This window comes from Oenanthe melanoleuca, chromosome 17 (assembly GCF_029582105.1).
Source record: "Oenanthe melanoleuca isolate GR-GAL-2019-014 chromosome 17, OMel1.0, whole genome shotgun sequence".
In the NCBI taxonomy this organism is placed as follows: Eukaryota; Metazoa; Chordata; class Aves; order Passeriformes; family Muscicapidae; genus Oenanthe; species Oenanthe melanoleuca.
In genome coordinates this window covers 3,969,456-4,038,846 of record NC_079350.1, presented here as the reverse complement: position 1 = coordinate 4,038,846, position 69,391 = coordinate 3,969,456, and the positions used below count along the sequence as shown (strand labels likewise).

The 69,391-nt window shown below is 53.7% G+C and overlaps 3 protein-coding genes across 3 annotated transcripts in view; 1 reads left to right on the top strand and 2 right to left on the bottom strand.

The window, feature by feature from the left end:
- Positions 1-19,512, bottom strand: part of FAM163B (family with sequence similarity 163 member B) — a 22,860-nt gene extending 3,348 nt beyond the window's left edge. The window contains exon 1 of the mRNA XM_056505519.1: positions 19,226-19,512. The gene's annotated coding sequence lies outside the window, so the exon portion shown is untranslated. The remainder of the gene's footprint in view (positions 1-19,225) is intronic.
- A 10,934-nt stretch (positions 19,513-30,446) lies between these two features.
- Positions 30,447-45,526, top strand: DBH (dopamine beta-hydroxylase). Its single transcript, XM_056505506.1, has 12 exons — positions 30,447-30,878; positions 32,942-33,088; positions 34,264-34,521; positions 36,333-36,509; positions 37,052-37,154; positions 38,297-38,463; positions 39,179-39,322; positions 39,403-39,441; positions 40,188-40,247; positions 40,926-41,053; positions 41,464-41,623; positions 43,936-45,526. Exons 1-12 carry the CDS (start codon positions 30,447-30,449, stop codon positions 44,068-44,070), a joined length of 1,950 nt encoding a protein of 649 aa, XP_056361481.1. The 3' UTR covers positions 44,071-45,526.
- A 92-nt stretch (positions 45,527-45,618) lies between these two features.
- On the bottom strand, positions 45,619-68,982 carry SARDH (sarcosine dehydrogenase). The gene is made up of 22 exons (XM_056505487.1): positions 68,789-68,982; positions 68,623-68,718; positions 67,707-68,010; positions 66,056-66,234; positions 65,489-65,668; positions 65,063-65,186; positions 64,847-64,947; positions 63,632-63,736; positions 63,118-63,247; positions 61,112-61,198; positions 60,906-60,996; positions 59,062-59,203; positions 57,607-57,690; positions 56,508-56,621; positions 55,858-55,996; positions 55,238-55,351; positions 53,969-54,116; positions 53,391-53,484; positions 49,259-49,421; positions 48,858-49,026; positions 47,780-47,915; positions 45,619-46,899 (listed from the first exon to the last, which is right to left on the bottom strand). Exons 3-22 carry the CDS (start codon positions 68,002-68,004, stop codon positions 46,774-46,776), a joined length of 2,724 nt encoding a protein of 907 aa, XP_056361462.1. The 5' UTR covers positions 68,005-68,010; positions 68,623-68,718; positions 68,789-68,982; the 3' UTR covers positions 45,619-46,773.
- Between the last annotated feature and the right edge of the window lie 409 nt (positions 68,983-69,391).

The window sequence follows — 69,391 nt, the reverse complement described above, 5'->3', positions numbered from 1 at the left end:
GCTGGTGCAGCACTGGGAGCAGCACAAGGTCCCTGTCCCTGTCCCTGTCCCTGTCCCTGTCCCTGTCCCTGCTGGGCTCACCACATGTTGTGTATCATGCACAGCACCTGCATCACCAGCACAGGACTTGCTCTCAGCATCCCTCCCTTGGAGGCTCATGGCAGGCCTGGAATTGCTCTCCACCCCAGGATAAGGCTTTTTGTCCAATGAAGGATGCTGGGGAGACATGGAACCTGCCTGCTCACACCTGCCAGCAGCTATGAGACACTGGCACTAAAACTGGCACCAAAAAACCTCCAGAAACCTTTTAGTTCAGGCTGGGAACAGGAGGAGTGACATGAATTAAAGGAGAAATCATACCCTGACCACCTACCCTACAAGTGCTTTAACAAAGCTGGCTCCCAGCTCCTGCTATCAGGTTAAACCAAAAACCAGCCACCCCAAGCCCCAAATTACTTCAGCAACTGTATCTGTCAGGGATTAACCTGCTTCCAAAGAAAACAAACCCTGGCCGTATTTTCAGGCACTTAACGTCCTGCTAAAGTTGGGTGAGTGCTGAATGGATAAAGCAGTGTCACGTTTAATGTTGCTGCTGAACAGCTCGGGAGAAGGGAAGGGAGTTTATCCTGATGGCTCCAGGGCTTCTCACACCGGCCAAAATCCTGCCCTCATCCCTCGGGGAAAACGCTCAGAGGGAGCAGCACAGCCACGGGAAGGGTTTGCAAGCGATGTTATCAGTGATTTAGGAATTCTGGCTGCTGTTTAAAGGATGGAGGCGCCAGGTGCCAGCTGGAAATGCCCATCCCTGTGTCCCCTGCTGCTGCCATCGCAATCCAAGGGCTGGGACAGGAGCCTGGCCCTGCGGTGGCCACCGCACGCTGCGGGGTCTCGGGGATGGACCCATCACAGAGCATCAGGATGGGGGGAGGCAGGCTGAGCTCCGCCAGGCAGGGCTCTCCCGCTTTCCCACCCATTAATTAAAGCCCCGGGGCACAAGCCAGGGCTGCTCTGAGCCAATTTCCAATCGCTGCCCAGCCGCGCCCAGCCAGACGCGGCATCGCCGCCGCTGCCCTCCGGAGCTGCACCATTTGCATTTCTCCCTTTTCCCCTCCCCAAACATACTTCTCTGATTAAAGCCGCATACCTGGAAGCTTTAAACCCTCCAGCGTGCAAAGGGGGAGGAAAGCAGAGCATGCAGAGGCCCATAAGCTGAACAATTCCTGTCTAGACCTCCTTTTTACATTTGTTCCTAATTTCACGCTCCACAGGCTCCCAGATTCATATATTTAGCAATAAATATCCTGGTAAAAGGAAGTGCTTTGCAGCTCTGCTGTGGTCTTGGAGAAGGTATGCAGGAGCAGGCACGGGGGACTCAGTCCCAAGAGATCCCAAATCCTCCCTCCAGCCTTAGGAGCCCTCCAGCTACCCAGGATGTCTGAACCCATCCAAATTCAGCCCCCAGCACACCATCCATCCCTGCCAGCAGCAGGAAGGGCTGCAGGGGGCTATAACCCCACACAGGCTGTTTGCCCCCAGCCCAGCAGCCCTTTGCTGTAGGAATGTGGTCCCCAGTGCCATGGGGTGACAGGGGATGGTGACTCTGGGGTTACTGGAACATGCAGGGCTTGGTGCAAGATTTCTCCTTTCTCAGAGTGAAAAGGACAGGTTGTGCTGCTACAAACCAAAACCATTCCACAATTCCCAGGTCCTGCAGGAGCTGTTTAGTTTTAGACACAACCCTGTGACACTTGCCTGCTCCTGTACATCCCTGCCCAGGCTGGGGATGTGGATTTTGAGGCTGAACTGTTCACTAAGGGCTGGGTCTGCCTCAGCCTCTGCTCCTGTCTTCCCTTGGGCACTGCCATGAGGAGCTGCCCTTCCCTCCCCAGGAAGGAACCTTCTCATGACCAACAGAGAATGGGAGGAGAAGGGCTGGGATGAGAAATCCTCCTCTTTCCACCTCCCCAGCATCCTGAGCACGGCCCCTGGACCACCGTGGGTGCCCAGGGTGGGGAGAGGCTGCTCACAGCTGTGCCTGGCTCGGTGCAGCCCCTGCCTCTGGGGAGCAGGCGTGGGAGGAAGGCTTCAGAGCAGCTGGGGGGGCTGAGCTCAGCCCAGCCCAGGGCTCCAGCAAATATCTGGCTCCCAAAAGCTCAGCTCCAGGTCTGGAGGATGGAGGGCTCCTGTGGACTGGCCTGATCTTGCCTGCTGCAGCTGGGAGGGAAGGAGACCTGGGGATGGAAAAGGAGACCCTAACCCTAACCCTAACCCTAACCCTAACCCTAACCCTAACCCTAACGAAAAAAAAAAAAAAAAAAAAAAAAAAAAAGGAACCCTTTTTCCCCCCCAAGGCTCCTCTAAGCACCCAGCTAAACCAGCTTTTAGAGTTTGCAGGTATTAAGAATAATCTTCTGGATAATTAAATGAATGAGGCTTTCAGCTGTCCCATCCCACCCCAACTCCCATCTGCAGGGCAGCAAAGTCACTCCAAAGAGTTTTGCACCAGCTGGAGGTGCTGCCATGACAAGTGGTTAAAAAAAGGGATTGCTGGTCCTGCTGAAGCTGTGCCTGCACAAGGAGATCGTGTCTTACATGCAAAGAGCTGCATCCCAAACTTGTCCCTCTGTACAGCAGCCCTGGGAGCTGCTTCCTCTGCAGCCAGAGGCAGCACAGCCCTGGATTCAACACAAAATGTGGGAACTGCCCTTATTCACCTGTCTGCAGGAGCTGGAGATTCAGACAGAACAGCCAGACTGGTACAAAATGCCAGCTGGCAGCACAGACAGGAGTGCTGGCAGGACTGATCCTGCCCAGTGCCCAGGGATAAACACAGGCACAAACACCCCCTGCTCAAGGGACACAGCTCAAACCTCAGCATGAGACCTTGTTCACAGTTTGTGCAGGGCTCAGCTCTTCCAAACAGCCGAGATGGGGAAAGGAAAGGAGAAAAAACAGGAGAAACACCCATCCCACCCTCTGCAGGGAGCAGGGGAGGCCAGCACCGTGTCCTGAAGCGACACCATCCTGCCTGTCTTGGCTCTGCTCTGCACATCCCTGCCCTGCTCTGTGCTTGCACAGCTCTTTCTGCACTGAGCACTGCTGTGTGTGGGAGGGCCCCAAGAGGGGCACTGACCCTGGCACAGCCCCCAGGCTGCCCCTCACCCAGGCTGGTGGGTCACCCCAGGGCAAAGACCCAAGGGAGAGACCTCGGGGGATGGTGAGCTTGGGGACACTGATGTCCTGTGTGGAAACTGGGCATGCTGGGGTCAGCATGAGCCTGATCCTGTGTGCACTGCAGGAGCACTGCAGGTCTTGCCCTGGGTGGGCAATGCAGCCAATTCCCAGCTCATCCACAGATCCTGATGCTGACACTGATCAGGCCCTGCCTCAGAAGGAAGAACAAGAGCTCAGCATGATCCAGGAATCAGGTGAGCAGTGCTGGCTGTCCAAGGTACCACAGGGCCTGGCTGCCTTCTGTCCCACAGCTGGGTGCAGACTGCATTCAGGACCTTCAATCAGAATAACAAGAAATCCCACTGTAATAAACTGTCCAGACTGGATCTGAGCCCTTGATGCTGTAAAGTTCAGGATAAGCCTGGCTTAGACTCCTCTGCTGCCACCCTGGAGCTCCCTAAGTGCCACAGCTCTGCCCAGAGAGCTTTGGTGTGAAGGAAAGACACTGGGAGGTGGGAAGGCAGCAAATAAACCAGGAGCCAACTCCAGCTTGGTGGCAAATCCAGCCTTGCTCGTGCATTTCCCCCAGCTCCTGTAATCCTACCCAGTCAATGAATAAGAGCTGGGCTCTGGGAATGGCCAGGCAAGGTGCCAGCAGAAGCCTTTGCATCACCAGAGCCAGAGGACAGGGCAGCTGCCAGAAACACAGGCAGGAACGTGGCTTTCCATAGGAAAAACACTTTAACCAGAGAGCCTGCATCAGTCCTGTGTGCTCCCTGTCCATCCCTGCCTGGGGGCTGGGCTGGGGAAGGGCACCTGGGGGCTGGGCCACTGCAGACCCCTGGCTTTGGCAAGGCCACCTGGGCACTCCTCAACATCTCTTCGTTCCCTGCTTGCCCATCCCAGCCCCAGTGCTGTCCCCATGGGAAATGCCATCTCCAGGCACTCGGTGCTCCAAAGGGTTTGTGAATATTTTATGAGCAGAGGGCACTTCACTCTCTGTTGTGCCCTTTTGGGAGAGTGCTACTCACAAATTCCCAGGCTCATCCACAGCACATGGGTCCTCCTGGGTGCTGGAGATAGCTCAGAGATGCCAGCAGCCCCATATTCCCACCTGCATCCATGCACCAGGACTGTGCTCAGACACTGCCCCAGGCAGAGCAGCTCGGCACTCAGGAGGGGCTTTCCCCACCCTGAAAGGTACCACTGTTGATGATCCCTGGAAAAAAGGGAATTTTGCCAGCCTGTGGCACACCAGAGAGGGCTCCACCAGCTGGGAGGTGCCTGTAACACTGTCACGGGCTTTGAAGAGCAAACAGAACAGAGAACAAAATATTCCACATCCACCTGTCCCCTTCTGGTGGCCTTAGAGCCTTTACCTGACTTAAAGCAAATTACAGAGGGCACTGGCACTGGCAGAGGGGTAACCCCCAGCTCAGACTCCTGTGAGAGACCCCCACAAACCCCCCCATCCCTCCTGCAGCTGGGACAGCCCCTGATGCTTCAGCTCCCACGATGAGCACAAACCCCACATTGGAAATGATCCCCAGTGCCTGATCAATTATTTATCATTGCTGGAATAGTGCTCAGCTCTGCAGAACAGGATGCCAGCCTCCCCCAGGCTTGGGCAGGGCTCAGGGACACCTGGGGATGGCTGAGGGCAGGACAGCACCGTGCTCAGGGAGGGTTTTAGTGCCCAGACAGGGAGAGCTGAGGCTGGAGGTACATCAGGATCACAGATGGACTGATTCAGGAGTGTATCCCCCATGTCTGCATCAATTAGAACTCACAGTTAACCACTCCAGAGGGCTGGAGGGACCAGGGACTGTTCCTCTCCTTTCTGCCCATTCTCAGCTCAGCCCTTCACAGCCAGGAAATCTCCCCCAGTGCTCCCAGGGCAGGGCTGGGGTGGGAAATGGGTCACACTGAGCTGCTCCTTCTGCCTGCTCCTACTATAATTCCATATAACCACATATAAAAATGGTATTACAGAGAGTTAACCCCCCAAATTTTATAATGACAAGTGTTTTGTTAAATATCATGTGTCAGTCCAACAACTCTGTGTTGTTGCTTTTTCCAAATATCAAGGACATGCTGTATACACACCTCTGCAGGTGTCCCTGTCACAGAACCGTATCTTGGGTCAAAGGGACCTTTAGAGGCCATCAGGTGTGACCCCTACAACTTCCAGACAGCCAGGCTGGATTCCTGTGTGACAGCAAACCCAGCAGAGGAGGCTCTGGCTATTCCAGAGATCCACTGAGCAAGAGCCACTCCAAACTCTGGGGTTTCCTGAAGCTTAAAAACAAGGCAGAAGTTCATGTCAGAATCAGGGATCCTCTCCCAGCAGTTTTTAAAGCAGAAATTAGCTGAGTTCCCAGCACACTTGAGAAGGTTTCCTTGGATCCAGGGGTTGCCCCTCAGGCAATGTGTGCTCTGCAGTAATGAGCACTAATGGCATTTAGCACAAGCAAATCACGCCTCACAGAAATAATATTTGCACAGCTCATCAAAGTGCTGTGAAGGCTGACTAAGCACAATGCCAGGCAGGAATTCAGTGACTGCAGATGCTCCATGGAGAGAGGCTGTGCTGCTGGGGAGGGCAGGGGAAACGCTGAATCACCTGTGTGCTGCCCTTGGGAATGTCCCCTCCAGGGGACATCCTGAAGCTGCTGCTGTCCTCATCCCAAAGTGGCTGGGGAAGGTGACTGGGGCATTCAGCATGGAGGAAGTGCCCACTCTGCTCTGCCTTAAAGCATCTGCAGGGGCACTGGAGACATCGAGAGGAATGCTGGTGGCATTGAGAGAGATGGTGATGATGGCAGGGATGCTGGACAGAGGGATGCCAGTGAGGACAGGCAAATCCAAAAAGCCAGGCCCAAGGAGCTGGAGCAGCAGTGATGGACTCACCCCAGGTCTGAGCTGCCACAGTGAGAGTTCACAACCAGCCAGGCTCTGTCTTTATTCTAGAACTGCTGTCAAACCACTCCAGAGGGTTTTATCCTCCCCAGTCCCACCTTTCACTGCCCAAACAATCCCACTCTGCTTAAGCACCAGGAATTATTTCCATCCATCAGCTGGGAAGCAGGCCATAATCCCAAACACACATAAGCAGTCTAAACTCCTTACAAAAAAAAAAAAAAAAAAAAAAAAAAAAAAAAAAAAAAAAAAAAGATAAAAGAAAGATGTGCTGTCCTTCCACCCTGCATCATTTAATCACCTCTTGAGTTATGGCTTAGGCAGCTTAAGATATTAAGCATTAAAGAGAGCAGGTTTGGGAATCAGCAGATGGAGATAAGGTGCTGCTGGGTGGGGAAAAGGTCAGGGAGTGGAGAGCACCCAGGGTCTTCTTCCAGCAGGCTGGAAACGTTCCTTGGCCAACCTGAAAAGCTCATTGAGAGCCAAATATAAACCTTCCTCCTGATGAGGGCTTTTTCCTGCTGCATTCACCCAACAGGCAGTGCTCACTCTCCACAATCTCACAGCAGAGCTCACTGCAGCCCCCTGGAAAGGCCAGAGAGATCAAAAAGCCTTAATTGTCAGAAAAGGCTGCTGCACCAATGCACCAAAAGCAGAGAAAAAGGAATTTGTTCTTCTGAAAGAGTGACTCTTCCCAGAATTGCTCCGTTCACGTGGGTTTTGGAAGCTCCTCACACTGAACACCAGAAGCTGCTGCTCCAAGAGCTGCTGTCTGACACCAACAGCTCACAGTGACATTCCTGCATCCCATCTCCCAGGAAATGCCTCGGGAACGGGGTTTCATGGCTCATCCCAGGACCCTGGCTCATCCCAGGATCTCGGTCTCACCCCAGGATCTGTCTCACCCCAGGATCTCTGTCTCACCCCAGGATCTCTGGCTCACCCCAGGATCTCTGGCTCACCCCAGGATTTCTGTCTCACCCCAGGATCTGGCTCACCCCAGGATCTCTGTCTCACCCCAGGATTTCTGTCTCACCCCAGGATCTGGCTCACCCCAGGATCTGGCTCACCCCAGGATCTCTGTCTCACCCCAGGATCTCTGGCTCACCCCAGGATCTCTGGCTCACCCCAGGATCTGTCTCACCCCAGGATCTGTCTCACCCCAGGATCTCTGGCTCACCCCAGGATCTGTCTCACCCCAGGATCTGTCTCACCCCAGGATCTCTGGCTCACCCCAGGACTGTGGCTCTCTGGCCCTGGCAGTGCCATACCTGACAAGGTGCATTGTTGCCACTCCAGCCCCCATTTTTCAGACAGGAAACTGGTCCCAGCTCTGCTTTTGGAGCCGGATTTTGCCTGAAACCCACCAGATTCCAGCCCATTCCCAGTTTAGTGGCTCCCACCTGGGCAGCCCTGGGTGAGCAGCGAGTGGGAGCAGCTCCAGCCTCCAGAGGGTTTTTGGGGAGGATGACCCCGAGATTCGGGAGGGGAAGGAGCCATCGATGCTGAGCCATCGATCGGCCGGGGAGCAAGGGCAGCTCAGCGAACATCGAACATCCCGGTAAGCAGGAAATGCACCAGCTCTGCATTTCCAGGGGGTGTGAACAGCTCACACCAAGGGAAGAGCCTCAGCAGATTAAAGTCTTTGAAAGCTGCACATCTTGTTCCCTTTGCTCAGGAGTCATGGATCCAGGCTGGGATCCAGGGAGCTCTTAAATAAAATAAAATGAATAAAATAAAATAAAATAAAATAAAAATTATATAAATATACAACATAGAATAAAATAAAAAATGAAATATAAATATACAAAATAAAATAAAACAAAATAAAACAAAATAAAATAAAATAAAATATTATATTATATAAATATACAACATAAAATAAAATAAAATAAAATAAAATAAAATAAAATAAAATAAAATAAAATAAAATATTATATAAATATACAACATAAAATAAAATAAAATAAAATAAAATAAAATAAAATAAAATAAAATAAAAATAAAATATACAACATAGAATAAAATAAAATACAATAAAACAATAAAATAAAAATTATAATATAAAATGAAATATAAAACGTAGACTAAAATAAAAGAAAATGAACAATAAAATATAAAATATAAAGCATAGAATAAAATATAAAACAAAATAAAAATATAATATAAAATAATATAAAAATATAATATAATATAATATAATATAATATAATATAATATAATATAATATAATATAATATAATATAATAATAAAATTAAAATATAATATAAAACATAAAATAAAATAAAATAAAATAAAATAAAATAAAATAAAATAAAATAAACCCTGAGAGCTCCAGGGTCATCCTAGACCCAGGCACCAACCCATGGAGTAGCACCCCGTGTCCCTGGCCAGCCCTGCCAGCTGTGGGTGGGTGTCTGGCAGCTGGTGAGTCTCCATCAGCATCACACTGCTCCCCTGCATCCCTGAGCTCCCCTGGGATCTGGCTTTCCATGCAATCCACTTTTCCCTCCTCAGCCCCCTCCCCTGCCCTGGGGACACAGACCTGGCTCTGTGCTTGCAGTGTGACACCAGGGGACTCCCTGGGTGCTGCAGGCAGCCCTGCCTGGGATCTCCAAAGAGACATCCACTGCTGCTCTCAAAAAAAAAAAAAAAAAAATAAAAACCAAGCAGAAAAAAGGGCTGGGAGTTTCCATAGCTACAGCTTTGCGTGGCTCTGGTGGAGGCTCCAGCTCAGGCCCTGTAATGAGGCACAAGCTGAGTGGTTTTTGAGTGGTTTCCCACTCCAGCCCAGCAAGGCAGCCTGCTGCATGAGCACAGAAGAGAGGGGGAGCTCGGGGTCTTGGCAATAACACAGAAATGCAGAGCACTGGAGTCTGGCACACTGCTGGGGCAGGGCAGAGCAGGGAGGGGAGGGCAGCAGCCCCTCACTCTCACACGGTGACAGAGCTGGTTTCAGGCAGGGACAGAGGCCAAACCTGCTGCACTGAAATCCCTGTGTGCCAGGGAGCTCAGGGAGCTCAGGGGAGGGCAGAGGCTCAGGGCGTTCACTGCCCACAGCACAGCTCCCCCTGTGCACTGTGTGATTCACCCACTCAGGGCTGGGGTCAGCACTGCCACACATGCATCCACAAAGGGATCACAGAACTCCACTGCTTTGGGCTGGAGGGACACCTTTCACCACCCCAAGCCCCGTCCAGCCTCCCCTGGGGAGGATCATGAGCAAGAGGGAGATGGGCTGCCTCACTGCTTGCACCCTGGAGTTTCTCCACAGGCAGAAAAATCTCCTTATGTTATCCTCTTTAATAAGGATTTGTCATTGCTGCATCAGGGAATTAATACAGACCGTCTGAGAGGGTAATTTTCAGAATCTTGGCAACTCACCATGAACCAGTTCCAGTAAATTTTCCCTTTTTTCCTCACCTTAATTTTGTTACAGCTTTTCCTGGGAGATGAGAGAGGGAAAAATTTAACTCAGAGAAAAAAAAAAAAAAAAAACAAAAAAACAACAAACAAAACAACAAAACAAAAACTCCACAACAACAAAATGACAAGTGAAAAAGCAGAAAAGATAAAGGAACTCACACAACTCAGCTGAAAACCCTCATTGGGAGAATAAAGCAACAGAGAAAAACCTTTACACAAATTGCTCTGCTCAAGCCCATGTGGGCTGGGAACTGCTGGGATCAAATGTTTGAAATATTGACTGTTCCCAGGGACAGCATCTTCCCAAAAGCAGAACACGTGTGAGGATCTTCTTGCCTCTTGTCAGCACGGGGACGACACCAGCCCTGCCTTTGAAATGACTCCTGGAGGGCCCTGGAGGGCCCTGGAGGGCCAGGAATGGCTCCTGATCCTCATCCCCACCTCCCTGCTGTGCCCAGCAGCCACAGAGATGCTGCCACGGGCACCAGAAAGTGGGAAAGTGAGGCAGGAGATGTGGGAAGGATGGATGTGATCAGCTCAGTGCTGGTGCTGCAGCTCCTCCCCTCCTCGTGTCAGCAAGAATAATCCACAAACACCAGGGGTTTATGTCCAAAAAGGAGACAGAGGAGTCCTTTTTGCTTTATTCCAATACAGGGAGAGGCCATGGGGCATTCCCCTGGGGTGTCTCAAGCTTTTAGAGGATGCAGCCTCCTTTTTATCCCAATTTCCCTCTCTCTTTCCCCATTGGCTGAAGTACTTGAGAAGCACAGACTTCCCAAAACACCTGATACCTGAGATTCCCCTCTCATGTACAACCCTCCCTTTTAATTTTTAATTCTTATAGAATTCATATTTTTTCCCCGTTGCTTCTTTCATCTTTCACTATCCAATTTGATTTATCAGAAAACCTACACTTTGTTTGTAAAGGCAAAAATCTTTTTTTTTCCATTCATCAATCAATGGAATCCTTCCCATTGTTTCTTTTATCTCTCAGTGCTAGTTTTATCTATCCACAGCTCGTTTGTAAAGACAAATCCATCATTCCTCTCACCTGCTGACTGGCAGCACCTTAAAGAACCAGAAAATGCCAGGGCTCTTCTCTGGGAAAGCCAAGCCCTGAATCCCACCCACAGCACTCCCAGGAGAGGTCAGGGCTCTGAAGCCCCCAGAAATGATCCACCCAGCCTGGAAAGCAGGAGGAGGCTCACACTGCACCCCCAAATCCCAGCTGGATTTCAGCTTCCTCCCCTTGCCCTGAGTTCAACCTGGACACGGTTGTTGGAACTCCTTGGGAAGCAGGAATGTTCTGCTGTGAAATAACAGAGTTCATGTGCTGGACTGGGAACTCTGAGCTAAATCAGCAAAATGCTGATTTTCTGAGCTGGACTGGGATGGACTGGGAGCCCAGAACCAAATCAGCAAAACCTTCCCTGAACTGATGCTGATTTTCTGAGCTCTCCAGGCACCACCTCCCCCAGGGAGCCCTTCATTACCATCCTGCCTCCTTGCAAACCAGACAGACTGCTCAAGTTTGAGTCTTAGGAAACCCAGAGCTGTACAAGTGTGAGCACCTTCCCTGCCCAGTGCCTGGGAGTGCCCCTTGGCACAGAAGAGCCCCTCAAAACGTGCAGGGGAGCTGCTCCTGCAGGAGATGCCCCTTTGGAAAGCTCAGAGCAGAAATCTCTGGGAATCAGGAATACATTCACTGCTGTCCCAAACCATGGGCCTGCTTAAAAAATCCTTCCAGCCTGGCTGCCACTGCTCCTGGAGCTGACAGAAGAGAGAATGGAGTGTGTGGGAGCCCAGGGTGCTTCAATGCTGCTTCTGGTCTATTTAATTTGGATTATCATGGAATTGCACAAGCCTGTGATATCTGGGTTATAAGCTGATGTTAACAACCCAATCAAACAAAGCCCTTTTCATTTCAGGTCCTGGCAAACCTGTATTAATTTTTGGGACTCTTCTCTTTTCGAGCAAAACTCCAGCAGCAGTGTGTGCCAGTTTTATGCATCCCTGGGGCTGAGCAACTCTAATCCTCTGCAGTCAACAGATCTGCCCAGAAATCTTCACACTCTATATTTACTACCAATCAATCAGACAGTGTTTTAAAGGCTAACCCTTTGCCTGCCAATTTGAACACTCAACAATACATAATATTTATAATGGTACCTAGAAACCAGGTCAGATCAGTGCTTGTTTTCTCAGAAATTGGTAGCACTGTTTTGTGTTTTCTGTAACCTGCATTGTTTTCTTCAAAAATACAACATAAACAAAGATGTGGTGCCAGAAACACAAGGGAAAATAGGTGCAACTAAGAAAACTCCACTTTCTGTGGGCTGAATCTGCTCCCACGAGCTTCTGTGAGAATCAGGAATAACTCTCGAGAAAACAGCAAAGCTGAAGTGTTGCAAATCAGAAAAAATCATCTGGAACTGTCTAATATTCATTGTGCTTGTCTTTATTTTGGGGGCTGGGCCTGCCCATGGGATGTCACATCCAGTGCTGGTCATAGGGGATCACAGAATCCCAGACTGGAATGGGTTGGGAGGGACCTTAAATCCCCTCTTATCCCACCCCCTGCCATGGTCAGGGACACCTTCCACCATCCCAGGCTGCTCCTAGCCCTGTCCAAGCTGGCCTTGGACACTTCCAGAGATCCAGAGGCAGCCACAGCTTCTCACCCTGGTGCAAAGAGGAGAAACCCAGGAGCTCATGCCCGAGCTCAGTGCTGGAATCACAGACTGGTTTGGGTGGGAAGGGACCTTTAAAGGTCACCAAGTCCAACCCCCCAGCCAGGAGCACATTCCCTGCTCTGTGTGGACCTTAACTCTGGCACAGTCACTCAGAAAATGGCTTTGGTGACAGCTGGATTGGAGACATCACCTGGAGGGCTTTGAGAAGCACCTCTCAGGCATTTCACTGCATTTTGGATGTGGAAGTGGGGCTGGCTCTGCTCTCCTGGCAGAGCTGCCTGTCGCTGTTTGCACAAGGAGAAAGTCACACAAGAAGCCCACGGGACAGCCATAAGTTTGAATTGTTACCCCAGTTGCTCCTTTGTGTAACATAACAATAAACCCACTAAATTTTCCTAACAACAGACGCAAATCAGCGCTCGTTATCCTTCCCCTCCCAGCTCCACTCCCACTCTCACAGCAGAGCTATTTTCCCCCAGATCCCATTGCTAATCTTTCCAGGGCTTAGCTTCCCAGCAGGAAACACCAATCAGACCGAGACACCTCCTTCCACAGGAGAGCCTGCATCCCTGCAAATCCCTGCATCACTGGCGGAGGAGATGGGGAGAGATCCCCAACAGCCAGGCCGCGCATCTCGGCCACATCTGGAACACTCCAGGCTGTAATTCCTCCCCGGGAAACAGCTTGGATCAACACAAAATGCTTCCTCTTTTCCCCGATAACTCGGATTTCCTCTGTTGGTTGTATTAAGGGAAGAGGGCACGGTGCAATCCGGTGCTCTGGTGGAAAAGCGGGAGGCAGGAGGAGCATCCCTGCCCGCGGGGATGCTGCAGGAGCTCTGACACCTCGCCGGGAAGGCAGGCAGCACCTAAAGGAGGGAGCTCATGGTTTGCCAGAGCTCAGGCTGGAAGATCCGTGATGGATCCGGGCCCAGATGCAAATCGCACGGCAAAGCCCGAGCAAAGCCCCTGCCCGAGCCGGGAGGAACGCGGGTTCCCGAAGAGCGGCTCAGCGCCGGGACCGCACTGTCCCTGCCGGTCACCCCGGCAAACAGCACAGCACCTCCCAGCAGAGAACCCAGACACCCCAGAGAAGCGAAGGTGGAATATTTGGAGGAGAAATGAGGAAAGCTGTCTGTAGGTAAGCTATTTTTCTCGCAGGAAGCCGTGCCTGTGAGTGATGCTTCAGCAGAGCTGTGATTTTGGAAGCCGCTCCGGGGACTCGTCTGGCGCTTCCCTGTGAAATCCCCCTCGCTCCCGGGCACAGCAAATCCCAGCCTCAACAGAGCCTCTGGATCATCCTTCACAACAAACTCCACCACATCTCTCTGCTGTGATCAGTCTGTGAATCTTTGAACCTCAAGGCATTTCGATCCCGTTCAGTTGACATGACCCGAACTGGGGAGAGGCTGGGGAGACAAGGAATCCAGAGAGTTTCAAAGCAGCCCCATCACCCAGAAATTTGGGGGGTTCCCTTGCTCTGGCACCCACTTTATTGGCATTTATGCAGACGGATTTCTCCCTTTAATCCCAAATACTCAGTGAGAAAGGAGAGGAGCTGGCTTAAGGCAGAACTACAAGAGGCCACACGTGTCCATCGTGGTCCATCCTTTCAGGAACAAGGGACAGCTCTGCACAGGAAAAAAATGCAACCACACAGGACCTTTCCTCCAGGTTTGCTAAGATGGGAAGGAAGGGGAGGAAATCCCAGCTGTGTGGCCTGCTCATCACTTGCAGCTCCCCCAATGTAATGAGCTTATGAGCTTCTGCAGCTCAGAGCCTGTGATAAATTCATACCTAGAGCAAAGCCACGTGTGGCCTCAGAGCCAGACCTAAAGCTGGTGGTGCCCAGGGCTCTGTCTCCTGCTGAGCAAGATCATTTCCTTTATCCCCTCCCCAGGAGAGGCCAAGCAGCTCAGCCTTGAAAGAGCCTGAGCTGGACTTCAATTCAAAGGGAAAAAAACGCTTTTCCACCAAAGCCTATTTTTCAGGCAGTTTCCCATGGTTATCTCACCACCTAAGGATTTTGTGATTGTTATCTCAGAAAGGGAGGAAGAAGAGGATGGGGTTGTGGAGCAGGAGGGCAGGGCTGGAGCACCAGTGGGTGAACAGAAGGGAAAGGGAGGGATGGGCAGCAGGTTGGGTGTGTGGGATCTGAGCAGCTCCAAACAGCTCCCACCAGCTGTGCCCCAGCTCTGAGACCCTGCAGCACTGGCACAGCCTCACAGCAGCACCAGGTGAGGCAGAGCAGGGCTGGAGCCATGGGACAGGATGGTCCTGCTGCAGGCAGAGCCCTCTGCTTGGCTCCAGGGCTCCACTGAGAGGAATTCACTCACCCCAGTGTCCCTCAGAGAAAAACACTGGTGCAACAGGAAGATATGTGAGCTCATGACATGATTTCCTCTCTGAGGGGCAGGAAATCATCAGTGACCATTAATTCTGCCTGCCCTGGGGTTGAGCAGAGCAGCCAGCAGTGGCTGCTGCCAGGAGCGAGTGCAGATGTGCAGTGACAGCAGAGCCACAGCTCACCCCTTCCTCCACGTGAGCAGCACCCCTGGCACCTGGGCCAGGGCAGGGCAGGACAGCTGCCCTGGGCTCCTGGCAGGAATTCACTCTTCCTTCCTTTGCTGGAGAGGCTGCTCCGTGCTCTGACGTGCTGAACAGAGGCGTGGGCTCCCAGAGCTCCTGCTGTGGCCCCGCTGGGCTCGGAGCTCAGCCCCCGCCAGCCCCAGCCCCTCTCCCTGCGGAGCCGCCCGCCCTCGGCTCAGGTGCTGCTTCATCCACGCCTAATGACATTTGTTTTCTCCTCAGTGCCTCGGGGAGGGCTCTTTCTCTCGCCCTCCCTGCTGATGTGAATCCTGCTGCCCTATTATGCTGATCTGAGAACTCTTTTTTTAGTGTTGAAGTGCTGGTGAGCTCCCCTGCATCCCCTGCCTGTGCCCCCCAGCCTGCCCTTCCTTCAGCCACTTCCCAGGTTTGATCCCACCAGCACTGAAATAACAAGCAAACCCCCTCACATTTTTAGGTTGGATCAGGTCCCTCACCTGGCTGGGACAGGCTGAGCCTCACTTTTGGGGTTTGGGTAAGTTCCCTCTAAAACACCCTTCAGAAAAGGCAATTACCACAGTGCCATTAAGGCTTCCACCATTGCACAGCCAGATAAGTCGCTGGGAGCCTTTTGAAATAACCTTTAAACAATAGATCCTGTCTTGTTTACTGAATGTTTCTGAACTCAGCAGTAATGCATCCAGATGTCACCCCTGCCTACCGTAGGCCTAACTATTTCTGGAAACACACCAAAGGCAAATTGCTTGGATAATGTCAGATATTGTTGCAAAAAGAATATGACAAGTTTCCATCTCCTTGATAAAAGCTGTGGAGCACAGAGTTATTTCCCAGGGCAGCAGAACCGCGTGTACCTTCGACTCAGCCCCGGGTAGGAGCTGCATCCCTCCCTCCTCCAGCTCATGCACAGGTGGACAATGGCACGTGTTTTCCAGCCTCCAGCTCAGGAAAATATCCCTGCTGCTGTCCAGAGAAGCTCAGCACACTCACAACATCCATGCTGGGGGGTGTGTGCTGCAGGTGGGTTTTGTCCTGCAGGAGGGAGATGGGGAGAAGCGCTGGGGATGGTGAGCAGGGGCTGGGCTGCCCTGGGGATGCCTCAGCTCATCCTGTGCCATTATTGGGAGTGGAGCTAAATGTCAGCTCTGAGCCATCACGGGGGATTGTTCAAGGAGCAGAGAAAACTCTGTCTGAAGTGAGAGGGTGACAGAACTCGCCAGCCCTGGCTCATGTCCTGTCTCCACTCCCTGTCCTGCCAAGGGGAGCTCACACTGAGGGAGTGCTGGACCCAACATTGTCCCTGCTGATGCTCAGCTCCAGAGAGAAATCTTGGGCACACAGGATGAGGTAAAATCATCCTTGTTGTGGTCCTGGCCTAAATCAAGTCCTGTGCTCCCTCAGTGACGCCTCTGACACCTTGAGAACCACATCTGCATGGAGCCTGGCCCTGCTGCTGCTGCCCTGAGCTGCCATTAAGGGGTCAAGGCTGTTATTAACCTTTCCAGGGACAAAGAGGTCCAGGGATATTACAGAATATTATCCTGACCTTTAATTTCGTTCCTCAGACTTTCCAGCTGCCCCCTGCCCAGGCCTGCTCTAGCAGGTTCCAGAGGTCCCAGTCCTGTCTGGGTTGGTCCTGGCTGTGAGCTGAATGTGGCTGAAAGGCTGGAGAGGGTCAGAGCCCATCAGCAGCTATCTGCCACCCCTCTGCCCATCTGCACTGATGGGATAAAGGCTGTTTGCTCAGGCAAAGGGGAACCAATCCTACCATGAGAGGAGATAACGCACAACAACCTGGGAGAAAACACAGTTTAGATGGGGAATGAGCTGCAAGTTCATCCCCAAGAGCTGCCACCTCTGCTCCATCCCTTCCCTGCACCTCTTCAATGTCACAAGTTGCATCACCAGCAGTGATGCAGGAGCCCTGCCAGCATGCAGCACCCCTTCCCTGGCCATGTCCTTGTCCATATCCACGACAACCCCACACACAGGTACCAGAACAGCCCGAGTGACAAGGGACCCAGCCACCCCTGCTTCTTCCACCAGCACTGCACAGCCAGAGCGAAAAACCTGAGTCAGGCAAATCCCCTGGAGCCTGGCCAGCTGCAAAACCCCTCCTTGCCCCGTGCTGGGCACTGAGGACACATCCCAAAGGTCAGTGGCACAGGCTGTGCCAGGCTGTGAGATGCAGCAAAGCTCTCTGGGCTGCACATAAATGCCTGAGGGAATTGAGCACCTTTATCTCTTTGAATCTGGCACCCAGAAAAACTTTTGCAGATCCTAAAGGGGTGCTGAGGAATGGCTGTAGGGTCAGGGGTGTTCTTCAGCTTCAGAGGGGGAAGCTGAAAGAAGAATTTAGAAAGGCTTGGGTCAATAAACCACGGGCAGTGTCCCTTACCCAGTGCTGAACACGTTCTCAGAGAGAAAAGCCCCTGTATCAAAGCTCCAGGCTCGACTCTCGTGTCACCTCCACGAGGTTTTAGGGATTGCCACAGATTCAATGCAAAAGGGTCAGGAGATGTGACAGCCAGACCCACCTACCAGGCTGTGCTGGAAAACAGCGAGGACACAGGCAGGAACACTGGGAATGTTCTGCAACTCCTTGTGCCCAGGTAGGCACAGGTATTTCAGAGCTGCCTGTGTTTGCAGTCTGTGACTGCTGGCAATAAACCAGAAAGGAATAATGCTGTTTCCTTCCTTCCCCTCAAATCCCCACATCCCTTCTGAAAGAGAACCAATGTACTGAGGGGTGATAAATCAACATCAGTAGCTTTGCAGGGGATTTTGTTGAAGTTCTTTATCTCTCCTGAGCACCATCACCATTCCCTAAGAGGTCCTGTCATCATTCTGCACAGAAATCCTGACATGCAGAGCAAGGAGGTTACACTTCTAATTACAGCTGCATGGTCTTTAAGGTGTTTAAAATCTCTTTTCACCAACTGACAGCCCCTAATGCACCTTTCTGCTCATTTCAGGCAAGAAGAAAATCAACCACAGAGACTGCAGAGAACCTCCAGTTATTCAGAAGCCATTGCAATGGGGCAGGAGCCTCAGTACAGGTGTGGGATAGTCCAGGCACTCACTTCATGCACAATTCATGTCAACTGCTTTCCCTCACAGTGATATAATTTAGATGCTTCCTCAGTGAAGACAAGATGTGATGACTAAAAATCCCATCCTACTGGGTACTTTTGCTCAAATGAAGTCACCCAGGAGAACCATCTGCACTCTAAAAATTGGGATAACCCGCCAGGTTCCCTAAAATGACAGCTATACCTCATGACAGACTGAAGTGCAGAGTTTTCCCATCTAGGTTTTATGCTGATCTCGCTGCTCGTTTCAGGCTGGAAGACAATCTGTTGAACCTCAAAGTGCTGTCTTCTCTTACCTTGAATTTATTCTGCCAGAAAACTGTCTACCTTAATGAGTGTGAGCACACCCCCACTGCCTCCCAAGTTTGGTGATCTGTTATGTCAAATATAAATAATCCTGTCTGAAAGCGGTCGATATGGGGAAATGAAAAGCCACCTTCCCTTGGGGGATTTCTCTCTCCCTCCCACAGCCCCCCTGAGCCCTCAGGCTACCTTTAATGTGCTGAACAGCATCTGTGTGGCTCTGAGAGCACAGACCTTGATGGCTGCTGGATTCAGAGTGACAAAAAAACAACCCACAGGTGACTGTGCCGTCACCTTCCTGGACCCCTCTCCATCACCACTGCTCTGCTGAGTGGGAGCTAACGGGATGCTTTGCTACCTAACCCAGGGTTGGGGTGTCCTACAAACTCATTGGGATGGAGAAGGGGATTCTGACATCCTTTGGGGCCAGCACATGAGGTGGAAACAAAGTGAATCACACGGCTCCAGGTGAGATGTCCAGACAATGAAGAGAGCCCGGTTCCAGCCCCACACTGAGTGTGCAAAGGGGACCGAGGGGTCCCTGGGGCACAGAAGGACACGACCTGCACACCCAGGAAAAGCATGGGATGGGGGCAGCTTTCCCACTCCGTCCCTGAAAGGTGCTTTCACGCCATCCCTCACGGGCTTTGGAGGTGTGGGATGAGGGAAAACCGAGCCTGGAGCACCCCAGTATTTCCCGTGCAGGTCTGAGGCGGCGGGACTTGCCCGGTCCCTCCGGGCAGCTCTGGGGCAGCGGATGCCGCGCAGTTCTCCATGTCCCTCCTCACCGTGTCTCCCCTCCAAAGCCTTTCCCAGCCCCACTCCCGGCTGTCCGTGCTGCTCCCTTCTCGCAGCATCCCCCGGTTCCCCCGGAGCCGCATCCCCGGCAGGTTCGGATGCACCGGGAAGCGGCGGCGGGGGCGGGAGCGAAGCAAACAGGGAAAAAACACCGCGAGAGACCCCAGCGCTGGGAGAGACGGGCAGAAGGGACCCGGCAGAGCCGGGGGGGTCCCGCGGAGCCCCCGCACCGGCTCCTTCTCCCGCTCCGCTTACCTTCACACGGGGGAATGGGGCCGGCTCGCTCAGGTGAGGACCGCGTCTCCCGAAGTCTCCCGCTAGGAGAGCATCAATACCAAAATAAACGGTGTTAAAAAAAAAAAAAAAAAAATTAAAAAAAAAATCTTAAAAATGAAATAAAAAAAAAAAAAAAATTAAAAATTAGCGTCAGCAAGCAGGCTGAGGAGGCGGGCGGCAGCGGAGCAGGCAGCCGGCAGCAGCCACCCCTGTCGGCACATGGCCGGGCCGGCGGCTCTGCGGGGGCCGCTCCCGCCTCCCCGCCCCGCTGCCAGCGCCGCCGGGCCGCCAATGACGGGCCGGGAGCGGGGCCGGGCCGAGCGGCGGCCCCCGAGCCCCGCGGCGGCTCCCGAGCCCCGCAGCGACCCCCGAGCCCCCCGGCAGCCCCCGAGCCCCCCGGCGGCCCCGCACGGGCAGAGCCGAGCCCGCGATGCGGCGCCGCCGGAGGATGCGGGGCTGCTGCCCGCTCCCAGCCTGGCGTGCTGGTACCCGGGAGGGGCAGAGCGGTGCTGCCCGCAGAGCTGGGGTACCCACAAAGAGAGAGGGGTCATCCTGCTGCGGACACGGACCACCCCCCTTTATACCAGAGTCACCCCTCAAAGAGAGAGAGGTCAGCCCGTTATATCCCCTACAGAGCCGGGTCACCTCGTCAATACCGGAATCACCCCCAAAGAGAGTGGGGTCAGCCCCTCTATACCCAAATCACCCGCCTGCAGAGTGGGGTCACCCCCTCTATACTGAGATCACTCCCCAACAGAGTGGGGTTACCCCCTCTATAGCCCAGCCGTCCCCCAAGACAGTGGGGTCACCCCTCTCTATACCTGGATCACACCCCTACAGAGTGGGGTTGCCCCTTCTATATCCAAATCACCTCCCAAGAGAATGTGGTCACCCTCTCCATACTGGGATTACCCCCTTAAAGAGCCAGTTCACCCTCTCTATTTGCCACATCACCCCCTTACAGAGCCGTGTCACCCCCTTACAGAGCCATGTCACCCCTCACAGAGCCGTGTCACCCCCTTACAGAGCCATGTCACCCCTCACAGAGCCGTGTCACCCCTCACAGAGCCGTGTCACCTCCTCACAGAGCCGTGTCACCCCTCACAGAGCCGTGTCACCCCTTACAGAGCCATGTCACCCCTCACAGAGCCGTGTCACCCCTCACAGAGCCATGTCACCCCTCACAGAGCCGTGTCACCCCTCACAGAGCCGTGTCACCCCTCACAGAGCCGTGTCACCCCCTCACAGAGCCGTGTCACCCCTCACAGAGACGTGTCACCCCTCACAGAGCCGTGTCACCCCCTCACAGAGCCGTGCCACCCCTCACAGAGACGTGTCACCCCCTCACAGAGACGTGTCACCCCTCACAGAGCCGTGTCACCCCTCACAGAGCCGTGTCACCCCCTCACAGAGCCATGTCACCGCTCACAGAGCCGTGTCACCCCTTACAGAGCCATGTCATCCCTCACAGAGCCGTGTCACCCCCTCACAGAGCCGTGTCACCCCTCACAGAGCCGTGTCACCCCTCACAGAGCCATGTCACCCCTCACAGAGCCATGTCACCCCCTTACAGAGCCGTGTCACCCCCTCACAGAGCCGTGTCACCCCTCACAAAGCCGTGTCACCCCCTCACAGAGCCATGTCACCCCCCTACAGAGCTGTGTCACCCCCTCACAGAGCCATGTCACCCCTCACAGAGCCGTGTCACCCCCTCACAGAGCCGTGTCACCCCTCACAGAGCCGTGTCACCCACCAGTGAATGCTGGTTTGGACAAGAGAGCTTCACCCCCGGTGCTGGCACAGGAGAATCCCCCTGCTATCCCCAGTGCAGGGACAAAGCCAAGGCAAACCCCTCAGCACCCCCGTTTGATCCTACACAGCCCCCAGGGTATTTCATGGGTGACATGAGTTTGTTCCCTGCTCTGTTTTTCAGGAGCTGTGCTGGGGTTTCAGCTGGTTTTGGTTCTATGAGCAGAACAGGGAATGTCTCTCCTCTTCCCAAATCCATGCCCATTCCAGCACAACCTCAGCTCATCCACAGCTCATCCCAAAGTGCTGATTTTCAGCAGCGGTGATTCACAAGATTTCCTTAATGCTTGGGTAGTGATGACCCTTCAGAGCTGGAAAATGCAAAATCTGGGACAAAACCTGAATCCTAGAGGGGCATTACCCCTCTAGCAGGTGGGCAAGGTGCAGAAGCACCACCACAGGTGACGTGAGGCTGTCCCCAGCCCCAGGCTGGTGTGGCAGGGGAGCACAGCTCTCCCTGAGCTCTGCAGTCCCTGCTCCCTGCAGAGCTGCCCTGGGCAAGAGGATGCTCAGCGTGTCTCAGGAGGCTCAGCCTCATCCCCTGCCACCTTCCTTGGCTCTTGACACCCAAGCTGTCAAACTCCTGGGGCAGCAGGGACCCTTCTGCAGGCCCCTCTCTGTCTCTGTCCATTGGGATGTGTGACTTTTGTCCTGCAGCATTCATTTCCTGGGCACTAAAACTCATTTCCAAGAAATAACTTTTCTCATCAGCAGTTCCAGCCTATTGATACTTTTCTGTCCCTCTCATCTGATGAGAATAATCAATGTTTTCACAGCACATCTGCCCTTTTTGAGATGGTATCTCCTTTAATCTATACAGAGGGAAACACTTGCATTTAATTAATTGCTCCCCAAATAAACTGATCACTGCCAGCAGCTCCAGCACACTTTACACGCAGTTCAAAAGCTTGTGCAGAGATCTGAAAGGAAAAGCACTCACTGTGATGACAAGAAATGAAGGTGAGGGGAAAAAAAACACAGTTTATCTTTAAAGAGTCTACTTAAGACTAAATTATTTAATTATTATATCAAATCACTTAATACAGAACTGTGTTGTGGTTGCTGTTGGGTTTTTCTTCAAGGTTGCTTGAACCACTTGCAGAAGATATTGAAGGGCTGTGCTTTAAAAAAACCCAACCAATTTTAGCTTTTTATTACTTGTGCAGGTCAAACGTCATTGCCTGGCAATTTGTCACTGTATCCTTGCTCAGAAATATGAACAATGGAGGTTCTCTGCTTGGCCCATTCATTTTGGTTTCAATGCCTGGCCTCAGGTACTGCAATAAACATCCTCCTTGCTTCCCAGAGAGATGTCAAAGCAATTCTCACCGAGCCGAGCCCAGGATAAGAAGCAAGGAAAAACAATGTTATAACAAGGACTTAGCAAATGCTTGGGCAGCCTTGTGAGAGTCCAGAGCTTGTTTTTTTGGATTTTAACATGAGGTTTGCTTACTCTAAAAGATCAGAATCCTGTGAAGGAGAAAAATGTTTTTATAATGTATTTCTGTCTTGCATTGATGTACAAGACCTCCATGGTGAGCACGGTCTGGCCGTGCCAGGGGCTGTACAAACACTGATTCCCCAGACTTTGCAACAGAAATTTTTACAGAAGGGAAGTGCTAATTAGCATCCACACTTTGGGAGCCAGTTGATAGCCTCGAGATCTGGCAGCTGGCCAGCCACAACTTTCATCAACCCCAACATTTGGGAAGTGTCCTGTGCCTGCCAAGTCTGTGGGATAAACAGACCCAGCAGCAGCCAGGAGCCAAATCATCATCAGTGGGTTTGAAGTGCAGTGCTCAGGTTGTGCTCACCTGCCTCCCTCCACCACCACCCATGGCTTATTCCCAGTGTCAATCCTTCAGTGATTTGCTTCACCCCCACTCCTGCAGCCCCAAATTCTTGTTTTTCTCCTTTGGCTCAGAATTTGGCATCAAGACTCCTCCTGTCTCTGCAGCACCTCAGCCACTTTCACTGGATTTAATTGCAGAATTTTATATTGCTGAGAACAGCAGTGATTCCCAGGTTTGTGCTCTTCCACAGCCACCTCTCCCACCTGCTTCAGCCCCCACAGTGTCAGAACCAGCTGGATTTTAACACAGCCCCAACAATTGCCCCAAACTGGGACCTTGCTGGTGTTCCCTTGCATCCCCTGCCATGGCTTTAGGCAGGAGCTGAAGGTGCCCTGGGCACACATCTGCCACGTGAGAGGTGTCTGTCCTCAAAGGTGGCAACCTCAGGGTGCCAAGGGATGAATCTGATCAACAAAGAGACAGCAGAGAGGAACTGCTCCTTAAATCAGCGTTTTTAACCCAAGCAGGGGAATCACCCAGTGCCCCAACCTGTTAAACCTCCCCAGTCCAGGCCCAGCTCCACCTGCCAAGGCTGCTCTGTGACATTCTGTCACATCAGCTCCTGCCTCTGCACCTGACAGGATGTGCCAGACTCACTGGGATGTCTCCCTGTGCAGCCACAGCTTTGGAAGGGCTGGGAGAGGCAGGAGGTCAGGCCAGGGGTGCTCACCATGGATTCCCTTTGCACAGAGACATGGATTTGGGGGCTGCTGGCACACTGGGCAGCAGGAGGTGCTGGGGGATAATCCTTCCATCAGGATCTGGAAAGGTTGGGGAAAGGGCAGAGCCTTGGAAATCCAAAGATTCCTGGAAACACCTTCCCCTTCAAGCTTCCTGAGCTTGTCAAGAGGTTTGTAGCAAACCCTCCCTGTACAGAAACCACATTGAGTTTTTCACAGGAAATCTCATTTATCCACAATTTCTAATTGTTATCAGTCCTTCTGCTGAGCTGTCCATCACAAGCCTTGGGCAGCAGGGCCTGCAGCCTTTGCCACCCAATGCTCCAACTCTTTTCCAAGCTGATGAAGCTGCATCTCCCTCTTCTATCTGAAGAGGGAAAAACCAGATTTGGTGATTTTTTAAATGATAAAAACAGATGTTTCCTTGTGGAATTTGGGATTCTTCACCACAGGTCAGGTGATGCAGCTTGGAAAGGTGTTGGCTTGGATTCACAGGGAGAGACAGAGGAGAGAAAACAAGTGGAGACATGGAGGGATGGATGGATGGATGGATGGATGGATGGATGGATGGATGATGGATGGATGGATGATGGATGGATGGATGGATGGATGGATGATGGATGGATGGATGGATGGATGGATGGATGGATGATGGATGGATGGATGATGGATGGATGGATGGATGGATGGATGGATGGATGATGGATGGATGGATGATGGATGGATGGATGGATGATGGATGGATGGATGGATGGATGGATGGATGGATGGATGATGGATGGATGGATGATGGATAGATGGATGGATGGATGGATGGATGATGGATGGATGGATGGATGGATGGATGGATGATGGATGGATGGATGGATGGATGGATGATGGATGGATGGATGGATGGATGATGGATGGATGGATGGATGGATGGATGGATGATGGATGGATGGATGGATGATGGATAGATGGATGGATGGATGGATGGATGATGGATGGATGGATGGATGGATGGATGGATGATGGATGGATGGATGGATGGATGGATGATGGATGGATGGATGGATGGATGGATGGATGGATGATGGATGGATGGATGGATGGATGATGGATGGATGATGGATGATGGATGGATGGATGATGGATGGATGGATGATGGAGGAATGGATGGATGGATGGATGGATGGATGATGGATGGATGGATGAAGGATGGATGATGGATGAAGAATGGATGATGGATGGATCCTCCTCCCATGGTAGAAGGCATCTGGAAGCCAGGAATGAGCTGACACAGCCACAGACTGGGAATGTCCCCACAGGTGAGCACGGAGGGTGGACAAAGGGAGGCACTGGTGGACACTGGGAAGTTGGGGTTGCACCTACTGGGGGAAGAGCCATGACCACTGGCAGGACTGGGCCAAGCTTCCCAGTCCTCTCCTGCAGAGGCTGGAGCAGAGTTGGTCCTGCCTGGAGCATCTTTTGCGGGGACACGTGGATCTGTGTTCCAATGCGTGGAGATGGGTATTGCAAAGCCACTTTATTTCTGGTGTTGTTATTGGCAGGGGAGTGGGAGTGCAATACAATTTTAGCCACCCTGATGTCTCTGTGTCCCTTACATCCCACCTCCATTCTAGAGCAGCTTTTCCCTCACATTACATGATCCTTACAAAAGGGACTTTTTGCACTTGAAATGGTAAAAAATGAGCTGGTCCTGCAGAGCAGGGTCAGGTGTGGGCTGTGTGTCCCATCACCAAGGAAGCAGGATTTCCTTGCATATGGCAGGACCAGGGGATGACCAAGATCTGTGTGAGGCTCAGTCAGGATGAACTCACAGAGAAGGATTCCTGTCACACCAGGAGCTGCAGCAGCCCAGCCCTCAGGCACGAGCAGAGCTGGAACAGCCCAGCCAGCAGCACTTTTTTGTTCATTTTAAAACATCCCATTGAAGATCAGAGTGAGTCTCCAGAGCTCCTGAGTTGGAGACCACCTCTCAGATAAACTGCACTCCCCAAAGCTCTCCCAAAGCTCTCCCACCTCCCACTGGCACTATCCCCTGGATCACACAACACTTTATAAACACACCCAGAGAATGCTTTTGTCTCTTCCTGTCCCTTCCAGATATTTTGGGTATTTGTGGCAATCTCTCCTGTTTATATAACAAAGCCACAGCCCAGTGTTTGTGACACCATATCCATGGAAACCCTAATATAGCATGCACAGGCGAGGAGATCTCATTAGGTGGCTCAGCTGCGGCAGCACTGGGGAGGGAATTTCTCTGGGATGCTTTGCTGGGATGCTCACCCATCCTGGAGCACCTGGCAGGGCAGCACCACCTCCCAAAAATCAAACAGTGCTTCCCTTTGGCTAATTTTGGCCTTTCTCCTGCTGTCCCATCACCAGCTCACCGTGGCTTAGCCCAAACACCCACCTTTGGCTCTGCATGCTGTGGGTGCATGGCTGGAGCAGGGGGAGAGGCAGAAGGGATGGAGATTCTCAGCAGGACAGTCCAGTCCTCACCTTCAGTGCCAGAGCAGGAGCAGAGGCTGGGCTGTAAAGAGCAGCTCAGGTCCAGTTCTGTCCCTAATTTGGCTCAGTGGGAAGATTTGGGGCTGGTTCTCCTTTGGATGTGATCCTCATGGGGAATGAGGCTAAAGTTTTCTTCCACAGTGTAAAATAAAGAAAATCTGGTCCTGAGGAAGGCAAAACAGGTGGGGAGAAAGCAAAAAACTGGAACAAGCTTGGCTTGGCAAGGGGGGTGTTACAGCATTTGTGCTGTAAGGCACAAACTCAGCACAAGGAGGAAGGAATGGCTCACACTGGATCACAGTCACCTCCAGGTGTCCTGTCCTGGCTGGCACATCTGTGCACATCTGTGAGTCCAAGCAGCCCAGGCTGCTGTCACACGTGGAGATTCCTGCAAACCCTCACAGCTCGATGTGAGTGACACAGGGACACTAAAGCTGCTTTAGAGAGGGCAGCCCCTCACCTGTACCCTGCTGGGCAACTCGGATTGGCAGCCCCTGTGCCCTCCTGGTGCACAAAAAACCACAAAGAGCAGCCTGCAGGTCCCTTCTGATTCATTATGGGAAGAGAGATCCCTTGGGAAGGATGAAAAACAATCCTTCCCACCTTGGGGTGTGATGGAACAGATCCTGTGAGGTGTGGGGCTGCCCCACAGCTCTGATCTGCTGGCTCAGGGTGGATTTGGCACAGATTGATCAGGGACAGGGGTCTCTGTGACCCTGCAGGGTCACCCTGAGCATCCCCCCCGTGTGCCAGCCCACCTTTCCCCCTGCCCACACTGTGCTGGGCCCAGCCTGAGTCACACACTGCCAGACCTCATCAGCACCCGGCAAATTCGATCCTGGGCAGGGCTGTGGGGAGCAGAGCCCCCGGGGCATGCAGAGCTGCAGAAAGCTTCCCTCCCTTCCCCTCCCCTCCCTGCCCTTGCCCAAATTGAATTTCCATTTCTGTTAGCAGGAATGGATTATAGCTGGGAGGGGTGCTGCCTGCCTCAGCCCCTAATTTGGAGCATCAATTGTGTTTAAACTCCTACCTGGAAGCCAGCTTCGGTTCCAGGCTGGCAGCCCTGGCTCCTGCCCAGGGCCACCAACGCCTGGCACTGCCCCTGCCAGGCTCTGAAGCCACCACTTGTCCCCAGCTTTGCACCCAGGGTCGGGAGAGGCAGTGCAAAGCCACGGCTGTTTGTCACCTGGAGGGTTTTGATGCCTGGAGAGGCTCACCTGGAACAGAGGATAGACAATATTAAAGAAATAAAGCAGGGGTTTATTAAAAGGCCTTAATACCTTGGGCAGTATAAGAGTCTGGCTGTGGCTACACCCAAGATGGACCCAATTTATGAGTTTTCACACTTTTATAAGTTTTGGTCCATTTACACATTGTGGTTAATTGCCCAGTTCCAGCTCCAGGTTCTGCAGTCCCATCCTCCCTGTTTGCTCTCCTCAATTTGCTGCTGTTTGCACTTCTTGAGCCTAAAGCTGGAAAATACTCTCAAGCTGGAAAAGGATTGTTCTGTCTAATTACCCTGTGAAGAGAACTTGCTAACGCCTTGTATGAAGTCCAGAGTCACTAAGGCAGTATGGAATCTAAAAAATATGAAAGTAAAACTTAAGGCATCAGTTTGGGTGTGTGAGATGGGGTCAGCAACACCTGGCAGGGGTTTCATGGGGCATTCAGCACCCAGCACTGCTCAGCCAGCCAAGCCAGCCCTGCCTGGGGCTCACAGCCCACTCCAGGTATTCCCTGCTGCTTTTCTGCCTGGAGAGGGGCATGTGGGGTGGGGGACACCCGAGTCCCACCCCCAGCAGAGGGACCAGCACAATCCTGCTGGCATTTCCTTCCTCAGGAGCTCCCACATGGGCACCAAATGCCTTTGAGGAAAGGGCAGGACCCACAGCTCCCACCCCACAGCTCACCCGTGGGATGCGAGTTTCTGAGGCAGGAAACTCCAGCGTTTCTACATCTCCTTGAAGTCTTAAAATAAACACCCAGAGCAGTGAGTGGAAATCTGGATCCTCACTGATTGCCTGGATTTATGAGCCACGACTCGGGAAAAACTGAAGGGAAGGGGGGGAGAGAGAGATGTACATAATTTTTTTTCTCTGTTCAAATAAATTCTCAGCGCTTATCTGCAAAGTTCAGCTGTTTTCAAGCTGACCTGCCCGTGTTCTGCTGTTCCACTGCAAATTCCTGCTGTACAGGAGGGCTCAGGAGCTGCACTTGCAGACGCCAGCAGCCTGGGGTTTCATCTCTGATAGAGGAGGCAGAACTCGTTAGCTGAGGACCCCCCTGCCCCCGGTGAGGATCACTCTGCCTTCCTGCCGTGCCTGGCAGCTCAGCTGCTTCTCTTTACAATGAGGAAACGAAGCCAAGAGAGGAGGACAAGTGGGTGAATCTGCTTGGAGGAGATCGGGGATAGGGAAGGACAAAAATCTGTTCTGTGGGGCTTCTGTAAGGCAGCCAGAGCTGTGTAATGAGCACCAGGGCTGGGGGATAGGACATCCATCTGATGCCTTCAGGGTGTCCAGGAACGAGCCCAAAACCCCAGGAGAGGAGGAAATGCTGCATCCTCCTTCAGGAAGGTGAAGAGAGCTGTGCATGGGGTGAGGTGCAGATCCAGAGCCCGGAACAGCTCCAGGGAGCAGAACCCCGGAGGTGCCATGCTGGGAGCATCCCCAGGCACTCCAGAGACCTGCTGCTACCCAGAACGGCTTCTTAGGAGCTGTGGGAGGGCTGGTGTGGGACTGGGCTGTGCATGGGTGTCAGGAAGATGAATCCACAAACACCAGGGGTTTATGTCCAGAAACAGACAGAGGAGTCCTTTTTGCTTTATTCACATAAAGGGAATGGGGCATTCCCCTGGGGTCTCTCAAACTTTTAGAGGATGCAGCCTCCTTTTTATCCCAATTTCCCTCTCTCTTTCCCCATTGGCTGAGGTACTTGAGAGGCACAGACTTCCCTCAACGCCTGACACTTGAGATTCCCCTCTTAATATATAGCCCTTCCTTTTAATTTTTAATTCTTATACAATTCATAGTTTTCCCCGTTGCTTCTTTCATCTTCCAATATCCAGTTTGATTTATCAGCAAACCTGCAGTTTGTTTGTAAAGGCAAACATATTTTCCCATTCATCAATCAGTGGAATCCCTCCCATTGTTTCTTTGATCTCTTAGTGCAGATCTAAAGTTTGTTTGTAAAGATAAATGCGACATTGCTGTCGTGGGGGAGGGATGGGGCTGCGGGATGCTGTTTTGGGAGGGTTCAGCTCTCCATCCATCCCCCTCCATCCCTGGCCTTCAGCCTGGTGGGGCTGAATGAGCACAAACCCCGCGAGCAGCAGCAAGGGGAGGCGGCCGGGATCAATTGTCGCATTCCTGAGCAATGGTTGTGTCTCAGGACAGCAAAACCTCGCCGGGGCTCGCATTGATGACTCATGGAAACGCCGAGCTGGATGCGTTTCCTCTCGTTACACCGGGCTGGGAAAGGCGGACCTGCCCCTGTGACTTTGCTGCAAGGAGCAGGAGTGAAACCCGAGCTCCGGAGGGGACCCGAGGGCACTCTGCCCCGCAGGTGAGGTGGCATTAATAAAATAACGCCACGGACTCGCAGGATAAAGCCAGGCAGCGTGTGTGCGCATCAAAGAGCTGCAGGCAGCTCATTACAATTCCAATTAACGTGGGAAAGGTAATAATCGAATGAGAATCCATCAGACTTTAAACAAATGGGAAGGGGAGAGTGAGAGACTAAAGGTGGCTTTAAAAGAGCCAAAGTGCCAGCTGCTACAGAGAAATTACAAATATTGACTATATCCAGGGAGGTGGGGGCTTCAATGGATACAAGCAGGGCGGGAGAGGAGCTGGGTTTGAAAAGAATTAAATCCCACAAAGGCCAAAAAGGAGAGGAGAAGGAGAGGGGACACCTCTTTCCTTGCTGTTTGAGGGAAATCAGCATTTCCTCTGGCACTGAGCTTTGAAGGGAAATTATTTCAAACCCTGTCAGTGTTATTTAATGCCTGGGAGCTCAGACCAGGCTCAGAGACCTTTGTTCTAATTTCTGGCCACTTTTGGGGTGACCCTAGGCTGGGTTGTGTGGACACCCAGGGCCAAAGGCAGCAGGAGCAGCACAGCCAATGTCCACGAGGGCTCAGCCAGAGCAGCCTGTGAGCAAACAGCCCTCCCCAGCCACTAAGGAAGATTTAAGAGCGAATCACATCAGCCCAGTCAAACCCAATTGCTATTGATAATGTCCATGTGCAATTAGAGCCAATTAAGGGCAGACAGCAGATGACAAGTGTTTGGCCAGGAGCTGACGGGGGTCAATACACCAGCCCAATTTCCCAACAACTAAATGCAATTAAAGACTGTCACTTACCCAGCTTGCCCAGGAGGGCCAGCACATAAATGGGCACAGCCGGGCGCTGGGTGCTGTCCTGGCAGGATGCAGAGCTCCAGGAGCAAGGCCTGCTCCTGCCCCAGCCTCAAGCTGAGGGAGGTGGCATCCATGTACTTCACCCTGGTGGCCGCCTTCCTGGTCATCCTGGTGGTGGCCCTGCAGGGCTCGGCGCCCCGAGGGAGTGATTTCCCCTACAAGGTGCCCCTGGACCCCCAGGGGCTGCTGGAGCTCTCCTGGAACGTCAGCTACCCCGAGCAGGCCGTGCACTTCCAGCTGCTCGTCCGGGACCTGCAGTTCGGGCTCCTCTTTGGGATGTCGGACAGGGGCGAGCTGGAGAACGCCGACCTGGCCGTGCTCTGGAGCGATGGGCACCACTCCTACTTTGGGGTGAGTCACTGCAGTGTTTGCATGGATGGTTTTGGGGTTCCCTCCCTGTCAGTGCAGCTCGCTGGGTCTGGCTGGTGGTTTGGTGGAGCGGGGTGCAGGGCTTGGCACACTCTGTGTCAGCCCCGCTGCTCCAGGTCCAGAAATTCTTGGGGATTTTTACCCCACACGGTGGGTTTGGAATGGGGATTATCCCAAAAGAGAAAAGAATAAACACAGCAGCACATCAGCAAGGCTGAGGGAGCCAGGAGCTGGGTGTCTCTGCTGTGTTCAGCTGCAAGGACACACACACAGAGGATGCATCAACACCCTGCTTCACTCGTGTGCTGCTGCCAATCACATTAAAAATTAACCACAGCTCCCATTAATGGCTCTGAGACAGGGCAAAAGTCACCAGGCAGAGAGCTGCTCCTGCCAGCAGGAAGAACCCAGCTGAGAGCTGCATCCACAGGGATCAGCAGGATAACAGGGCAGCCCGGGCTGCTGTCAGAAATTAAAGGTGCAGATCTGTTTGGGTGACATGTAAATGGGAGTGCAGGGAAAACTTGATTTCCAGTTGTGTTTTTTGCTGTTGCTGCTGCAAGCTCTGTCCTTCCTGCCACTGTGTGTTTGTTGGGTTCCTGTTTGGGTGGTTTTCCCAGCCCTGGGCTCTCCAGCCCTATCCCCAGCCCACCACATCAGGCTGATTGTGATTGTGCTTGGCTGCAGAAAGCAATTCCCATTTTTGTGTGAAGCTTTCCAGTGAGTTAAATTTTACCTCTCTGCTTACCTCAAATTAACCATAAAACACATCCTTCCACAATCAGCCGCAATGTGATCCGCAGTGTGATGAAAGCATGAAAAGAAGGGTTTATTATCTGCCCTGTTTTCCTGCTAATTTCCTGCCTTTCAGGATCTGTGGTGGGCCAAAGCTTCAGGATTTCACAGCATCATGTTAAGAAAACATAAAGAATTATTTCTAACCTGTGTGCTTGCCCAAAGACAAACAGCCCTGAATGAAACGCCCGGCAGCGCTCGGGTTTTCTCTTTCACTTGGTGCTGAACAGCAGCCTGCAAGGAGATCTCAATTAATCTCCCCAGCCCTGTTTTTCTCTCTCCCAGCAGCTTTTCTGCTGGATAAGTGTGCTGGCTGTTAAAGAGATCCAAATTTGTTCAGCCCCCCATGTACTATGAGATTAACTTGTGCTCTGTATTCCTACGAGAACAAATGTCATGCGAGCTCCACGGAGCTGATTTCCCTCTCCCCCTCTAAGGACAATATGTTCTGGAAATATGACTCTATAGTTCTGGCTGAGTTGATGCCAACTTGCTTTATCCTTTTTCTTCTGGTTTTTAATCCCAAGAGAAGAGAACCAGTGCCACTTGGGTACACACAGCCAGCTACTTCCTGGGTGCCTTTTGTGAGTAAACAGGAGACCCACAGGAGAAACAAAAGATCAGAGAAACAACCCTGTTCAAATCCAAATTATCACAGGGTTTTATACTCCAAACTTTCAAACCCTGAGGCACAGGAATACCCAACTGCTTTGCTTCTTGGGGTGGCTTTGTCACCATCCTCTACAGCAAGTGGTTTTTGGGAGAGAACAATCTGACTACAAAAATTAAATATTTTGCAGGGGGGCAGTAATTTCTAGGGCTGACATTACATCACAGCAAGGGTCTGATCTTAAAGTGAGGAAAGCTGGTTTGTGCCAAGGGTTTTGGAGAGCCCAGCACCTCTTCCCACAGGGTCCCCCAAGACAAACACACCCAAAATACAGCACACACCTTTACATGTCCCTGTTTGGTCTCCTTCCTCCCTTCCAAACCTTTCCCCACTCACATCCCAGCTTGTTCAGGTCTTTCTGCAGACTCTTAGTGCTGGGTCAGATGTTTCCCTGAGCTCCAGGGATCCTGTGGCAGAGGCCACCCCAGCATGGATCTGCCCAGGAGATGCTGCAGGTGGGCTTGGAGCAGCCAAAGCTCAGGTTTCCTGCAGCTCTGGGGTGCTGAGGGTGGGCAGAAGGAGCAGCTGTGGTACCTCTGGAGGTACCTCCTGGCTGAGCAGGCTGCTCTCTCTTTCACAGGATGCCTGGAGCGATGCCAGGGGGCAGCTCCACTTGGATTCCCAGCAGGACTACCAGCTCCTCGGGGCTCGCCGGGCTCCTGAGGGGCTCTACCTCCTCTTCAGAAGAGCCTTCAGCACCTGTGACCCCAAGGACTACCTGATAGAGGTCTGGCATCACCCTCACCCCACTGTGGCACCCCCAGCCCATCCCAGCCCAGCCCCAGAGCCGTCCCTGTTTGGGCACAGCATCAGGTGTTGGTGCCGTGCGAGGCAGGGAGGAAGTGAGCTACAGATGTCAGCCTGGCCCATGAGTAATGTTTGGCACCATCTATTCACAACCCCTTCAAAAGCTCTCTCGAGTGTAGCTTTTAGCTCGTTTGCATCATCAGCTCCTGTTGAACATGCACTGGGTCTAAATAAATCCCTCCTGCATCACTGCTCGGCAGTCTGGAGCCAACTTGGGAGTGTTACCAAGAGGGGTTGGTGAATCAAAGGCAAGCAGGAGGGTGTGACAGGAGCTGGGACAAAGGGACAGCAAGTAGAGGTGCTGCTCCGTGCTCCTGAGTCCTGCTCTGCATCCCTCACTCCTCTCTGAGCTGGGATTTTGGATAAACCCTCCCAGTGTGGGATGTCAGACAGCTCAGGGTCTCAGCTACAGCCCCTGGCTGCAGGCAGCAATCTGTGCAAGGCTCAGCTCACATGGAAGCCTTTGTGGGCAGGATATTTTAGAGCCAACGTGGGCACAGAGTGTCCTCGAGTTTTTGCTGCTGGTGTTCAAAAGCTTCTCTTGTGGTGAGAAGTGTCTGCCAAAGCACTGAGAGCCCTGGAGGGAACAATCTGTGTGTGAGCCATGAAAACACTTGCTGGTCTTTATTCTCTGATCCTTTAAGAAAAGATCGTTCCCTTTTTCCTTTCTCCTTAATCTCCTGTCCAGAACTCTCAGCGTCCTTGTTTGCAGTAGACTTTCAGCAGAGCTTCTTGTGGTACCTTCCCCCTGAAAAGAAGGTGGAAGAAAAGGGAGGACTTCAGGGAGAAGTTCTGTTTCTGCTGTCACCCCCCAGGCTATTGCTGGGCTGCAGGGAGGGATGAGCCCTGCACTGATGGGTTTGTCCCAGCCTGGAGCTCATGAGGGGCTTGGAAGGAGCAGGGAGGATGTGTCACCCTTTTGGGATTAATGGGGAAAACTTTTCAGACTTTCCCACCTGGCAGGGAACTCTGAGTGACCACACCAGCCGGAATGTAGAGCTTTCCTGGGACAGCACAGCTCCTGGTGCAGTCAGGGTGGGGTCACAAGCCCCATTTCTGGGTTCCTGCCACTGACATGTTCTGCTCTGGCTTCAGGACGGCACCGTGCACCTGATCTACGGCATCCTGGAGAAACCCGTGCACTCCCTGCAGGCCATCAACATCTCTGCTCTCCACGGGGGCCTGCAGAGGGTGCAGCTGCTGAAACCCAACATCAGCATCCCTGAGCTGCCCAGGGACATGAAGACCATGGAGATAACAGCCCCAGATGTTGTCATTCCCAGCCAGGAGACGACCTACTGGTGTTACATGGCAGAACTGCCAGAGGGCTTCCCCAAGCACCACATTATCATGGTAAGGGGCAGGAGGAGAGGGCAGCTTTCCCCAGGGTGGGTCAGTAATCGTGTTCACATCCTGCTTTCCCCAGGGTGGATCAATAATTGTGTTCATATCCTGCAAATTCCATGTCACAGGGAGGCTTTCAGACCCTGACATCTTTCCAAATGTGGTCCCCAAACCTCTTCCAGGTCCACCCCATCAGTCAGTAGCATCCTCATGTCTCCTAGAGTCAGGCAATGTTTTCCCACCTGGCACATCCAGCAGGTTGCAGGGCAGGCTCCCTGCAGAAGCAACAGACTCACAGCAGGATTTTGGCACACAGAGAGCCTTGAAGAGCATTAAAACACAGGAAACAAAGGAACAGGGCTGGTGAGAGCAGGGCAGAGCCAGCCAGGATGGGAACTGGCTCCTAAAAGATGAGGCATAATCCCAAAAAAGAGACTTCCAGACATAAATGCAACTTGTGGGCATTGCCCAGACTGTTGCTTGGGCCATGTCCTGCAAAGAAAAAAGCAGAAACCTGCTGGCAGCCTTGAGGAGAGGAGGAGAGGGCTCAGCAGGTGTGGGGGTGGCTCAGGGGGTGACCTGGCACATCCAGAGTCAAAACCACAGCACGGGGAGAAGGAAAACCTTGAGACAGTCGAGCTGCAGCGACTGCGAGGGGAGAGACACTGCAAAGGGAGGCTCAGAGGAGGATTTTCTCTTTTTCTCTCTGACAGATGGTGTGAAGTGAATCATCTGTGTGTAAGTAAGAAGTGTGTAACTCCTGATACCTTCCCCTGCTGCAGATCACTTCTGCAGCTGGCACTTTTAGCCAGAGATGTTCCTCAGGCTTGAGTCACTCCCTCTACCCCAAATCCCTCTCCCCGTGCCCCAAGCAGCTGTGGGATAGAAACAAAACCCAAGAGCTGCAGGCAGAGCTACAACAACACAGCCAGGACTCTCTGTAGGAAAAATCAACATCCCCAGGGCCACCTCAGCCCTGCAAAACTGATAAAGGACTCAGGCATCACAAAACTGACCAAGATCTGCTGGTCCCTGTTTGTTGCTGGAGAAGGGATGAGCTGGTTCTGTGTGGGTTTTGCTGGGATCTGGGTTGTTCCCTAAGCCAGCCAGGAAATTAAATATTTCCAAAACTGACCTAAATGCTCTTTGGGCACTAATAACGTGCTGTTTCTCCTTTGAAGCATTTAACTCTGGTGCTGAACTCTGCCATAACCAAAATATCAGGTGAAAGCTCTTGGCTGTTGGTGCCTCATTCCCAAAGCAAACTTCCCTCCCCATCCTGTGGCAGAAATGGTGCCAGCTCACAGATATTCCTGGATGTCACAGATAGCCTGGCTCCAGGGATGGGCTCTCAGTGTGTCCTCTTGATGCCTTGAGAGGCTGGCCTGGAGCAGAGATTAGACAGTGGTAAAGGAATAAAGTAGGGATTTATTAAAAGGATGCACTTGGGGCAGTGCAAGAGCCTGGCTGGAGCTCTGCCCAAGGTGGACCCAAGAGAGATGACCAGTCACAAGTTTTCACACTTTTATAAGTTTTGGTCCATTTCCATATTGGGGATAATTGTCCAATTCCAGCTCCAGGTTCTGCAGTCCCATCCTCCCAGATTGCTCTCCTCAACTCACTCTTGTTTGCACTTTTTGAGCCTCAGGTTGTCCTTGGTTCTGGGGCTGGAAAATGACTATTTTGTCTAACTACCCTGTGAGGAGAACTTGCTAACACTTTACATGAAGTTTAGTCACACACCAAGGCAGTGCAGCATCTGAAAAAACACGAAAGCTAAAACTTGAGGCCTCACTCTGCTCTCTGGACCTGCTTTTCAGTACGAGCCAGTGGTCACAGCGGGCAACGAGGCGCTGGTGCACCACATGGAGGTTTTCCAGTGTGCAGCTGAGTTCGACAGCTTCCCCCACTACAGCGGGCCCTGCGACTCCAGAATGAAGCCAGACAGGCTCAACTACTGCAGGCACGTGCTGGCAGCCTGGGCCATGGGGGCACAGGTGGGTGTGACAGGGGACATGTCCCCTCCCTGCTGCCTCCCAAACCTTCCCCGTCCCGTTTTGGGGTCACCCCGTAGGGTGACATCACTCTGTTCACTGCTGGGGTTTGTTCAGCCCTGTCTGACCTTCCCAGCCCCTCCTGGGTGTGTTTGGTTTCCTTCCTGCCCCCAGCCCTCCTCCTCCTCCTCCTCTGCCATAAATCAGTGGGTGGGACACTGGAGCAGCTCCCCAGGGAATGGTCACAGCTCCCAGCCTGAGCTTGAGGGGTTTTTGGACAATGCTCTCAGGCACCTGTGGGATTCCTGGCTTGGGTTTTGATGATCCTTGTGGGTCCCTTCCAGCTCAGGGTGCTTTATGACTCTGTGACAATACTCAGGTGTTGTTGTGAGAGAAGCATTTGGAGGCTCTCCAAGCACAACCAAGGGCACAAATCACATCCCTCAGCCCGTGGTGTGGGTCAGGATTATACCTGCACATTCCCTTCAGCTTTCCAGCCTTGCTCCCAGCAAAGCCACCCCTAACACCCTCCCTTCTGCTTCCAGGCTTTCTACTACCCTGAAGAAGCAGGTCTAGCCTTTGGTGGCCCAGGCTCCTCCAGATATTTGCGTCTGGAGATCCATTACCACAATCCCCTGGTGTTCAAAGGTGAGGGGCTGGGTGCTGCTGCCCACTGCTTTACCAGGAGAGCTGGGGAAATTCCAGGGGAGCTCTGACACCTCCTGGGGAGGCTTCTGGTCCTAAATCATGGCCCAGATCTGCCCCTGCAGGAAGAACACATGAAATCCCCACCGTGCTGCTGCTTTTCTGGTCTCAGTCATCCTCACTGAGGTGCATGCCCAGAGGTGGGGAGGGTGCTTGGGAAAGGAGCCTGCAGGCAGAAAATTGCCCCAGCAGAGCTCCTGCAAGGATGTGATGCAGGGCAAGACCAGGATTTAGCTGGGCTGTCTCAGGAGTCCCCCCAGTTTCCACACAAGGTGTTGGGGCTGGGTCTGAGCTCAGAGCAAGAGTGGCAGCAGTGCCAAGTCACAGAGAGACCAGGCTGCCTGGGAGGGGGATGTGGATGTTGTGTTCCCGTTCTCCTGCTTCGATAACGTTGTCAGGAGACACATTGGGAAAAAAAACGAAGGATTCCAAACAACCCAGTTTCTTCATTAACATAAAAACAAGCAGCTTCTTGACTACCCAAGGATATTTTTAGGAGGCCAGAGCATATGTACCGTGCATCAATCATAGCACATTCGGCAACTTGAGAAGAAACACGGCTATAAATACAGAGTTCACGTCTTCCATCGTTTATCTGCTTCTGCCTGCTAACCAATAGTGTCTCCCCCGTTATTCTTGGCCCTGGGTGGGCTCCAGCCTGGAGACAGGAGCTCAGGGCTGGCCTGAACCCCTCCTGACCTATTGACCCCGCTCCTTCCCTTTGCCTGCGTGGCCCTTTGGGATTTTGGGATGTACCTGTTAAAGAAGCTGCGATGAGCCACATTCCTGGGGGAATCCTCCAGAGCACCCCATGCTCTGTGCTTCTGCTTTGGGCTCTCCAAAGGCACCCCTTACCTTGCTGTCCTGGCACAGCTCAGCCTCAGGTCAGTGCCCAGGTGCATCTGAGGCCACTCAGTGAAGACTTGCATGAGAATCTGTAGGATTTAAAACAATTTCAAACAGATGAGGGAATCTGGGAGCAAGAGGCTCCCCACGACAGCACAGCATGGTTTTTCACCTCTGCTTGTTTTCCACCTTCTGAGCCTGTCCCTGCAGTGACTTGTCCTTGTCCCCTGGCCCGCCAGGTCGCCGGGACTCCTCGGGGATCCGCCTGTACTACACGGCCACCCTCCGTCCCCACGACGCTGGGATCATGGAGCTGGGCTTGGTGTACAGCCCAGTGATGGCCATTCCCCCTGGAGAGCACAGCTTCACGCTCACGGGGTACTGCACTGATAAATGCACCCAGCTGGTGAGTGACAGTGCCTGTCCCCCCACCTCAGAGCAGAAAACGTTCCCCGTGGCTTTCCCTGGCTCCAGGCAGCACCAATCTCCAGGCGAAAGTTTTAAACTCACCGCGAGGTAGTGCTGGGAAGAAAAATCTGCTGTGTACAATAAACAGAGAGCAGCTGGCTGGGATGTGCTGATCCCCCTGGAAGCAGCACTCCTGGGGAGCCATCTGCTCCAGCTCCCCCGGGTACCGTTCCCATGCAGCTCACCGCCGAGCTGGCCGTGTCCCAGCGGTGCTTTCCCTCACAGGGACGCCAGATTTGGCTCCTGCTCCTGGGGATCTTGCCAAGAACTCTCTCAAAGTTGGTTCCAAAGAGCCCACCTTGCTCTCTCAAGGAAGTTTTAGTGTGGTTTTTTGGAGGGCTTACCCACAAGGAGTAATTTGTGCCATGCTAACGAGGGCAGGGAAGGCAGCGGGGTCTGGCTCAGCTGCTCCTTGCTGCCCTGGAGCGTTGGTTTGGCAGCAATGAGGGTTTGTCCCTCTGCAAGGAGCTCACTGAGATGCTTTTCCAGGGGTACAGTGATCCCCTAAACTCTGTGGGAGAGCCAGAACAGGGACAGCGAGCTCCCAGCACGGGGATGTGATGGAGGGGAGAGGGACAGGGCTGCCACAGGCGCTTCAGCTGTCCTTCCTCCCTCCTTTCCTTCCTTCTTTCCTCCTTTCCTCCCTTCCCCAGGCTCTGCCCGCTGCTGGCATCCGCATCTTCGCCTCCCAGCTGCACACACACCTGGCGGGGAGGACGGTGGTGACGGTGCTGGCCCGGGACGGGAGGGAGCAGCGGGTTGTGAACGCTGACAGGCACTACAGCCCTCACTTCCAGGTACAGGGGCTGCAGGGCTGGCTGGGTGCCACCCCTGGCTGTGCCCTGGCTCTGCTCTGATGTGTCCCCTCCCCTCCCAGGAGATCCGCATGCTCAAGGAGGTGGTCGCGGTTTTTCCGGTGAGTTGCTCCAAGAATCGTTCCAAAGGGCACATCCTGATCCTATAGCACTGACTCCCCTCCTCTCTCCATCACCCCATCCCGTCTGGGGGGCTGGAGTGAGGGTCCCTGGGTCATATCTGCCACCTCCACGCAGATACTTTGGGGACAAGCAGGGCCCCTCTCACACGGCACAGAATCGGTGTGTGGGCAGCCAGGAGCTAAATTAGGCTCTAATTTATCTGGGCTTCGTCTGGCAGAGGGAGGCTCCTCAGGGAGGGAGGATGAACCATGGTGGTGCCCTCTGTCCTTGATGATGGAAGGAGAGGAAGAGATCTGGCATCAGAGTGGGAGTGGGTGGGAAAGCAGGGCTGGAACCGGCCCCAGGGCTCTCCAGCTGGGGAAGGATCTGACTGCAAAGCTGAGGGCACAGCTCAGAGCACTCAGCACCCACTGGAACCGTGCCCAGGCTGTGCCCTGGGTGTCCCCATGGCCCTCAGCACTGACTGTGCCAGGGAGGCTGTTGTGCCATCAAGTCAGCTCCGGATTTGGCACTTCAAACTCTTGCCTCAGTGCAATTTAAAGGTGTTTTCAACCCTGCAGAAATTCTTAAAAAGCGAGGAAAGCAGGAAACACCATCCCTGGGATGCAGCCCTGGGGAATCTCCGCAGGGGATGCAGGTTTAGCAAGGACTCCTGATATGGGGAGCAGAGATTTCTATGTGGAACTCCCCAGTCCCTAATTTTTCCTGCGTTTGGCCCCCCCAGGGCGATGAACTCATCACCAGCTGCACGTACAACACGGAGGATCGGAGCAGAGCCACCGTGGTGAGTGCAGGGGCAGCTCCCCTGCCTTTGGGGGCCAGCCAGGGTGGGCTGGGGGCACCCCCAGAGCGGGCACCTGCACGGAGCCAGGCTGAATCACAGCCAGAAGCAAAGGGAGGGTGGGAAGCAGGGAGCTCACAAGGCTCTGCTGCCTGCATCGGGGATGTGAAGGTGCTAATTGTGAAGTAGCATGTGTCACTCTAATTCCCATCACAAACTGTTCCACCAGGGATTAACTGTAATTAAAGAGAAGTGGCATTTTTTTGACAGTGCATGTTATTTCCTTACATAGGCAGTGGGAAAAAAAAGCCAAAACCTAAAAGAGCCTGTCAGAGGTACAATCAACAGGGACAAGGCTAAATATAGCAGAGGGATTATAGGAAATCTGCATTTTAATGTAAACCACACGGTCTAGCCTGGAAGTCTGTCCTTGCAGGGAGGGCAGACAAGCAGAGAGCTGCCCATGCCATGCACCTGAAGGGGTGTGAGTATCTATAATCTCTGTCTCATAATTGAATCCCTATCTTTATCCAGATACATAGACAGAGATTTTAGATGTAGATTCCTGTGAGTGTGCACCCAGAGGTGTGAGCTCTGTGCCCCCTGCCCTCCCTGCCCCTGTGCAGCCCCAGCAGGGCACAGCCAGACCCTGCTTCCATCCCCTTCCTGCCTGTGCCACAGGGAGGCTTTGGCATCCTGGAGGAGATGTGTGTGAACTACGTGCACTACTACCCCCAGACCCAGCTGGAGCTGTGCAAAAGTGCTGTGGATCCCGGCTACCTGCACCGCTACTTCAACCTGGTGAACAGGTAAAGAGCCCCTGCACGGGCTGGGGGCTCAGGGACCTCTGGGACAAGAGCCAAACCCAGGGTTGTGAGGATGATTGTGTAGAGAGAACCACCAGGAAGGGAGAGCAGGCGCTAGGAGAGGCTTCTCAGCACTAGTCAGTGCGTGGCTAAGTGCATAAATGCAAAATATTCCTTATAATGCAAGGCAGACACCAGGGATCCACACCAGGGGAGGAGGCTGCAGCCCACCCACCCATGAGGAGAGGGGAGGTGCTGCCCTTGCACCCACAGGCTGCTCCCAAATCCTGCCCTGCAGCTGCTGGCTGCTCCTGGCTGTCCCTGAGCCATTCCAGGACACTGCTCAGGCAGGGAGGAATTGCTCACATCCAGCACAGCACTGCTGTGCTTCAGCATGGCCTTTCTCTGCCCAGGTTTAACGACGAGGAGATCTGCATGTGCCCCCAGGTCTCTGTCCCACAGCAGTTTTACTCCATCCCCTGGAACACCTTCAACAGGGATGTGCTGAAATCTCTCTATGGCTTTGCTCCCATCTCCGTGCACTGCAACAAATCCTCTGCTGTCCGCTTCCCGGTAGGTACAGCCTCACTCCCACAGCTTCCCAGCAGAATTCCCAGATGTGAACTTGGGTCTGCAGTGCTCAGGGCACATCCAAACCCAGCAGGGGCAGGGCAGGGGCTGGAGCTGCCTGGAAATCCCTGGCATGAGCAGGACACGGAGCCCAGCCCAGCCCTGTGCTTAGACAATACATCTGGAGCCCACCACGGATGCTCCCAGCCAGATCCAATTAGGAGATGCATTTGCATAAAGTGATTTGGAGGCTGCTTTTGCTGACTGTTAAAGTAGGGCCAGATCCAAGGAGAAACGTGAAGTGGTTTTTAGGATTTTGGCAAATCACGCCAGGTCCCAGCAGAGCGAGCTCATTACACACAGCATCTGTGCAGCCCCCAAACGTGGTGATCCAGCAAAACGTGGAGGATAAAGGACTGGGAGGTCTTTAAAATAAAATCAGGCCCAGAAATGAGGGACATGGAGATAGTGATGAAGATTTAAAACCACTGCTGGCATCAGCTTCCAATGCCATTTATCAGTGTAATAAATTTGGATGATACCTTGTTCCTGGATCCAGTGCTATCCACTGCAGCACAGGAGGATGCTGAGCTGATTGCAGGGATGACCATCAGCTTTCTGCCACAGTAAATTCCCTTCAGCAAAGTTTCACTCTGGAGTGGAGAAAAACCTTTCCAGTTTCCTAGAAATGGGCACCAGGCACCTCTCAGCCATGCAGAGCTTTCCTGCAAGGACAGAAGTGGTGCAGAATTTTTGTGCAGCAGCAGAATTATGAATTGAATCTCTTAATTTATGACCCAGACAACTCCCTTGATTTCTGAGAGGTCTTGGGGCCTGTCAGGAAGGGACTTGAGCAGATCAGAGGCAATGCTGGCACAAAGTGGGTCATGAGCATCACAGTGAGGGCGAAGGAGCCTCTGCTCCTCTGGTGCTTCAGAGCGAGCCCAGCTTGGAGACATCTCATTTGTTCCATACTGTTTCTGCCAAGAGAAAAGCACCAGCTTCTAATTAAGCTCGTGTTTTTGCAGTTCAGTGATCCCAAATCTGATGATTTCTGGAAGGAGCTGAGTGCTGTTAATTACCCAGCCAAATCTCAAGGTAACACTTGTGAGCAGCAGCGGGGACGGTGCCGTCCCCAGGTTCCCCTGCGCCTGCAAGGACTCGCAGAAAACTCTCCCTGCTCAGATTTCCACTCGAGAGCACTGAAAACAACAACTGTCAAGACACTCCACAGGCCTTTGATCTGTCCAAAAGCAGGCTCAGGGTTCGGGATGTATCAGCAGGGCAGACGCTGCAGCAGATGGGCTCAGGGCTGGAGCCGAGCCCTGGAGCAGAGCACCCTAAGGATGTTTAACTCCCCTAAGCCATGAGGGCACAGGAAAGGAGCTGTTTCTCCAGCTGCTGCTCCCCTGCAATGCTGTCCCCTCTCTGGTCACTCCCCATGAGCTTTGGGAAGGTCCTTCCATCCCACCCCAGGTGTGCCCAGGGTTTTCCTGGTGCTGGTGCAGGCTCATTTCACTTGACACACCAGGAGAGATTTCAGCTGAAAACATAAATTCCACTTTCGTGTCGCTGATGACTCACGGCTCTACCTCTCCTCTCCAGACCTCCCTCCTCCTGCTCACGCTGTGGCTCAGCCTCTCACTGACATTTCTGCATGAACACGCAGCCAAACCAGAGCATCACCACCCTGAGCTGAGCCCCCCTGCCCACGTCTCCAGAGCCACCAGGCCAGGCCAGTGTCACTTCTGAGTTAGATCCTGCTCGGCAGGCTCAGCCCAGGGCACTGCCTGCCCCTGGCAGGTTGCTTTTCACAGGGAGCATCCCCAAGGTGCCTCCATGGATGCACAGAGCAGGGGGATTTGTCCTGGCTGTGGCCACCACCAGCCCTGATGGCTGTGACAGCCCTTCCCTGGCTGCTGCATCCCTCCTGCTCCACGGGCACATCCGTGCTGGAAATTCCTGGTAAGGTTTTCCAGAGCATTTCCCGGAGTCCCATCTCTGTGGGACTCCCTGGTTTGATCTGTCTCCACCTGACTCTGCAGGTAACACATTTTTGGGGTGGAAACTCCCCAGCTGGGGTGGATTTGTGGAACCTCAGACGTCTGTGCCACTCAGGGGATATGTAGGTGCTTCTGCACTAGGAATAATTAGTGATGTCTCATAAGAAAACACCCTGATTTGGGCTAAAAACCACTTCAGACGTTAAAGCTCGTGTCACTTCCCCAAGCAGAAACACCGAACCTCCAACACCTCTCTCCGTTCCTGTAAGGATTCCAGCTGGCAGTGCTCTCAGGTGCTGACCTCTCTTGCAGGGCGAGTGGGAGAAGCAGCCTCTGCCCAGCATCACCGAGAGGCTGCGGGAGCGCGTCCCTCGCTGCCCGCCCGCCCCGGAGCCCCGCCCCGCTGCCCCCATCCCGCTGGACCTGGGCCAGCTCCGCAGGGACTGACACGGCGCTGCCAGCAGGCAGAGCACCCATCCAAGGGGAGCATCCATCCAAGGGCAGCATCTATCCAAGGGGAGCATCTATCCAACGGGAGCATCTATCCAACGGGAGCATCTATCCAAGGGGAGCATCCATCCAAGGGCAGCACCCATCCAAGGGCAGCACCCATCCAAGGGCAGCACCCATCCAAGGGCAGCACCCATCCAAGGGCAGCACCCATCCAAGGGCAGCATCCCTCCAAGGGCAGCATCCATCCAACGGGAGCGTCCATCCAAGGGGAGCACCCATCCAAGGGGAACACCCATCCAAGGGGAGCACCCATCCAAGGGCAGCATCCATCCAACGGGAGCATCCCTCCAAGGGCAGCATCCCTCCAAGGGCAGCATCCCTCCAAGGGCAGCATCCCTCCAAGGGCAGCATCCATCCAAGGGCAGCACCCACCCAAGGGGAGCACCCACCCAAGGGCAGCACCCACCCAAGGGCAGCATCCACCCAAGGGCAGCATCCATCCAAGGGCAGCATCCACCCAAGGGCAGCATCCACCCAAGGGCAGCACCCACCCAACGGGACCATCCCTGCCCCGCCGGCCGCGGCCCCGGCCCTGCCTCCGGAGGGGCTTCGAGCTCAGCAGGCAGAGTTCACAAAGCCCTCCGGGGATAGGAAGCGCTATATTTAGCGCGTTATTAGCAATGCTGGCTCTGAGTAATGCTGCTTCCCACCCCCGGAATAATAACGGCGAGGTTCGCTATTGTGCGGGAAGGAGCTTGTTTGCCCGCAGGGAAACTGAGGCACGGGAGCAAAGGGATGCGTGGGAGCAGCATAAAAGCCTTGCTGGTGTCCCACGGTCCTGTCTAGCTCAGGATGGCTCCACAGGTGCTGCTCCACGCTGGCAGCTGGGGCAGGGATGGAGGGATGGAAGGAGGGAGGGAGGGATGGAGGGAGGGATGGAAGGAGGGAGGGATGGATGGATGGAGGGGTGCCACAACACCCACCCAGCACTCCCCTCCCTCCTGCAGGGACTGCAGCTCCCCACCACGCTCCTTCCCCCGCTCAGAATTGCTCCTCTCGATGCCACCCGACGCCAGTGGCTGGGAACAAACGATGCCTCTAGGGGAGGGGGGTGGGGAGAAGGGGGAATGACAAATCTTTTGTCAGGAAAAATTGCTCCATTAAATATCTAAATGTAAAATAAATTGCTTTTTGCTGTTGAGCTCTGAAGGGAGAACAATCAGGAGGAGCAAAAGAGAGGCTGGAGGTGCTGCAGGAGAGTCCATGGCTTGGTGCCTTGCTGCCCTGGGACAGGTGGGATCCAGGCCAGGTGGTCCCCAAATTTCCTTCCCAGCTACTTTGGGTGTAAGAGAAACCTCAGGTCAGAGCACTGCACACCAGAAAAGGCTTTTTAAAGCAAAACCTGATCTTCCAGGCACAGAGTGAATGCCTGGCTTGGCAGGGAGGCAGAATGCTCCTTCACTCAGAGCAGGACTGTGGCCACCCCTCCCCTGCCCTCCCTCTGCCAGGGGGAGGGCAGTCACCTCCTATTCAAGAGAAAAATTCATCTCAATCTTGTTTTTTAATGTTTTCAGTAAAACCAAAGCATTTCAGAGTTCACGCTCTTGCCCGTGGCACGAGGGTAAGGAATTGAAATCAGCTCTAAAGAGGGTATGACCCAAGCAAACCTAGTCAAGGGAAAAAAAGGGAAGAGCAGGGAGTGAGATTATTTCTTGAGGCGGGTGAAAGCTTCGTCAGAGAGCGCGGTGAGGGGACCAGAGCAAGGGCTGGTGGTGGGGATTGCTGATGCCTTCAGTGCAGGCTGTGTGCGTGAGAGGGCAAAGCCTCCCTGCTGCCCCCGAGGCTGGCTCTGAGCTGCCAGGGGCTGCAGGGCTCTGAGCTCACAGCTCAGCCTCTGCCAGCATCCCCAAGGTGACCTTTGGGAAATGCCAAAGGGAGCAGGGAGCTGCCAGAGGATGGGGCCAAGGGCAGCTGTGGGGTCAGTGCTCCTGCTGGCACCTTACACCACACCGTGCCAGGAGCAGCCCAGGAAAACTGTGGCTGCCCCTGGATCCCTGGAAGAGTCCAAGGCCAGATTGGAGCAGCCTGGGGTAGAGGAAAGTGTCCCTGCCCATGGAACCCACAGAATGAGATGGGCTTTAAGATCCCCTCCAACCCAAACTGTTCCATGATTCTGGGATGGTGACACACAAACACAAACAGCACTGGCAGAGAAGAACCCCCAGCACCAGCCTGGGCAATGACCCTGCACTGCTGCCCCTTCCCTCCACAGCAGGATGAGGTGACACCCATGGCAGTGGGGACAGACACACCAAGGCACCACAGGGACGGCAGGTTTGGAGGCTCCAGCTGTATTAACAGCAGAGTTAGCTAAAAAAAAAAAAAAAAAAATCATTTCCAGGCAGCATGAAACTACATTTGGGGGAAAAGAGTTTCCAGCAAAGTCAAGAATTGAAACCACTTCATGTGCAGTGAGACCAAAGTGTCTGCAGGCCAATTAACCCATGGAAAAGAATTACTGCTGCAGTGGCATCGCTTCACTTGGGAAACAGCTTTAGAGTCTTTGGAATCTCTTCCTCCTCTCTGCTCTAATTTGACCCACGTTGAGGATTTCCAGGCTGGTGCCTGGCTCTTGCTGACCCCAGAGCCAGCTGGGGCTCCTGGGGCTGGGGCTCAGCCAGCAGCTCCTCTGCCCTCTCAGTAAAAGCCTTTCACACGTTTGTTGTCGGGGTCGAACGGGGACTTGGTGTGAGCCCGGGCAGGGAAGGTCACTCCCATCCTCTCCAGCTCGTAGCTGCCACTCTTCACAAAATCCAGGGAGACCTGCAAGGCAGAGCCATGGAAAAACCCCTGCAGGGCACCAGCATCCCAGCCCCATCCCTGGGCAAGCTCCCACCCACCCCACACATCTGCTCTCTGCAGAAAACCCGGCTCTGCCATCCCAAGAGGATGTGAGGAAAGGAGGAAGAAAGCTGTTAAAAGCATCCTCTTAAAAAAAAAAATTAATCAGTGTTTTAAAATTTTAGGTTTCTCATTTTAGCCATGGGGTGGTATACAATGGATAGAAAAAGGGGGAAATGAAAGTACAGGGGAAAGGGAAGAAAGGGAAAAAAGGGAAATGGAAAAAAGGTAAAGGGAAAAAAGGAGAAGGGAAAACAGGAAAGGAGAGAGGAAAAGGAAAGGGAAAATGAAAAGGAGGAACATTGATCACTGGGAGAAAATGGGGTTCCCAGGGTCAGCTGGCCCACAAACCCACTTGCCTTGGGACTCTTGCAGGGATGCAGGATGAAAAGCCAAGGCAAGCAGGAGCAGGGATCACAGCACACACACAGCTCTTGGCTGGCACAGACAGGGTCCCTGGAGGTGTCACCCCAACCCCTGTGCCCACAGCACGCTGCTTAATGAGGGCACCTGACCGATTACCCAGGAGTCCCCCAGGGCTAATTAAGAGCCTGCCCTCCTCCTATTGGCCACTGCTCCCGACAACATTAACTAATTCACTACTGCAATTGAATATTTGTTTGCAATTAACACCCGAGGCAGCACTTGAGCCGTGTATGTGCCTCACCCAGTGACAGTGGGTGACAGCAATTTGTCACAGAGCCGTGACATCCCTCAGCCTGCAGAGGGGAATCAGAGGGAGCTGCTGTCCCAGGTGTGTGCAGAGCAGGGCAGGGGGCTCAGCCCCGGGGGCTGCACTCACCGGGCCCCCCGCAGGGTCACGGATGTAGCCGTAGGCGATGGTTTTGTCGATGGCAAAGCCAAAATCTGCCCGCCGGATGTGGCCGACCACCCTGCCGTCCCTCCAGACCGCCTCCAGGCCGAACATGGGCACCTTCCTGCAAGGCAAGGGCAGGGCTGCCACGGCACAGGGTCTGCCTGGGCTCACACTGCCCACAGGCTCTGTTTGAAACCCACAGTGCCTCCAGCCCAATCTGCAAAACCTCCCAGGCAAAACAAATTCAACCCCCTCACACCACTTGTAGCTCCCAGTAAATCTCCAACAGGGGGTTTGCAGTGGGATTTAAATTAGAGGTGGAATTAGAGCATGGAAAACAGCTGAGCTGGCTCTCAGCCGAGCCCCACATGTGTCCAGGTGTGGCACCTGTGTGTGAGCACGCAGGGCTGGCTGGAGGTGCTGCTGCAGGGGTGGTCCTGGGGCTGGGGGGGCCAGGAGGGAGCAGATCCAGCACAGAGGGGATAAAGCACAATGGGGATCCTGCACAGAGCAGATCCTGCACAGAGGATCCTGCACAGAGGATCCAGCACAGAGGATCCAGCACACAGCAGATCCAGCACACAGCAGATCCTGCACAGAGCAGATCCTGCACAGAGGATCCAGCACAGTGGATCCAGCACACAGCAGATCCAGCACACAGGATCCAGCACAGAGGATCCAGCACACAGCAGATCCAGCACACAGCAGATCCTGCACAGCAGATCCAGCACAGAGCATCCAGCACACAGCAGATCCAGCACACAGGATCCAGCACAGAGGATCCAGCACACAGCAGATCCAGCACACAGCAGATCCAGCACACAGCAGATCCTGCACAGAGCAGATCCTGCACACAGCAGATCCAGCACACAGCAGATCCAGCACACAGCAGATCCTGCACAGAGGATCCAGCACACAGCAGATCCAGCACACAGCAGATCCTGCACAGAGCAGATCCTGCACAGCAGATCCAGCACACAGCAGATCCAGCACACAGCAGATCCTGCACAGAGGATCCAGCACACAGCAGATCCAGCACAGAGGATCCAGCAGCAGCACTCACTCGTCTGTGGTGAAGCACACCAGGCGGCGGAAGATGCCCTTGGCTTTCTGAGCCTCCACAGCCTCCCGGCCCAGGAAGGGGATGCTGGACTTGAGCTTGCAGGTGAAGGCCAGCCCTGCTTCTAGCGGGGTGTCATCAGGGCGCAGGTCAGCGTGCCAGTGCCTGTACCCTGCAGGAGCCAGCACGTCACCCACTGCCCCTGCCAAGCACCAGGACAGAACACCCCCCTGCCCCTGCACCCCCGCTGCCCTGGCTAACACGAGCTCACACAGGGGAATTCTCAGCATTCTGAGACTGCCACACCTCCAGTCCCACTAACCCCCCTGGAGCTGAGGAGAAGCTCCTTGCCCTGGTCCCTGTGCTGGAGGGAAGCAGAGGGTGGTGCTGGGGAGAGGCAGGACCTTTCTCGATGCTGAGGCTGTCGATGGCTCGGTAGCCGGCGTTGGCGATGCCGTGCCGGGCTCCTGCCTCCATCACCGCCCGGTAAACCCTCACACAGTCAGCCCTGGGCACGTGCAGCTCCCAGCCCATCTCGCCCACGAACGACAGCCTCATGGCACGCACCTGCAAGGCAAGAGGGCAAACATCCCTGGGCTGGAGCTGGGCTGGGACAGGCCACGCGCTCCTGCGTCAGGGGAACAGGCAGCTCTGCCTGGGAGCCCTGTGGGAGCCTTGTGCTGGAAGGCATTCTGTGCTCTCCTTCCTTGCACAAGGACAGGTGAGAGAGAATTCCTCATCTCTGAACAGCCTAAACCTGGTACCTCAAACTCAGCTACCATCAGTGCCAGTGGGCAGAGGTGGCTGCTGGCAGCATCCTCTGGCTGCAGATCCCAGGGCTGGGGTGAGATGTGATGCTCCAGCTCCAGCCGAGCTTTTGTCTCCCTCTGCTGATCCATTGAGACAGGGAACTGGTCCCCAGCAGGACTGTCCTGCTTTTGGGGCACTTCATGTCCCTCCCACAGGGATGTTCCCTTCTGGGACAGCCAGAGGCACCCAAAGGCTCCTGGGCAGGGGCTGAGCTCAGTGTCCTGACCCACATCCCACTCCCAGCAGGAAATGCTCAGGTTTCCCCCAGAGGTTGTGTCCCCAAGCTGTGCTGTCAGATGAGCCCCACACTTGGAGCAAGAAGCTCCAAGGAGGAATGAGCAGACTGGCACAAGGGACTCAGTGCCTCTCCAGAGAAGGCTCATTCCCAGGATGGAGCCTGGCTGCAGTCCCAGGGAACAGACTGCCCTGCCTGTGCTCCACCAGCCCTGCCTGCACCCTCCTGCTGGCCTCGAAATGTCTCCAGCCCCAAAGCTTTCCAGGCCAGCTGGGACCAGCCCAACTCAGGCACTTTCCCTGGAGACAGCCCTTGAGTCTGAGCTGCCTTTCCCTCTGATTCATCCCATTGTATTTCTCCATTTCCACCCCCACAAACCCCCTCTGGTCCATCCCTTCAGATACACATCCACTGCAAGCACAGAGCTCACTTTGGGGGAGAGATTAACTCCGGAGTTTCACTCTGGGTTGTGATCTGCCCTGTTAACAGAGAGTTTCCAGCTCAGGACACACTCCAGGCTGGTTCTGGTGGCCTTGGGGCTGGTCTGGCCATGCTGGCTCTGGGTGTGTTTGGGACAGAAGCTGCATTTTGCCATTTGCTGAGCTCTTACTCCAAGCAGAGCTGGTGCCAGCTGTGCTCTCTAATTCTGGAGACAAATGCAAGCAGACACCAGCAGCTGCTGCCCAAGGCAGGCAGAAGTGCCCAGGGGGCACAGCTGGGAACCCAAATCCACAGCACAAAAATCCTGTCCTCAAGCAGAGTTTAGGGCAGCTTGTGAGAAGCCTCAACCTCTGCAAAAGGAATGGGGAGGAGGAAGGAACACCTAGGATGGGGAATTTACTTTGAGGCTCCTCCTGAGCCCTGCCCTGGTCCCTGGCACAGCCCTGCAGGGAGGCACAAAGGTTGGCAACCCCTCCCCAGGAGCACAGGGGGCTCAGAGAAGCCTTTTCCTCTACACAAAGGTGCCATCTAATTAGGGAACAGCCAGAGATGAGGCTGCTGAAGGCAGCTTCCATCTTCACTGGGGCAGGAGATGCTCTGGGGATTGACAGGCAACTTCCTGGCTCATTAACCCCGTCTGTGACTGCTGCTGGAGTGCTCTTTGCAATCAAGAGCAAGTTACTCCTGGGAGAAACTCCCTCTCAAACCACCAGTGCTCCAGGGGAATGAGCATCCCAGCAAGGGCCCCACAGAAATCAGGCAGCCCTGGAAATCTGGGTGCCAGGATCAGCTCAGCACAGGGAGGGACTGGGGCTGCCCCACGTGTATGGAGCCCAGGCAGGATTCACATCCCACCAGGGAGGGGAGTGCTGGGGGCTGGACTCAGCAGCTCTGCTGGATTCCCATTGGAACAGGTCTTCCAGCTGGAGCTGTGAAACAGCCTCAGTTCCTGGGTTTTTGTGCAGCAATTCAAAAGCATTCTAGGTATTGTAGAAAATGAAAACCTGAATTTTCCCCTGCCTCCAGCAGTGAGATTCAAAAGGGGACCTTTCTCTGCTGTTCCATACAATGAGAGACTCTATATATAAACTCACAAACCAGTCCATAATTTCCAGAGTCATTAACTCTGCTGGAACTCTCCTTTGACTCCAGCTGATTTTGTTCAACTACTGAGTTAATGCAGGAAAATCTCGGTGATAACTTTTTTAAGATGCTGGGTTCAGTTTAATCCCCCTGGAAGGTGATAATATCAGCAAGGGCTTCAACCTGCTGCCCTGAGAAATCCTCCCACTAAATCTGGTGTGGGATGGGGTCCCTGCTATCCATCATCCAGTGGGATAAAGATCTGCTGAAGGGTGGCCCTGGCAGGAGAGCTTTGCTCTGTCCATCAGAGAATTTACACCTCAAAGAACCCACAAAACTTCTGCCAGCTCTGTCTTCCTTGAAGGACTGGATTATTTATAACAAACTTGAAGTGAAATGCAAATAAACTCATCACACCCGTGGAGACAGGAACATTTCTACACCTTTCCCAGGGGATAAGCAGATTATTACAAGATGATATCAGTCTGCTACAGGCTGACAAGGGAGGGTGTGGGGAGGATTAATGGAGGCTAAAATCCAGCATTTTGGACAAACTGCACCAGTGGATTGGCTTTGAAGTCCCCCAGGCCATGGTTCCCTCCAAGGGACACTGAAGTCTCTGTGGGTTGAGCTGGGCACCCAAAGCTCAGGGTGCATTGATGACAATGGTTTGGAGATTAATCTGACCTGGGCAAAATCTGTGCCTTAGTTAAACCACCTTAAGGCCTGGCCAGGCTCCTGAATCAAGACACTCTAATTTGATTTACAGCAATCCCTTCAGAGGCAGCTGCAGTCGAATTAAAGCCATTTTAATTCTGAATGAAAAGTGGCTGCACGTGGCTTAACCCAATTTCCTTAACATGAGCCTGCTGCAGCTCCTGGCTCTCCTGCTGCCTTTTATGAGATTTACTGCTTCACCTTCACCTCCTTCATCCCCCACCAGGCACCAGCCTGAGTCCTGGGCATGGTCCCTCCTCCCAGGCAGCTCATGCTGCAGGAGAGGGATGCTCTGGGATCATGGCTGCCCAGGTTTCCCATGGAAAGCAGAGGGTACAAACTCCACCCTCTTTTCAAAGTGTTTATGCAACCATAGGAATATTTCACATGGGATAAACATCCCTGAGAAATCAGAGTTTCTCCAGGAAACCTTGCCAAAGCTTTTCACTGAAACCCAAACTTGCCAGCAGCAGGTTGGACAGGACATTTCTCCTTTGAGAAAAATGACATTTCATGGCCACCAGCTCTTCTATTTAGGGTGTTTCAAGCAGGCTCAATCAACAGCTTCAGGGCATAAGTGAGCCCTGGAGCCTGGGCAGAAGCAGGGTGATTTGTGCCTGGATAGGAAGCTTAGGGCTGTCAGGCTTCTCCTGTGATCAAACACAGCAGCACCCAGCCTGCCCAGTCCCTACTGCCAGCACCTGACAAGCTTTGCATTAAATTGTCCCCATTTTTTTATGAGGAGGGGCAAATGGAAAGTGTCTGGAGTGTCAGGCAGATCTCATCACTGATGCTCTCCCTAATCCAAGGAGGCGCCTCTCGCTCCTCCAGCACCTCTGCACAGCCATGAGTCACCCTGTCCCTTCCCCAGGCTCAGTGCTGGGGCACCACTGGCACAGCAGGATGGCACCTGGCAGGCAGTCAGGGGGGAAACACCCTTTTCTCACTCTGGGTTTTGGGATTTTCCTACAAAAACCACAACCCAACTCTCTGCAATGAGGTGGAGGCAGACACGTTCCTAACAGGCAGAGTTTGGCCAGAGCAGCTGTGGCTGCCCCATCCCTGGAAATGTTCCAGGCAGGGTTTGGGGCAGCCTGGGACAGTGGAAGGTGTCCCTGCCATGGCAGGGGGTGGAACAAGACGACATTTCAGGTCCCTCCCAACCCAAAGCAGTGTGGGGTTCTATGCCTGGCTGTCAGGCTGTGGGTGCCCAGAGCTCGAGGGCAGCTCGGGGAGGGGCCCCTCCCTACCTGGCAGCCTGCAGCTGTGGTGAGTTTGTGTGTGGAGAAGGGGAAGGCCTCGTTGCTGAGGTCGGTGTCCAGCACTTCTTGGAGGACAACACGGCTGTGGGAAACAGCAAAGGGGGCACAGGAGGGGACTCAGCTGCCAGCCTGCCCTGAGGGGTGTCCCCAGAACCTGCTCCCTCATCTTGCTGGCAAGACAGACTTCTCACTCCAAAGAGGAGCTGAGCTGATGAGAAATGCTGCGGGAGCCTCAAAAGAAATTTCAGTTCCGTGGAAAATGGAGTGATACCCCAGCCAGATCAGCACTCACTGTCATGGGGCTCACACCTACCCCTGCAGAACACAGGCACCTGCACCTGAGGCAAGCCTCCCTCCATCCCTGCATCCCTCCTTTCACCCCAGCATCCTTCTCTCCATCCCTCCTTCCACCCCTGCATCCCTCCCTCCATCCCTGCATCCCTCCTTTCACCCCAGCATCCTTCTCTCCATCTCTCCTTCCACCCCAATATCCTTCCCTCCATCCCTCCCTCCATCCCTCCCTCCATCCTTCCCTCCATCCCTCCATCCCTCCCTCCACTGCTCACCTCAGAGGGCCCTGGATGCTCATCATGCCCAGCTCCTCCGAGCAGTCAAGGAGTTTGCACTGGAATTTCATGTCCTGCAGCACGGTGGTGATGTGGGACCAGTTGTGCTGAGCCACAGCCCCACCAATAGCCAGGTAATAGCCATCCCCTGGAACACAGCCCCGGGCAGCCTTTCAGGGCTGAGAGAGCTGGGCTGGGCTGGTTCTGCTCTGCAGCTTGCCCAGCCCTGGGTGGGGACTGCCAGTAAAAGGGGGGGTTAAAGAGTAGTGGGATTAGGGAAGGCCTGTGGGGCTCAGAACACTGAAAACCAAATGACCATTAACAGTGAAAGTGTGTGTGAGCATCACAGGAAAAAAACTCCTTGAGACCAGCTGCACTTCTGTCACCCTCAAGTGTGGAGGGAGCTGTGAGCTACAGGTGGGAGCAGGGAATGCCACAGTGACCAGCCCATAACCAGTGTGGGAATTGTACTGAGTGCAAGGAAGAATTTCATCTCCTCAGTAATCCTGGGTGGAAAAATCCCCAGGGATGGTGTTTGAGAGCTGATTAATATGTAATCAATCTCCCCTCTGTCTTTCCTGCCACTACGAAATTGCTCTCTGCTATTCTGTCACAATGATAATAAGTGCAGCCACCTACTGTAATTGGAAAAATAGACTTTGCTGTGATTAAACTCCTGCAGCGCCCGACAAAGCCTGCAGCTCTGCCAGCCACTTCCCACCCTGCTTCCCCTGCCAGTGTCCCAGACAGCAGGCAGGAAGGATTCTCCCACAAGGGAGGGAAAAACCGCTGCCACCCCACAGTGCCGGGGTGAGAGTGCCCCATGGCACAGCTGAGGGTGACACAGCGTGGGGACAGGGCTCTGTGGCACCCAGTGCTTGGCCAGAGCCGAGCTCACATCCTCCCCCACACTGCCTAATGCCACTTCTGCCCCCAGGGCTGCTCTGCTGCTTTTCCATCCCCCTTAATTGCAGCTGATAAGGGCTGGGACAGGGGTCAGAGCCGCCACCAGGGCTGGACAAACCCAATAACAGCGCTGAGCACCGCAGGGCCCCGGGCACTGGGGCCATAATCAGGTTACAGGGACCGGGGATAAGGGCTGGAAAAAAGCCAGGTGGCTGCCATTAGGAAAATGCAATCAGCCCCTCCAGCGTGAGCAAACCTGCCCAAAGACTGGAAAAGTCTTTGTGTGCACTGACACCGCAGGAAACCTGGGGATTCACCTTGGGAGGCTGAGCACAGGCAGACACGGCCAGGTCAGGGTTTTACCTTCAAAAGCAGGAGCCAGGGCGGAGCCCGGCGCCCCGGGGCTGATCCTGCTGACGGTCAGGTCGCTCTCCACGCCTCCCTGCCGGTTCAGCATGCAGGTGTACACGGTGGAGCCTGCGGGGCACACGGGCTCTGCTGCCCATCAGCCAGCCCCCGAGGGAGGTGGGTGCAGCAAATCACCTGAAATCACCCGCCTGGCTTTGCCCTGACAGACCCTGAGTGTCCCAGCGCCAGCAGGGGGAAAGGAATAGTGTTTTTTAACCTTTCCTCTTGCATCCTTGGAAGTGCCAGGAGCTGCTTCCCAGCCTTGGAAAAGGGGACAACAAACCACAGCTGGCGAGGGTTGTGCTTGATTTACTGCAGCTCCCACTGCACCTCCAGATGTGGGCCACAGCTGGAGCCAGAGGGAATCCTCCCTCCTTCATCCCCGAGCTCAGAGCACTGAGCCCCTGTGTAAATGAGGAAGAATCCAGACCGTGGTGAGGGAAGGGAGAGCAGCCTCTCCCATACACTTCCCACACCCTCTGCAAAGGCTGCCTTGAAAGGGAAAGCCAGTCTGGGTTCCCCTGGGCTGCTTTGGGGCGAGATTTCCCCAGCAAAACCAGGAGCTGAGCCTGTACCTGGAGCTTTGCTCACATCAGCACTGAACAGCCAGTCAGCTGCTTTGGTAGCTTCGGGTCCAACCAGGTAGAATTTCCCAAAATAAGACATGTCAAAGAGAGCCAGGGCGTTCCTGCACGTTAAACATTCGTTCTTGATCTGCAATTAGAGCAAACATGGTGTTGAGGCTGAGCCATGCTCTCAGCCCACAAAGGGAAACACAAATTAAACCATTTATGTAACAGGAAACGATACCAGGACACTCGCCTGGTGCCTTGAAAGGCTTCAAAATGCTCCTGAAAGAATCAGGGGTTAGCTGGAGCGAGCCTGACAGGCCATTCTGAGAGTTGATCCCATTCCTCACCTCACTAGCTCAGTGACAGCTATCATTAATAACACCCACATTTTATCAAATTGAATTTTCTCCCCTCAAGCTCATCTCAGCACTTTAGGAAAGCAGCAGCATAATTCCCACGGCCTCTCCCCTGAGGTTCCTGAGCACGGGCTACACATCTCTCTCAATATTTTTGGGCCACTTTTTGCTGTTTTGGAGCTTCCCCTCCCTCCGAGCACCACCAGCTCCCCCCAGAGCAGCGATGGGGAACAGGCTCGAAGCCCCCCAGCTCCCAGGGGGTTTGGGCAGGGCAGGGGGGCTGTCAGCCCCACTCACGATGTCGTGGTGGGGGGGGAAGTCGAAGGTGTACTCGTCCCCCAGCAGGCGGTTGTAGGTGTAGTCCCTGTGGCGCTGGCGGCCGTAGGCGCCGTAGTAATCGTAGTCCAGGACCTGGGCAGGGAGCAGGGACAGGCAGGAAGAGGACAAGGAACTCCTTGTCATGTTCACCCCACTCCTGGGGAGATGGCTGTGCTGGTGGGTGCCCACCCTGGCATCCCTGTTCAGCTCTGGGATGGGTTCCCACCCCAAAATCCTGCCCTTAGGGATGGATCCTCACTCCAACATCCCAGCCCGTGGGGATGGGTCCTACCAGAGCATCCTTGTCCTGAGGGATGAGTCCTGACCACAGCATCTTTGTCCTAAGGGATGGATCCTCATCCCAACATCCCTGCCCTCAGGGATGGATCCTCATTCCAACATCCCAGCCCATGGGGATGGATCCCCATCCCAACATCCCTGTCCATGGGGATGAGTCCTGACCATAGCATCCTTGTCCTAAGGGATGGATCCTCACTCCAATATCCCAGCCCATGGGGATGTGTCCTACTAGAGTATCCTTGTCCTAAGGGATGGATCCTCATCCCAACATCCCTGCCCTCAATGATGGATCCTCCCCTCAACATCCCAGTCCATGGGGATGGGTCCTACTAGAGCATCCTTGTCCTAAGGGATGGATCCTCATTCCAACATCCCAGCCCATGGGGATGGATCCCTATCCCAACATCCCTGCTCTCAATGATGGATCCTCACTCCAATATCCCAGCCCATGGTGATGGATCCCCATCCCAATATCCCTGCTTTCAATGATGGATCCCCATCCCAATATCCCTGCCCATGGTGATGGATTCTGACCCCAACATCCCAGTCCATGGGGATGGGTCCTACCAGAGCACCCTTATCCTAGAGGATGGATCCTCATGCCAACATCCCCGCCCTCAGTGATGGATCCTCACTCCAACATCCCTGCCCATGGGGATGGAACCCCACCTCAACATCCCTGTCATGGTGAGGGGTGCCCACCCCAAAATCCCTGCTCTCAGTGGTGGGTCCTGGTGTCTCCAGGCTGAAGACCCCCCAGAAGCCCAGCTGTTCTTACCGGGGCTGCTCCCCCAGGGCTGAACCAGCCAGGTCTCTCCCAGCCGTGCCTCTCCTGGAAAACACAGCCCTGCTGCAGCAGCTCCTGCACAGAAGAAATGGGAACAATTAGCTGGTTTTTAAAAAAGCTTTTTGAGCAGCACTCAGGCTGCCCCCCTCAGGTGCAGCTGTGGGCTCAAGATCAGACATGTGACTCCTTGGCTTTGGCTATCAACAGCCAAAATCAGCCCTGCAGTTTGTCTTTTAAAACAGGGTCAAACCTAAGAATTGCCTGATTTTTGTCCCCTCAGGCAGGGTGGTTTCCTCAAGGGTGGTCAAGGGGCAGAGCCACAGCCCAGCTGTGCATCCCACCAAAACCCAAATTACTGACCAAGAGATGCTACATGCAGAGAGCAAGATCCCCCACCACGTTTACAGAGTAATTATATAACAACATCTAATATTTATGTGGCAACCTTCTCATTCCTCCTCTGTGCTCTCAGGAAAATCTCTCTGCACGCAATTAATTAGGGATCCATTAAGACATTTTTGTTTGGAGCCTCCAGTTCGGAAAAGAATAGATTTTGTTGAACATCTCAGAAATCATTCAGTGCCTATTTATAAAACACAGCACATGTTCTGGAGCTGCATGGATAAATAGCAGCCTGTCAGTCAAGTGGGCATCGCTTATTAGATGTGCTCTTAAAAAATAAATTGCATCCTCAGTGACAGAAAACAACTGAGCTGTCAACCAAACACCGGGGGCTGGTGGGCAGGGGTGTCTGTTTTAGTGCTTGAGCCTCTGCCCTCCAGTTGGAAGAGGAATGGTGTGATGTCAATCAGAGAGAAGCAGGAATGGGCTTGGGAAATGTGGTTTTGCCAGGGCTGGGGCTGGGGCTGGCAGTGGGATGAGGCTCTGGTGCTGAGGGATTTGGGGGGTGCTGGGAATTGGGTTTTTCTCTCAAGTGCTGCATCTTGAGAGTGTTCACCTATGGATATTTGTGTGAAGAAGGGGCTGGAGCAGGAGGGAGCCCTGGCTGGTGGCTCCAGGGAGAAAAACCATTGAGGAGATGCTGGCAAAACCACCTCCACGAAGGCACATCCTTCTTCCCACCCCTCTCCTTGTGCCCCAGCCTCACTCCACATTGAGAGATGCTTTGGGGAGAAACTGCTGCTAAATTGTGAGCAGGACACAGGGAGAGCAGAGGCAGGAGATTCCTGTGAGCACTCAGCATCCCCAGCCCTCTCAGCTGGCCCTAGGTTGGACTCAGCCTCAGAGCTCTCCTCTCCCCTTTTCCCTTGCCCAGTGACCATCACCAGGCTCTTAATCCATATCTGCTGAATTAAATATCACAGGAATGCCCAGGGGCAAACAGAACCCTCCCAGTGGGATCTCCCCAGGACGGATGGATGGGAGCAGCCACTCCTTGTGAGCTCCTCTTTGCTGCTGTGAGGGCCAGCCCAGGTGGTTCCTCACCTCGTGCAGGGGGTCCTTCCTCACGTTCCTCCCTGCCAGGGGCTCATCGTGGGGGAACACCACGGAATAGTTCTTGGCGTAGGACTCGTGGCTGCGCTCCCGGATCCAGCGGTTGTTGTCGGTCAGGGAGTGGTGGAACCTCCTGCAAGGTGCAACATCTGGATGAGCCCACCAGCTCACGGCCTTCTTGACCAGAGCCAGGTGTGGATGCAGCTGCTGGTGTGAAATTGCTCCTCCTGCTCCAGTTTTGTGGGTAGGAGCAGAGGAGCCAAGCTGGGCTCGGTGCTGACCATCAGAGCTGCAGCCCCCACCAAGCTCCCAGCCCCACCCCAGAGCAACTGGGAGCAGAATACAGCCCAGCTGAGAAGGGGAAATAGAAAAAAAAAAATTAACTTTAGGTTAATTCTGCCTTACTTCAACATGGGACCAGCCTCAGGGCACACCTGGGTTTAAACACAGCCCTGATGAGGGAATGAGTCCTGAACATTCCTTATATTTTTCACCCAATTCTCCCCAGGCTGAAATATAAATAAAACTCAAATTATTTTCAATTTGTTTTAAGTATTTGCATCTTTCAAACAGAAAATCTCCTTGAAGGAATGTCCCAGCTCAGCCCATGGTCAGGCTGTTAATCCCAGAGACCTGTGACTCAGGGGGAGCAGCCTTGGACACAAGAAAGGGGACACAATCCCTTTCCCAGGGCTGGAGAAAGGGAGCCAGGCAGGGCATGAAAGGCAAAATGCCATTTCAGGGACTTCTAAAAGGACACTTTCAGCTTCCCTCCTTGCTGACTGGGCACAGAGGAGAGGCAGAGCATGGGGCTGAGCCCTGCAAGGAATCCAAGTGGTGCTCCCCAAGAGTTGTGAGAGCAGCTGCCTCCTCTGCTGGCAGAAGGTGACACATGGCATGTCACCAGCACCCCTGGTTGCCCCTAAAGCCTCAGCCCCTTCACCAAAGAGCTGAAATTTTTGACAGCAGCAAGCGGGCAACAGCTGCCAGATGAAATATTTACAAGCAAATGTTCTGAGAGGATAAATATTGAAATGTGTGGAAAAGGGAGTTATTTAAAGAGGAGCTTGGCAATTGTCACCAAAAGGAAGGAATGGGACTGACAGCTCGATGACAGGGCACATGGGGCACGGGAGATGTTTGGGTGCAAAGCTCCTGACTGGGGTCCCTGGGTGCAGGTCAGGGGGGCTGTGCTGCTGCCAACCCAGTGGGATTTCTCCATCTCTCCATCCCCATCCTGAGCCCAGTGGTGGGAGGGGGCAGCTGAAGACATCTCCCCCATCTCTGCAGGTCCCTCACTCCCACAGCCCAACCAGCTTGGCCACTACAGCAACGTGAGGTTCTCAGAGCTTTGTCCCCAGCCCTGTGAGAAAGCCCAAACCCAACAAAGACAATCAAGCAAGTCAGAAGCAATTACTGAGCCAACATCTGCACAGCCACAGCTCCCAGCCCGGGTGGTGCTGCAGGGGGGGCTGAGCTAATCTTTGTGCTGTTGAAATCATCCCCCCGATTATTAACTTAGAGGATTAGGCACGGCACTAATTGAACAACAAAACCCAAACGTAATTACCCCGTCCTTCCCCATCTCCTTGTGCCTGATGGAAGCTGTTTGTGTGGAATGAGGCAAATGAGATAAACCCCACGTGTGCATCCATGAAAGCATTGTGTGTAATTGATTCTGGCTCCTTGGAGGGACACAGACACTGCCTGGACACCCATTCCTGATGGCAGCCCTGCCTCAGAAGCACCCCAAGGAGCAGCAGGGGAGAGGGATGCCCCAATGGGCAACGGGGGCTGAGGGTGCCCTGGAGGGAGCTGGCAGGCAGGGCACTTGCCTGATGTCGTAGCCATACATGTCCTTCTCCGGCCGGCCGTGGATGATCCAGTGAGCCAATTCCCTGCCACAGCCACCTCCCAGCATCATCCCTGGGGAACAGGGCAGGGTGCAGGTGAGGCCAGGAGGCCGAGCACGGCTGTGGAATGCCAGGATCTGCCTGGGATCCGAGGCCAGCTGGGTGTGACCCCTCCAGGAGTCTCTTACCGGCGCTGTTGAAGCCACAGCCAAGGAAGAACCCTCGGACTTCTGGAGCTTCTCCCATGAGAGGTTTGTGGTCAGCTGTGAATGACTCTGAGAAGCAGAGAGGGGATGTGCCAGGGAGGCCAGGATCACTCACTCTGGGGACAGGTCACACACTTTACAAGCAGGTTTCCTGCAGCCTCCTGTGCTGACCTCGTCCTGCTGCCAGAGAGGTCAGTGGGGCCAGGGCTGGGCCAGCACCCAGCACTTCCCAGCAGGGTTTTGGAGTCAGACTGAAAAGGTGGGAAGCAAAGTGGATTCCCCAAGAGAAGGTGCACAAGGCACTGTGAGGGCTCTTTTTCCCTTTCCAATCTCCAGTCAAGGACTGCACTGATCTGTGTTGCCATTTTAACATCTGGGCTGATTTCCTGATGGTGTATTCCACATTTGTCAGTCCCTGCTGGGAAACTCCATGACTTTGAGCCACTTGGTAGGGCCATCAGCCATGGAAATCCCTCTACAAATCCTCACCAGAGAGGACAGCAAAGCCCCTGACAGAGGTGTGCAATCCTTCTCCTTGTTTGATGGTGGTTCATCCATCCATCCATCCATCCATCCATCCATCCATCCATCCATCCATCCACGTAAAAGGAGAGAGGGAAAACAGAGTGCAGTGTGGTTTTCCCCCACCTAGCAATGCCCAGTCTGTTTCCCCTGATCCCTGCTCCAGAGAAGGCAGGAGCAGAGCCAGAATATTTCCCCAGTCACCAGAGCAGCTCCTCACGTGCCAGTATCCCTGCACAGATATTCCAGGCTACAAACTCAGGGAGTTAATGGAGCAGAACCAAAGCACCTCCCCTGCCAGCAGGGCTGACTTTGCCCTGGGACAGGGCTGAGGGCTCCAGGGATCTTGGCATGGTGACACAGCACAGGGGACAAAGCCTTTGCCATTTGCTTCTGCCCAGCATGACTCAGCTGCCACAGGCTGCTGGTTTCAATCAAGAAGGAGGAAAGGAGGAGAGCTGAGCCTTGGCAAATGACATTCATCCAGCAGCAGCCAGCTCTGCTCTGCTCACAGCACAGTGCAATCAAACCACTGGACCCAGGGCCAAAGTCTCCACCTCGTACGGGTCATGTTTGATCTGCTGCAGGGCACGAGATGTGCCCTGATTTCCCCTCATACAACCCACAGAGTTTCCCTCAAGGCAAAAAGGGCTTTTATTACAGTTGATTTTTTAGTGCATTGTGGATTTTAAGGCCAAACCCAGTGTGCAAGGCTTGGGCTCAATGTCTGGCACCACCTCCAGCTGCCACTGCAGGGATGGCTTTAACTCCACACCAGATTGCCTGGGATGTAAATCTGGTGAATCTAATGTCACTCGACCAGGAGCAAGTAATAAAAAATAATTATAGAAGATAACACTTGGTAAAATAACAGCCACTGCTTAAAAACATCTGCCCCTTAATTTTCCAGTCCAGTGGCCACAACATCAGCTGGAAATCCATTTACTCCCAGACTGGCAGTCAGCTCCCCAGAGAAGTGGTTTTAAACTGAAAGAGGGACAATTTAGGTTTAAGAAATCTATATGATTATAAGAAATTATAATATAGAAGTTATTTACAACAAGGGTGGTGAGGCCCTGGCACAGGGTGCCCAGAGAAGCTGTGGCTGCCCCTGGATCCCTGGAGGTGTTCAGGGTGAGGTTGGAAGGGGCTTGGAGCACCCTGGGAGAGTGGAAGGTGTCCCTGCCCATGGCAGTGGAGCTGGAATTAGATAATTTCTGAAGATCCCTTCCAAGTCAAACCACTCTGTGAGTCTCTGAATGTGTGATTCTATTTCTCCACCCAGTCTAGGCCTGGAATGCCACCCCTTGGAAGATGCCACCACTGCAGCCAGACTAGCAGCACTTCCTCTGCATTCAGAGTTTTTCTTCTCCCCAGGTTATAAAGTTTCCCTTTGCCTCCAGCAGGATCTTTGGAGAAACCCAGCCACCCTGGTGCCACCACAGTGGTCACCACAGCCACCTTACCTGGCCCACAGACTGTGGATTTAATTCCTGTTTTCTCCAGAACTGGCACTCTGTTGACAGCACCTTCAATGTGCTGCATGAAAACATCCCAGTCCAGGTCAAAGAGGCCAAAAGCAAATTTTTCAGATACCTAAAGGTGAGGAACAGGAATCAGGACATAGAACAGAGCTGATGGTGTGACACCTTCTCACCTCTGGCAGCCTCGGAGAAGATAAATCGAGGCTCCATTGAATCTCTGGGATTTTGGGGTTTTCTCAAACAACCCAGACAACCCTGAAGTCTGAATTAAGGATAGAGGGATGGGCACAGCAGCTTCTGGCTCTGCTGTTGCCTCTGCTCTGCATATCTGTGCCACAGACAGCCCCAAAGGGGAGATGCTCCCTCTGCTTTCCCCAGCAGCCACCAGAGCTTGGCACCTGCAGGATGTGGGGGCTCACATCTACACCCACTCCTCCGAGGTGGCTTCCCTGGAAACCTGTCTCATTCCCCCAGAAAACCTCCCTGCTGCACTCACCTCCTCCCAGAAGATGGGGTTTGACTCATATCCACCCACGGAGAGGGCATCGCCTTGGAGACGGAGATAGACCGAGGCGTCGTGATCGCGAACGTTGGGCATGTTCTGAAAAAGGGGAGGGGGAGCCCAGGGGTCAGGGGAGGCCAGGAGCCATGGGCACAGCCCCACAGCACCCAGCAGGAGCCATGGGCACAGCCCCACAGCACCCAGCAGAAGCCAGGGCACAGTGAGGGCAGCAGGGACCTGCTGAGGATGGGGCATGAAGTGTGTGCTCAATCAGCAGCAGAATTTGGGCACCAGCGTTGCCCCAAGGGGAAAGCACCCAGCTAACCTGGCCAAACCACGGACAGAACAGCTCACACAGAACCTGAGCATCACCCAGGGGTGCCCTGGGGACGGGAGCAGCCCCTGTGGTTGATCCTAGCTCAGCAATCATCCCTCCTCTGCAGCAGCTCGACACGCAGGCAGCGGTGCACGAAGAATGAGGGATTTGTTCTTGTGAATAATGGATGGGGAAACATTTAGATAACACTGAAGAATCGGTGTAGGGCCTGCTGAAACCCGTGTTGACAAGTGGAATTAAGTGGATTGAACAGGAGGCACTGAGCTCTGCGAGCTGCAGCCTCTCCTCTGAAATCTTTCTTGCTGCATACGGCCCAGTGCAGTCACTGGGACAGAAATGTAATCATGGACCACAGCACTTTTTACTACGAGGCACCTCCTGCTGAAAGGTCAGGCACAGACTGTGTCAGCAGGATGGAAACTAATTAATGTGTCACCCTCAGTGCACTGGGCCTGAGAGAATGAAGAGCCTATTTCAACTCCAGAGCAGTTCTCCACAGCCAGATGGCAGGAACAGATTTATTGGGGCAGTTTAGAAACGCTTGGAGAGCTGCACCTCTGCCTGCCAGGGCTTGCTCAGAAAGGGTCTGGGATCTTTATGACTGCTGCTATCAGGCACCAAACACAGAGATTCTGAGAGAAAAAAAACCATCCTGCTGGTTGTAACCTCGTTAAATATTAAATCTGGCTCTGCTCAGGGTGGTCGGACAGCCCTGCTAAGGGGGGAGCACTCCCCTGAGAGCAGAGCCTGACCTGGCAGGAATGAGGAGGTCCCACAGATCTGGTGGGGGTTCCCTGGGAGGGACAGGGGTCTCTCAGCCTCTGCAGCCCTGTCCCCAGAGCAGAGCAGCCGGGTGCAGCTGCAGCACTGACCTGGATGCCCTCGATGCGCTCGGTCACCACGTAGGCGTGGTGCATGGCCACCAGCGGCACGTGCACGCCCGCCAGCCGGCCCAGGGCCCGTGCCCACACTCCTGCAGGGACAACAACCCGTGCTCAGCCCTCTCCGTGCCCCACACAGCTGCAGGGGCACCCAAGCCACCCCAGGGGCAATGCAGACCCCCCCAGCCCCGTGCCCTGCCCCCCTACCTGCGCAGTTCACCACGCAGGGAGTCTGGATGGTCCCGTGGGCTGTCTCCACTGCGTGCACCCTCTTCACCCCAAAATCATCAGTTCTCACCTGGATGCCTGTGACAGGGCAGTTCTCGATGATCTGGTGGCAGAGTCACAACAGGGTCACCAGACCCTAAATCCCAGATCTGGGAAAAGTGAACCTAAGCAATGTTCTGAGTGCCTTGTCTTGCTCCTAAAGGTCTTTCTTGCACCCTCTATTTCCCCTGGATCTCATGGATCCTGCCAGCTCTGTCACTGTGACCCACCCAAGAGGACAACACCCTTCTTGGGAAAAACCCAAATCTGCAGGAGCAGCTCTGCCCCGGTGAGAAAGGAGGAGGTGAAGAAGGCAGAGGATGAAACCATCAGGCATTTATGAATAAATCACTAATTAAGAACTACCGTAGCTCCTCTGGCAGCTGCTGCCCTGGCAAGAGTGGAGCAGGTGCCAGCAGGGTCCATGGTGCCATCCTTGGGGACGTACAGGGTGCCATACAGGTCATCAATGTTCATCAGAGGGTACAGGTCCTTGGTCTGTGACGGGGTCAGCACGTGGGACTCCACACCGTACACCTTCCCCAGCTGCCAAGGGACAGGAAAAACGGGAGCTCAGGAGGAGCAAAAGCTTTGTCCATGAAGCTGCTGAAGGAGGAGGAGGAGGAGAATCCCAGGACATGTTTATCTCCCTAAACCCAGCATGGGGTGATGCTCACTTTTCAGGGAATATGGCCCTGTGTCCGAATTCCAGCTTTCTGTGCAGCTGGATAAATGATGCTGCACAATGGGGAAAGCAATGCTACCACTAGTTAAATGCAAGGCTGGATTTAATTTTGCCAACTTTGCAGGAGTTTGACGGATTGTGGCTGCCCTGGAAGGGCGACCTGCTGCTCTGCAGTGAGGGATGGGACATTCAGAGACCACAAAACCACCCCAATCCTGCATCCCCCCGCGCCGGGGGCCACCCCGTACCGACATGAGCCTCTTGTACTCATCCAGGCGCTGCTTGTTGGAGGCGATGAAGAGCCCCCCGTTCTCCACCCAGCCCGTGTGCAGCCCGGTCTCGGCCGGCAGGTCCCGGCTGACCACGTCCCTGGTGTGCGCCAGCAGCTCCACCTCCACATCGCTGGGGCGCAGCTGCCACAGGAGACCTGCGGGGACACGCGGGGCGGGACAGGCGCTGTGTCACCTCCCCAGCACCCGCGGGGGATGCACAGAGGGACCCCCGGCCCTGCGCCGCCCTGCGGGGCTCGTGCTCCATCTCGTGGATTTGTGGGGATGCTACAAAACATCGGTTTCTGTTCTCTTCGGGCGTTAAATGAGTGGGGAGAAGGGGGTGCGGAGGGGGTGGAACCCAAAAGTGGGGGAAAAAAAAAAAAAGCTTTTATTTATTTATATTTAAATATATATTTATATATTTATATGTTCATATGTTTATATATTTATATATTTACATATTTATATATTTATATGATTATATATAAATATAAATATTATATATTATATATAAGTGTAATATACTATACAATATATAACATACAATATATAACATATAACATATAATATATAATATATAATATATAATATATAATATATAATATATAATATATAATATATAATATATAATATATAATATATAATATATAATATATAATATATATATAACTGGGGCAAAAAAAATTATTTATATATATTAATATATATTTATATATTTATATACGTATATATTTATATATTTATACATTTATCTATTTATACATAAATATATATATTTATATATTTTATCTATATTTTATCTATATATTATCTATAGTTTATTTATATTTATATTTATATTTATATTTATATTTATATTTATATTTATATTTATATTTATATTTATATTTATATTTATATTTATATTTATATTTATATTTATAAAAAAGCTTATGTGCCTTCCCGCCAAAGAAAAGTTGCTTTAGAAAGGAAGGAGAGGCGGGGAACTGTGGGAATAAAGTGGGTTTTTTTCCCGCAGACACATAAATCTTGTGGAGGAAAAAACAAAAAGGAAATTTGGGGGACGGTTAAAAAAAATTATGGAAAAAAAAAAAAAAAAAGATAAATTTTCAGGCTTTACTGCCAAAACTCTGCAGCGCATCCTCATCAGGCTGTACGCTGGATCCGCCCCAGGGATGAGCGCATCCCGCACCTCGAGCATCCCTGCCCGCACCTCGAGCATCCCTGCCCGGACCGCGAGCATCCCTGCCCGCACCTCGAGCATCCCTGCCCGCACCGCGAGCATCCCTGCCCGCACCGCGAGCATCCCTGCCCGCACTCGAGCATCCCTGCCCGCACTCGAGCATCCCTGCCCGGACCGCGAGCATCCCTGCCCGCACTCGAGCATCCCTGCCCGCACCGCGAGCATCCCTGCCCGCACTCGAGCATCCGTGCCCGGACCGCGAGCATCCCTGCCCGCACTCGAGCATCCCTGCCCGCACTCGAGCATCCCTGCCCGCACCGCGAGCATCCCTGCCCGCACTCGAGCATCCCTGCCCGCACCGCGAGCATCCCTGCCCGCACTCGAGCATCCCTGCCCGCACCGCGAGCATCCCTGCCCGCACTCGAGCATCCGTGCCGCACTCACCCGCCGTGTGCCAGGTGGTGCCCGAGGTCAGGCGGTCCCTCTCCAGCAGCACCACGCCGCTCAGCCCCAGCTTGGCCAGGTGGTAGGTGGTCTGGCAGCCCAGGCTGCCCCCTCCCACCACCACCACCTGCGCCGAGGCGGGCGGGGGCCGGCTGGGCGCGCCCCCCCCGGGACCCTCCTCCCGCAGCGTCTGCTGGTACGGGACGCTCTTCTTGGCCGTGGGGCCCGAGGCGCTGCTGAAGGGCCGGGCGCTTCTCCAGGGCGCTGCCGCCCGCCAGGCACGGCTCAGGCAGGACATGTCCACCTGTAAAACCCGGATTGCCTGGCTGGCGGCTGGCTCGGCTCGGCGCCCACCTCTGGGTGCCGTGCAGAGGGTGAGCGAGCCCTGGGGCTCATCCCTGGGCGCCTTTCCCGGCTGAGCAGCTCCCGAACACCCTCCAGAGGGACCCCTGAAAAAGGGGCTTGGGGATTCCCAGGGCACGGCAACGCTGTGCTCGCTCATGCCTCAATAAACCTTTTTTTTTTCTTTTTCTTTTTTGTTTTTTTTTTTTCCCCTCACTAGAATTCAGGAGCTGTTTGGCCACAGGGAAGGTTCCAGGTTTGCTCCCTATCACAGGGTGGGGGAGAAACAGGGACAGACCCTGCCTGTGGACACTGCAACCCCTGTGCAGGTCCTGGCTGAGGACCCAGCTCAGGATTTGCTCCTGGAACAAGATTTTGGGTGCAGTGGGGCCAACACAGACCCCCCTACACAAACCACAGGCCATGACCGGGGTCTGCCCTGGGGATCACCTCTCTGCTTGCTGCCACGTGGCCACCAGAGCACCTACTGTCCCCTCACTGTCCCCTCACTGTCCCCCCAAAGCTTCAGGCTCCCATTGGAAATGCTGTGACATTCCCACCAGGCACCACTCACCAGCAAGGCTCACTCCAGGCTGCCTTTCCCTGCCAGGATATGGTGGGGCCCCTGCCTTCCTCTGATGCTCTCCTCCTCCTCCTCTTCCGTCCCCTGCTGCAAAAAATATTAACCAGCACTTGCAGGCGAGCAGAGCCAGCCCCAGCAGATAAAAAAAGAGACTCACCTCCCTTGTTCCCCTTCTCGTGGCTCTGCTGCTTCCCAAGCAAGACAAAAAGCCTGGCAGAGTGGAGAAATTCAAAGCAGGGAGGAAAATGCTGCTTTTCTCCCCAGCTCAGTGGCCAGCAGACAGCAAACAGCCCAGCTGGGGCCAGGGGGACTCGCAGCCTCCAGGGCTGGCTCAGCCCTGGCTGGAGCTGTCAGCTGGATGCCAGAGAGCAAACACAGTGAGGAAAGGCACCATCTGACCCTCCTGCTGCAGTTCCCAGCGGCTCCAGTCAAAGAGCAGAGTTAAAATTAATTTACACCTCTCCCAAGCCAGACCCGAGAGCTCAGAAAAAAAATTAAATTGGAGCTGGGTAGAAAAATAAGGGTTTGATTTAGATCTCTAAGGCTGAAGGTTTGTCGTTCCTTCAGCCCAGGGCTCACCCCTGGAATTAGGGCCTGTTTGGGCAGGATACAGAAGTTCTGCTGAAGGGCCTCGTGCTGGTAATCTCGGAGAGGCAGAAGTCGGGGTGGAGTTGTGGTTTGGCTGCTGGTGGGAGGGATTGGGGTCCCAGCAGCATCATGGTCCCCCAGGCAGCATCACCCACCCCTGCTGAGCTCTGAG

Coding starts and splice junctions, on each gene's coding strand:
- SARDH (XM_056505487.1), bottom strand. CDS start 68,004: ATGTCCTGCCTGAGCCGTGCCTGGCGGGCGGCAGCGCCCTGGAGAAGC. Junction 64,948..65,062: donor CTGCGTGGTGAACTGCGCAG/GTAGGGGGGCAG, acceptor TTGTCCCTGCAG/GAGTGTGGGCACGGGCCCTG. Junction 49,422..53,390: donor CCACAGCTGCAGGCTGCCAG/GTAGGGAGGGGC, acceptor CTTGCCTTGCAG/GTGCGTGCCATGAGGCTGTC.
- DBH (XM_056505506.1), top strand. CDS start 30,447: ATGCAATTAAAGACTGTCACTTACCCAGCTTGCCCAGGAGGGCCAGCA. Junction 30,879..32,941: donor GGCACCACTCCTACTTTGGG/GTGAGTCACTGC, acceptor TCTCTTTCACAG/GATGCCTGGAGCGATGCCAG. Junction 39,442..40,187: donor AGGTGGTCGCGGTTTTTCCG/GTGAGTTGCTCC, acceptor TGGCCCCCCCAG/GGCGATGAACTCATCACCAG.